The 68024-nt window shown below is 33.3% G+C and overlaps 4 protein-coding genes across 6 annotated transcripts; 1 reads left to right on the top strand and 3 right to left on the bottom strand.

The window, feature by feature from the left end:
* Positions 1–8549: 8549 nt before the first annotated feature.
* On the top strand, positions 8550–16545 carry LOC124937987 (protoporphyrinogen oxidase 1, chloroplastic). The gene is made up of 9 exons (XM_047478334.1): positions 8550–9105; positions 9208–9393; positions 10065–10149; positions 11262–11409; positions 11479–11559; positions 11994–12165; positions 13686–13845; positions 15343–15446; positions 16075–16545. The coding sequence occupies exons 1-9, from the start codon at positions 8644–8646 to the stop codon at positions 16372–16374; spliced, it is 1698 nt and encodes a 565-aa protein (XP_047334290.1). The 5' UTR covers positions 8550–8643; the 3' UTR covers positions 16375–16545.
* A 949-nt stretch (positions 16546–17494) lies between these two features.
* LOC124937932 (protein transport protein SEC23) lies at positions 17495–21247 on the bottom strand. Of its 3 annotated transcripts, XM_047478270.1 has the most exons (7): positions 21097–21247; positions 20599–21013; positions 18707–20512; positions 18425–18541; positions 18267–18338; positions 17752–17899; positions 17495–17681 (listed from the first exon to the last, which is right to left on the bottom strand). In XM_047478270.1, the coding sequence occupies exons 2-6, from the start codon at positions 20959–20961 to the stop codon at positions 17762–17764; spliced, it is 2496 nt and encodes an 831-aa protein (XP_047334226.1). In that variant the 5' UTR covers positions 20962–21013; positions 21097–21247; the 3' UTR covers positions 17495–17681; positions 17752–17761. The 3 variants fall into 3 exon arrangements, with proteins under 3 accessions (XP_047334226.1, XP_047334224.1, XP_047334225.1); XM_047478268.1 differs by having other exon boundaries at positions 17495–17899; XM_047478269.1 differs by having other exon boundaries at positions 17495–17899; positions 20599–21015; positions 21103–21247.
* A 1562-nt stretch (positions 21248–22809) lies between these two features.
* Positions 22810–27459, bottom strand: LOC124938745 (E3 ubiquitin-protein ligase HEL2-like). The gene is made up of 7 exons (XM_047479245.1): positions 27204–27459; positions 26824–27126; positions 25839–26047; positions 25696–25744; positions 25528–25617; positions 25004–25066; positions 22810–24863 (listed from the first exon to the last, which is right to left on the bottom strand). Exons 1-7 carry the CDS (start codon positions 27369–27371, stop codon positions 23307–23309), a joined length of 2439 nt encoding a protein of 812 aa, XP_047335201.1. The 5' UTR covers positions 27372–27459; the 3' UTR covers positions 22810–23306.
* Positions 27460–42936: 15477 nt separating this feature from the next.
* Positions 42937–48001, bottom strand: LOC124938735 (probable beta-D-xylosidase 2). The gene is made up of 5 exons (XM_047479235.1): positions 47611–48001; positions 45618–46066; positions 44645–44742; positions 43786–44565; positions 42937–43706 (listed from the first exon to the last, which is right to left on the bottom strand). Exons 1-5 carry the CDS (start codon positions 47995–47997, stop codon positions 43096–43098), a joined length of 2325 nt encoding a protein of 774 aa, XP_047335191.1. The 5' UTR covers positions 47998–48001; the 3' UTR covers positions 42937–43095.
* Positions 48002–68024: the final 20023 nt, after the last annotated feature.

Here is a 68024-nt window from a genome sequence, read left to right as displayed (position 1 = left end):
AGTTTTGAAACCGGTTTAAGGAAGAAAAGAAAAATATATCTTTTACATTGATAGTAATAAATTATTAATAATAGGGTCAAATTCCAACTTTGAAATGAGGAAAATAGTACTTCAATTATATTACTTACAAAATCAGATAAAATCTGAACAAAATATTTACAAATCTTAAAATAAGAAATAATAGTATTAGTATTTTTAATATAGAAAATTGGTATCCACTATAACTTCGTGTATTTTAACTGAATGTTTGAAATGGAATCGAATTAAAGTTAAGTGTGGTCACCAGAAGAAGAAAATCACACTTTCAAATGGAATCGAATTAAAGTTAAGTATGATTATGAGGTGAAAAAACTCACTTCAATTATTATTACATTGCATATTCATAAGAGAAATAGTATTTTGACATGAATTTTTTTTCCAGAAAGATGATTTGATAAAAACAAAATTAAGTGACTAAAATATTCACAGGTAAGAAAGATTCGAGATAATAAATAATTTAAGATTGAATTGTCATAAATTATCTAAAATTTACTCAAATAATATAAAAATATTTCAAACATATCTGATAACAAAACAAAAATCAACCACATGAATTAGGAAATTCGACGAAATAGTCATAATAATGACATAATTTTAAGAAATGACTCAGGTCTGATAAAGTTTGCAAATATAACTCTTTCGGGCGAAAATACCCTTTCGCGTCTGATGTTCATGACGCGAAGAGATGATTTGATAATGTTTTCAAAAATGACATCGCGTCACGCGAAACACTCTTTCGCGTCAATGTCATTTTTGCAAACATCATTAGGTCATCTCTTCGCGTCACCAACATCATGCGTCGCGTGACAGGCCAAAAAGGTCATTTTTATAAAATTTATCGGGTCTAGGTCATTTTCCCAAAAAGGGTCATTATTAAGTGATTTAGTCAAATTTCCCCATGAATCATATTAGAAACTCGCCGATGAACTTGGGAAATTTGACGAAATAACCCTGATAACAGGGTTATTTCCAAAAATAACAGGGGAAGTAATCTTTGCAAAACTAACTTTTTGTCTCTGGAAAAAGACCATTATACCCCCAAATAAAAATATTCATATTTCCCTCCGTTTTCCCTCCCCTCATTTCATTTTCCCTTTCTCTTCTTTCTTCCCCCGATCGTTGGTATCCCTTTCTCTCTTCTTCTCCCTCGACGAACCAAGCGAACCATCGAAGCCGATCGATCAACTCCCTAAGGCAACGCCAGAACGCCTTCATCATTTCAAGTGAGTTTTTCCCGTTTTTCCATCGTTTTCCTCTTGAATGCACGCTGAATGCTTAGTTTTAGCATTTTTAGAGTTTAGGTTTAGGGTTTTAGAATTTTAGAGTTTAAGTTTAGGGTGGAAGAATTGTTTTTGTGAATGCTGAATGGTTTGAAAGGGTTTTAGGGTGGAAAATGCATTTGCGTCTACAAAGATGCATTTTCGTCTACGAATATGCAATTTTCGTCTGCAATGATGCATTTTTCGTCATTGAAGATGAAACTTCAATTGCGCAAATGCATTTTTCGTCTGCGCAATTGAAATTTCATCTTCGCAGACGAAAAATGCATCATCGCAGACGAAAATTGCATCTTCGCAGACAAAAAATGTCTTCTTTGCTTTCTTAAGTGATATTTGCTTTCTTAAGTGTTTTAATTAGTCTAACGTAATGTTTCTTTGCAGATGACACCAACCAAAACCAAAACCAAAACCAAAACCAAAACCAAAACCAAATTTGTTATTGAGAATAACTTTTCTGACCGTGTTTTATGGAAATCCGATTGCACCTGCTTGTCAAAGACAAAGGAGAAGTTTAATAAGCTTGGTCTTAAGTATAAGGCTTTACAGAATCAACTCCAACATATATTAGAAGTCCTGACTGTAATTTTCTCATGAACAATGCAGCTCCAATTCGAAGGGGATAAGTTTCCTAGTCAATGGTCAGGAGCTCTAGTGGGGCATGAAGAAATATGCCTTGGTGACAAGCCTCAACTTTGGAAGATTTCTTGTGGTCGAAAACATGCACGTTGAAGAATGTCCACCCTTAATCTGCAAATATTTTTGGGGCAAAACAATTGTTAGAGTGAATGAGGTTCAAACAAGTTTCCTCCGATGCTTTGATAAGGATGATGCATGGAAGATGGGGCTCATAAACCTGATTTACCAGTATCTTTTCGGATCTGATAATAGGAGGAGGGTAAATTTAAAAAATTTCAGCATGGTGGAGGACATGGAGATGTTCCTTCAATTTCCATGGGGAAATGTGACCTTCACTTCAACCTTAGAGGGTATTGATAAAGACATGAAATATCTCCGGGAGTTATATCTGGCCAAAAGGGAAACCTACAAGGGGTATTGTGATGTTGCTTATACTATTAATGAGTTTGCACTAGCCTTCCAAGTTTGGACCTATGAGGTTATCAAGACATTTATCCCCAAATTTACGAATAGGACCGAGGAAAAGACTATATGCCCAAGGATATTGCTCTATACAACCTTTAGGAGCAACATCAACACTGTCCAGGAGTGCAATGTGCTTACCAAGATTGATGAGTCTGAGGAGGAGAATATGAAGTATTATGGGGAAGAATTTGAAGATATGAGAGGCTACATTTATGATGAATTATTTGAACTGAATGGTAGGAAGAGAAAAATGAAGATGACAGTACTCCCAAAGATGAAATGACTCCCAAACCAACGCCTAAAAGGATAAGACTACTTAAAATCACACTAGCCAAGAGGACCGAGAGGTCATTTAGTGATGAATCTAGCCAAGACACCTCTCGGTTTACTCGACATTTTCTTTCTACCACGATTCCTCAAACTAACCAAGACAATTCTCCATATAGCCTAGACAATCCAGTCACTCAAGCCCAAACTGATGTCAAGTTTGATGAGTTGACAAAGGATCTAAAAGATCTAACAAAGGATGTAAATGAGCTTAAAATTGAAATGAAACTCATCAAATAGGATCAACGTGTTATGCTCAACCAAATAATCAAATTATTGGGGAAAATAAAACAAAAGAAGAATGTTAATTTAGATTCAGTGTAGAAGGAGTTGGAGTTGAAGAGGCTTGATGAGTTGAAGAAGAAGCAAGATGATGAGTTGGAGAAGAATAAGCTTTTGGAGGACTTGAAGAAGAAAGAAGATGATGATGAGTTGAATAAGTTGAAGAAGAAAGAAGATGATGATGAGCCGAATGAGTTGAAGAAGAAAGAATATGATGATGAGTTGAATGAGTTAGACAAGAACAAAGATGATGATGATGGGTTGAATGAAATGGAGAACAAAGAAAATGTTGATGGGTTGAATGAGATGGAGAACAAAGAAGATGTTGATGAGTTGAATGAGATGGAGAACAAATAAGATGTTGATGAGTTGAAGAAGAAAGATGTTGCTGATGGGTTGAATGGGTTGGAGAACAAAGAAGATGTTGTTGATGGGTTGAATGAGTTGGAGAACAAAGAAGATGTTGATGGGTTGGAGAACAAATAAGATGATGGGTTGGAAAAGAAAGATGTTTCTGATGGGTTGAATGAGTTGGAGAACAAAGAAGATAATGATGAGTTGAAGCGACAAAAGTTGTTTGAGTTAAAGTGGTTGAAGGTATTTAAGAAATAGGAGTTGGAAAAAAAGAAGACTGAGTTGAAGATGAACATCAATGAAGATTTGGCCACGAAGAAGAAGGAGTTGGGAACGAAAAGGAATGTGGAGTTGGCCAAGAAGAGCAATGAGGAGTTGGCCAATAAGAGGAATGTGGAGTTAGAGAAGAAGGATGGTGATCAGGAGTTGGAGAAGAATATGAATGATGATGTGTTAAAAATGACTCCAACAAAATTTTTGGGAAAGCAATTTCAGAGAAATAGGCAGAAGTCCACAAAATTGGGGAACTACACAGACCGTAGTGGAAAAATGTTTAAACTCAATAATCCGGTAACGGTCAATCCTCTTTTAGATTATGACATTGAACAGATGGATGAGTTGAACAATTGGATGAAGTTGGAGTATGAAGACATGAAGGATCTGGTTACTAGCATAGCTGATCAAGATTTGTTTGGCCGAATGCTAAAGCCTCAGAATTGGCTACATGATGATGTAAGTTTTGTTCAGTAATATAGTTTTTTCGTCTGCGAAAATGAATTTTCGCAGGCGCAAAATGCAATTTGCGTATGCGAAAATGCATCTTCGTTGACAAAAATTGCAATTCTGAGTTGGATGGATTTTGCGCCTGTGAAAATGCATATTCGCAGACGAAAATTGCAATTATGTAAGTATGTATAATGTGCTTAATTCATTTTTTCTATTGCGCAGGAGATAAATGTAGCATGTTTCCTTCTTAGAAAAAGGGTTTTCCAATTACCAAGACTTATCATCCGATGAATTTCACAATATGTGATTTTCATATCGCTCTGAAGTTTGAGTCTCATTATGCACAGTTCGTCAAAAATCCAGAAAATTACAAGTTCGACATTACCTTCATGGAATATTTCATGGGTGATGTTGATATATTTTTGACTTGTTGGAGTAGCGTAGATATCATATATATCCATATGAACTTGAAGATGAAGTATTGGGTCCTGTGCTAGGTGCATCTACAAGACTGGTGCATCAATGTATATGACTGCGAACATAGACTTTTCAAAAATGATCATTATGACAAGTTAATGAAATCACTATGTGAAATGCTTCCATATTTGTTTGAACATGGAATGACCCATGTTGACAAGCACATATATCCTCAGTTAAAATTGGAAAGTCTGTCATATGTTGTAATACCACACCTAATAGTCTCAAAGTGCACCAAGAGTGGGGACTGTGGTATTTTTACAATCATGTATATGGAGTACCTTATTGCCAAATTGGATGTATCAGTTATGATCACAGAAAACATGAATTTTTTAAGACAAAAATGGGTATTAAGGTTATTCCACCATATAATAGACCTGTAGGAAATGGACAGTAAGACACCCTTCTACCATTTTTGGAGACATCAATGTACTTATAATGTAGTATTTATTTGGAGACATTAATGTACTTATATTATAATGTATAATGTAGTCTATTTATAAAGAACTGAAGAAACTGCTACAAGGACATTTTTGATTGAGTATATAATGTATAATGTAGTATTTTTTTTATTGAGAAATTGAGTCTATTTTGACAGTCTTAAGTTTGAATGCAAATTGATGTATAATCAAGTCTATTTTGCGCAGATGAAATTTTATTTTGCGCAGATGAAATTGCATTTTCGCAGACGAAATTTCATTTTGCGTAGACGAAATTGCATTTTGCGCATACAAAATGCAATTTGTGACAACACAAAATGCATTTTGCGCAGACGCAAAATGCATTTCGTCTGCGAAAATTGCAATTATTGTTTCATAAATGACAATACTAGTAATACAATTGATGTTTCATACCTAGTGCAACAGTTTGATCCCACTATTAATACAATTGTTGGTACATACATAGTACAACAATTTGATCAAGAAACATAGTACAAAATATCATTTTATTAATACAATTGCTGGTTCATAAAAGACAACACTAGTAATACAATTGTTATTTAAGAAAGTTGACATCAACACACAATACAGGACGACAACAACTTATGAAACCCCTAATTGAGAGGTCTAGGGACATAAACATATATCTGAATTGACCTTACTCATTCGTCTGAATGTCAGTTATGGTACATGAGTTATTATTCTGCAACATGAATAGGTATGATGACAATTACCATAGGAATCCTTCACAGTTCCTCGCACCGCCATTAAGGCATTTTTCTGTACTCCAAGCCTTATTATATGTCAGAGTTAACCCATAGCTTGTATGCATATCTTCCATTATTTTCTTAGGCATGTGGTCATGGTGATGGTCCATGTACTTACGTTTGATGCACTCCCCAATTACTTATGATGGTGTTTGTCTCACATCCTCTCGCCTCGTCAAAATTGAGCATGTGTGTTCGTTTACAAAATTTTGAATCTCAGACATCTCCGAGAATTTTCCTTTTTAGCACGCAATTTTCATTTGCAGTTCTCAGTCAGACATTTCACAAATCAAAGATCTTTTGTTGACATTTCCACTTTGAGGATAAAAGGATTAGACATCGCATGTCTATGTAACCTCAATTATATTTCTTTTTTGTTATAAAAAAGCGTACCCACTTCCAATCATTTTTCAATGGTTAATTGAGCAGGTGTTTCAATCTCGAGTGGTTCATATGAGAAGTGTTTGGTTCTCTCAGTATAGCTGAATGTTTTCATAGTATGGGAAGTGTTTGGTTCCCAGGGTGAATGACCTATTCTTGTACTAGCACACTATCTCAGACGCAAACATTGGACTTGTACTCCTTCTATATGGTTTAACAATATGTCATTTTGACTTGGGAAGACATCTTGCTGCTCATATACAACTTACTGCTCACATATGTCATTTTGACTTGGGAAGACATCTTGCTGCTCAAATATGTCATTTTCCTGGTCAAATATCGAGAATATATCACGATTACATTCTGGAATCACATTTCTTGGTATTTTTCTTTCTTGAGTTGAAGGTAGTGTCTTCTCTACTAAAGAGACACACAGTGGAGTGCGATGATGGGGGTAGTGAAGTCGAAATTTCTTTTAAATACAACGCCACATCTCTATCTCGCTTGATTGTTGCAGGAGGAGCATTCATTATAACCATATTATACTTTATTTTGAACACTAAATTATATATTAATTTGTCCACACCAATAGCATCATAGACAATGTCAGCTAATTTGTCATATGTAGCATTTTGGGGTAGATTCACACCATGACATGAACTTGAGATAAAAGAACTAACACCACCATCATCAATTTTCCATTCTCCATCAAAAAGGAGAAAAACCCTCACAAACATATTGTCATTTGTAATTGATAAAAATTCACAGAAGTGAGTAAAGTTTGTGACACCATCATCAATTATATACTGGCAGTTTGAATTTGTGCCATCAATTGCATTTTTCGTAGACGAAACTGAATTTTACGCAGACAGAAAATGCATTTTCGCTTGCGCAAAATGCATTTTAGCTTGCGCTAAATGCCAGCTATAACAATCAATAAACTGTTTTCAGCTATAATAATATCAATATGAAACTTACACATCGGCGGGTAGGGGTGGCCAAACCTACGGATCGGATACGATCCGGTATTTCGGATCGGATATCCGCTTTTAATTTTTTCAAAAATTGCGATCCGTATCCGATCCGATATCCGACCACTATCCGATCCGAAAATACCGGATCGGATCGGATCGGTCAGTCGGATACCCGCTGATCCGATTTTTTTTTCATGTTTTAATTTTTTTCATATGTTAGAAAATTGAAATTGTTCTATTAAGGATTTTAATTTTGAATAATGACGATTTGAGAACATATCTAAAGGGAAATGGGAAGAAAAACAAATGAAAGAGACATATTTTTGTTTGGGTTTGTAAAGGAAAATGGGAGAAAACATAAGAAAGAGAGAGATTTTGTATTTTTGTTTGGGTTTGTAAAGAAAAGAAAGGAAGAGATAGATTTTTGTTTAGTTTGTAATTGTTTAATAATATTTTTATTTGGGTTTGTAAAAAGAAACATGAAAAAAAATATAGGAAGAGAGAGATTTTTGGTTGGGTTTGTATTTAATTAATTATATTTTTGTTTGGGTTTGTTTATTTAATAACTTTTAAAAATGACCGGATCGGCTTCGGATATCCGAAATCTTTTTTGCCCGATCCGTATCCGATCCGGAAATCCGGTAAAAATATCGGATCGGATCGATATCCGAATCCGATCCATCGGATACGGATTTTTTCGGATCGGATCGGCCGTATCAACGGATCGGATCTTTCGGATCGGATTTTTTGGCCACCCCTATCGGCGGGGGCTAGAGTGCAGGGGTGGTTCAGTTCGTGGAGGGATAGCAGAAGTCGGGAAGAGGGGAAGCAGAAGAAGTAGACATCTCGGCGACATTTGCTTGGACGACGTTGCCGGGGGCCTCGTTGCGCTGAGGGAGAATGAAGGTGGTTTGTACGTTGGGAATCGTGGCCGTAGAGAATGAAGGAAGAGAATTGGAAATTATTTTTGCCATGGTATTTTAAGACAAAATATTAGTTTTGCAAAGATTACTTATATATTTTGAAATAATTGTCAAATTTCCTATGAACTTAGAGCCATGATAACTTTTCATTTCTTAGAACATGACTTTTTCATGACATAATTGACATCATTGTGAAATTTCAATGTTTTCATGTAGGTCAAGATTTATTTACATTACTTTTCTATTTTTTCTTTAGAAATTTGTTTTTTTCTCCTTTCACTTCTCTTCTCACATTCTATTTATGTTTTTATTCTAAACATTTACAAAAAAAAACTCTAATTTAAATAAATATATATATATATATATTTGATGTCATGTCTGCTTCACAGTTTGACTGTTTCTGCAACTAGAATTTCAAAACCCTGGTGCCAAGTTTCAATTTTTATTTATATATAATTTAGTCAGTTGGATTAATCAGATAATAAATGAAGGTCAATGGTTGAGCTTTACCATTGAAAAGCATTTCAAACCCCCAATTCGAACAAGAAGAAGAAGAAGAAGAAACAGCAACAATGGCGACGAGTGTTTCTATTTCATACTTCAATACTTATCCATGCACTCATTCCACCACCAACCGCGTCTTCCTTCCTGCTAACATTCGCTCTTCCTCTTTCTACAGTCCCACCTCTTTCACCAATCTTCCAATTTCCCTTCTTTGGAACGGACATTTTCGCCCACGGAAACCTCGATGCTCGATCGCCGAAGATTCTTCCATTTCCTCTTCCAATTTCGGTGCCCAACTCAGTGATAACGGTCAATCGGTGCTGGACTGTGTTATCGTCGGTGGAGGAATCAGTGGTCTTTGCATTGCCCAAGCTCTCGCGACCAAGCACGCTGGAACCGCTCCAAATTTTCTGTTAACAGAGGCAAATGCACGAGTTGGGGGGAATATTATTACAGTGGAGAAAGATGGGTTTATGTGGGAAGAAGGTCCTAACAGTTTTCAGCCTTCTGATTCTATGTTAACCATGGTGGTGAGTGTGTTTTTTTACGCTTTTCATATTGGGTTGACATTTTTGTTGCTGAATTCCTGCTTCACTTTTGTTTATTGTATAGTTGAATCTAATATTTTGTAGGTGGATAGCGGCTTGAAAGACGATTTAGTGTTGGGGGATCCTAATGCTCCACGATTTGTGTTCTGGGATGGTAAACTAAAACCAGTTCCATCAAAACCAACTGATCTTCCTTTGTTTGATTTGATGAGTTTTGGTGGGAAACTTCGGGCTGGCTTTGGTGCTCTTGGCTTTCGACCTAGTCCTCCTGTTTGTACTTGTTCCCTCTCCCTACTGCCTCCAACTTTCATTTGTTACTTAAGAAAATTACAATAATAATAATGGTTACACTTTGAAGACTCATGATCTCAATAAGAAAATAATCAATCCTTTCAGAATAACATTCTGATAAAAAATAATGTTTAAAGCGATCAACAGAACCAAAATATAGTGTGCTTGTGCATCAATCAGTTATGGTTTGAGCGGTAAAACATTCATTTAAGCTAACAACTAAAACTAATACAAGTATTTTGAATTTGGCAATTAGTATGGATCTTTTCATCGTTTACTTATGCCAAATGAAAAAGCTACTTTCCTTTCATTTAGTCCTTTATATATGATTTAGTCACTCTTGATTAATATATAAGAAATAGTTGTATATAACTTTAAGTTTTCAACTACTGATGCTAATCATCTAAACATGCAGTAATTTTGATCATGAATGTATTGGCTTCTTGGTTGAAGAAGTTTGGTTTCTGTTTAGAGATTTATCAACTTGCTAGCATGGCTGTTGTTAATTCTTAGTCCCGGTTTGAATATTTTCATTACTATTGATATCAATCTTGATCCAAGTTTGAAAATTTTCACCTCAAACCACCAGAATTGACATGTTTTATCTGAGTTGGACGTTTGGCAAGCTTATATTTTGAGAATGTTGACAGGATCACGAGGAATCTGTTGAAGAGTTTGTTCGTCGCAACCTTGGTGATGAAGTTTTTGAACGCTTGATAGAACCATTTTGTTCTGGTAATCAAACTGTTAGCAGAGTGTATGTTTAATTCACTCTCCTAGTGTTTTATTTTGGAGAAAATAACAGTCATTTCATTAAAAAGAAGAACAAGAGAAAAAAAGAAATTAAGGACATGTCCTTAACTTCACAGTTCAAACATAAAGAAAAAAAACGTTCAACACATTTCATGTCTAACATTAAAAAACAACACATGTGTTATGGACTGGCTTGTACCACATCATCTCTTTGTGTGTTATATGAAGTGCATGGAACAAATCTTGTTGTCAAACATTGTTCTATCAACACAGGCGTTGCCTTTGTTTCAAAATGTATTGTGACGTAGAAAATAAATATTTTATGACAATTGACTGAAAAATTGAATAGGGAAATGATCAGATCCTTTATGCTATGTTATTGCTTCTACTGTTGATTTTGGAGGAATCATATGAAATGCCAGGCTTGTTTGCTAAGTTCCATGATACATGATTGATTCACTTAATATTACCCTTTGATTTTTCTGGTGCAAGTCCCAATTTGATGTTTTATTTAGCCCGATATTTTCATGTTTTCCATCCATCTCTTTTCTGAACAGGGTTGTCGAAAATCTTGTATTATCCTACATAATGATAGGTTTCTTTGGGCTTATAAACCGTGTTGGCTTATAAGCCACTTCTTCCACAAATTTTAAGCAATCACGATTTTTGTTTTATGAGAATTAGGATTGACTCATTGACATATATGCTCATTTGCAAAAATAATATTAGCATTGGAAGCTAAACGGAAACACTACAAGAGGAGGTAAATGAACAAGTAGATTGTGAGGAAGGAGTTTGAGGTGCATATATATTTGTGGGATAGTTTATTACAGGCTTTTTTCCACTCTCCCTTCTTTTCTTTCCATTTCCTATTTCTTTTGCTCATTATTTGCATTGCAGTCACAATTTGTGACTCTTTAAATACAAACTTTAACTTAAACTAAAAGTAATTGCATTCACCACGAGTCTATCTAAACAACTTCAACATTCACTGAGTTATGTTTTATAAGCCACTGCCAAAAAAGGTGTCCAAACGACCAATAAATATTTGAAACAAGTTGATGCTTGCCTAACTAAATTATTGCTTTATGCAGGTGTGTATGCAGGGGACCCCTCAAAACTGAGTATGAAAGCAGCATTTGGAAAAGTATGGAAGCTAGAGCAGAATGGTGGTAGTATAATTGGTGGCGTCTTTAATACAATCCAGAAGAAAAGCAATGCTCCAAAGATTCCTCGAGACACGTACTACATCTACCCTTTTCCCACTATATGAAGATAATCACTACTTTTCTTACCAAAGCTATACTGCAGGCGTCTACCCAAAATAAAGGGGCAAACAGTTGGATCCTTCAGAAAAGGGTTATCAATGTTGCCCAATGCAATATTCAAAAGGTATCTCATGTTATATTATTAACAGTAATCCTGAAACAGGGAATAAATGTTCGATTTACAAATATAAATAGAGAAGAACCAAAGAGGTGTAAACTTTGTAGGATTGGTGAAAAGGCTGGAGGATCAGTTCTATAGAAAAGCCATTGTTTCTGAAAATGATTGCTAGCTTATGTAATTAAGGCTCTTAAAATGTCCAACACTTAAGAACAATTGGTCTTCATCAAAAGAAAAATGAAGGACATTGCCTAAAATGACTAACTGCCAGAAGAAGGGATAAACAGCTGACTCCCATCTAGAAACAAAATTAATGGACCATTCTTGAGAATGTTTGCTGAGCTGTAATTCTGATCAACATTTTGCTATTAATTTACTAAATACCTTTTGTTTTCAGATCTGCTGTGATCTTATTGTTTTTATGTATATAAATATTTCAGGTTGAATGACAAAGTCAAACTGTCTTGGAAGCTTTCTAGCATCGTTAAGTTGAATAATCACAAGTACAGTTTGACATATGAAACACCTGAAGGATCGGTGTCTCTCCTGAGCAGAAGTGTTGTGATGGCAGTACCATCTTATGTTGCCAGCAATTTGATTCAACCTCTTTCAGTATGTTATATCTTGTAGTGCTGTGTGTTTCTGCTGTGTAGATATGATATACTAATTTCAGATGAATATGATGATATTAAAAAAGAGAAAGAAAGTATAGATGATGGGATAAACTCATTACTAAAAGAATCCCATAGCTGAGAAAGCTCAACTCATTCCTTAAATGCTGAAATTCAATGATGCGTAGGCATTTATATATAGAGATTCTAACTTAATCACTAGATGAAGTCTCCAATAAGATAACGAGCTTATTTGGAAACTAGTATTTTCTCGCAATCACGATCTATAAGATCACCGGGATTATTATTATTATTGTTTGGCATAAGATTTTTTCTTGATGATCTTGATTATAATTTGATTTTTGTTGTTTTGTTGGGCATACAAATTATTTTTTACATCGATCCAGATTAAACTGTAATTTTTTGTTTAATTTGGATTAGAGATTTTTTTTTCTGGATAATGATCAGATTATTTTTAGGATCATTTTGATTTTTCTGCCAACATAACAATTTTATTTTTCCGGATCATGATCAACATGATTAAAGTTAGATAACAAATCACCCAACATCTAACCTAATAACCGTCTCCTAAAAAGGTAAATTCTATAAATATGAAAATGACAAGGTTTTGTAGTCAATAAGATACTAAAAATATGAACATTTTGGTAATGCGTGTTTTGCAACCACATCATCTAGTTTCAGTTTATTAATATTTCTGACTTAGAAAGCTTCTAATCAAGGTCTGCTTTTTATTAAATTGTTTCCTGGTTAATCATTTTTGAGGAATCAAGGCACTAACCAGCCATTTCTTTTTGAACTATGAGAGTTATTAGCATCCTGAACAATGTCTTGCAGCTAATAAAATTTGGAAGGTTTAAGTATGAATACTGTCAAATTTGTTATGTTATCCAGAGAGCACATTATACTAATTTCGTTCCAGGACTTACTAATTAATCTATCACATCCTGGTATGCTTATTGGTATCGGACCAGCAATTAGAGTAACGGGACATCTGGTTAACCCTTTTTTCTTATCCACATGTTTACTTCTTCCCTCTAGATAAAAAACTTTGAGCCTATTATGATGTAACACTAGAGCTAAGACCGAATGTTGATATAAATGACTGTTTATGTTAATGTAAGATCAAAATCAGTAGTTGAAGCGATCATCAGCTTCCAATTAGGGCCAATTGCTGAATACATGCATAAAATGTCTGTTTGTGAAATCTGTGCACCAATGAGAAGGCATACGAAAACTGCTTAGTTACTCAATTTAGTGTTTCTTTTCTCATGCTTGACAATTATGTAATCATAGACCTAGAAGATGTTACTGTGAACAGTGATACCTACCTCTTATAAATTGAAAAAAATCAAACCTCAAGCAGTTTTGAGATGTTAAAGTTGATCTAATGAAGAAGAAAGAGAATAAGAAAAGTTGGAATATGTTTAATGCAAAAACCTCTTTAGAGTGGTTGAGATGTTGTATTTTACTAAGTTAAACCTTTACATCTCTTGTTCAAAGGCTGCTGCAGCAGATGCACTATCAAAGTTCTATTATCCACCAGTTGCTGCGGTGTCAATTTCGTACCCAAAGGAGGCAATTCGTACTGAATGTTTGATAGATGGTGAACTCAAGGGCTTTGGTCAGTTGCATCCTCGGAGCCAAGGGGTTGAAACCTTAGGTATGGCTTCTAAAAATTTACTGAGTGGAAGAAATGATTTTCTAACTGTTATGATACATGACCTAGTAAATCACACTAATGCAGGCTCTCTTACAATACAACACAATCAAACATGAATATTATACTATGAGAATTTCAGAACATGTTGACTTGAGATATTTAACTCATTAAGTAGTGATTAATATGCACAGTTGCATCTTAGAGTGGAGATCGATGTTTAATTCAAAAGCCTCATCATGATTCTTTACAAACTTGACCCGAAGCTTCTTGCTATAGAAGCAACACCCAAAATTTCCCATGTTTCACTCGACATAATTGCAAATCCCCTTTCTATCCTACGCTTCTTACATATGAATGTGGTTTTACTTCTTGGCCCACACATCTACACTCTTTCAGCCCTTCATGCACTCTCACCTCCTCTCTCAGTACCCTTTCATACTCACATTGTTCTTAGTTCTCCATACTAGATTTATTTGCCACAATGAAAGACCGTGACTCGATTTGGGAACTCCATGTTAAGATCCTACATTTTATCAAAGCTATTTGTTACAACTTAAGGGCTTCTTCCACTGTCTCCACAAATGACTGACGTAGCCGTTGGTGATAGTCTAGTTAGTTTATTTGTCCATAGTTGGTTTTCACAAGCCAAAATGGTTGCATTTTGTTCCCGAGGGCATCACCATGGTTGTATTCTTCTTAAAAGTGAGGACTCTCCCATCACTGTATCTCCCTGGTTTTTGACATGGTATCAGAATTTTTAAGTTGGTTTCCTACCACATTTTCCCGTGGTTAACATAACCATGGATGGAGAGCTTCATTGTCTTTTTTTTTAAAGTTAGATTTTCTCATTGATTAGTCATATCTACAATTGTTAAGTTCAAACCATTACGAAACAAGCTTAACATCGTTTATCACAAGTAAATCAAATAGTAATAAGACATAAAAGACTTGAGATAAACACAAGAGACAACATAAAGGTTATTCCTCCAAGTCTAGATTCTCGCATGAGATCAGATAAACCTGGAGCTGTGCTTAGTAGCCTCGAGCCTTGCTCCTTTTGTTCGTCGACCTTCATAGTTGATGTCACTTTGAAGTCTTTGCAACTCTTTCTCATATTTCGATTGAGCGACTTTTGCTTCCAATTTCTCTATGTACTGATCACGCTCTTCAATAATCCTTTAAACCAAACTAATGGTATCCTCATCATCATCTCTACCAAATGTGAAGACGAGGGTCTCACCGAAATGAGTTTCCCTTCGCTGTGCATGTGGTTTTCCTACTCAATTCTCAAAGTTTTGTTGTCTTTGGGAGTTTCCTCTTGGCAGTTCATTACTTCTCCGCCACAAACCTCTTGCTTGTGTGCGATTTTTAAAAGCTCAATGGACAGAGTCATACATGTATGCATCATAAGGAAGTTGATTAGAGTCACAGATTTGTAACTATTGATGTATATCCTGTTTTTGGTAGTTGGGGTTTAAGATGATTTTGGCCTTGCAGGAACCATATACAGCTCATCACTCTTCCCTAACAGAGCACCACCAGGAAGGATTCTGCTCTTGAACTACATTGGAGGGGCCACAAATCCTGGAATTTTGTCCAAGGTAAAATAATCACTCTTTTCAGATTCTATTTGGGACCAGAAGGAAAGAAAATATGTTTTGGGACAGATTTTGATTTATGGGGTATCTAACATATGTTAGTATCAAGAGGTATGGAAAAACAATACAAGGTTTTTTCATTGGCCCGTTCTTAAGCTTTCTTTAGAGTGCATTTGATAGAACTGGAAAATTACGTGTTGAATACCGAATTTTAAGTACAAAATGAGTTAAGTCTCAAATGAAAATATCTAAATTTTAAGTAGATGACATGTAAGTTGATTGCATAAAATCTAGAACTAATGTGGATAAGAGATATTTTACCCTTACAGTTACCTAGTTAAGTTTATAACTTAACAAATCAAGCCCGATTTTTAGTTTAATTTGAACTGAATCTAGTTAATTGTGTGATTTTAAACAATAATTATCAAATGAACTTAATTAAAAAAAAGCACTTAATTATTTATATTAAGTGATAAACTGTGACACCGCCATAATAAAATAAAAATGTTGAATATCTAGTTTATATTTTGCAGCCTTGTTTCCGGACTTTCTTTTGCTCTACATTACATGTCACAAACAGCACTCTTTTATTTCTTCTGCAAATAAGATATTAAATATGTTTGTGTTGCAGACGGAAAGCCAACTAGTGGAATCTGTTGACCGTGATCTGAGAAAGATTTTGATAAATCCTAATGCGAAAGAACCTCTGGTTTTGGGTGTCCGAGTATGGCCAAAAGCCATACCTCAGTTCTTAGTTGGGCATGTTGATATCTTGGAAGCTGCAAAAGCTGCTTTAAATAACCATGATCTGAAAGGTGTATTCCTTGGAGGGAATTATGTATCTGGTGTGGCTTTAGGCCGCTGTGTTGAAGATTCTTACGAAATTGCAGCCCAAGTTTCTCAGTTTTTGTCTGCTGTATCAGTAAGCTAGAAACGATAATCAAGTTTATGGGTAAATTTGTTTATTTCATTGACTGTTTTTGCATCAGTTTTGATTATAGAGTCTTTTTGATTCAGGCTTTGTTGTTGTTTTCTTTCCTTTAGCTTTATGAAATTCACATTCATATCATTTGGATGAAATGATAATTTTCAGTTATGCTTACTTATTTTTCTAGGGTAAGATTGTAGTAATGTTATGTTTGACTATTTTTGCTTCAATTTTAATTTAATAGATGTTTGAACACTTCAATAATATATAAAAAAAATGAAATTATACTTTCTATGTAGTTTTCTAATTTCAACTTCTTTTTTACTTTGGAATTTCAGTTCTAACATTTTTTTTTCCTTTTCTGTTATTGTGAATTTTATTTATTTATTTGACACTAAGTTTACATCTTTAATATATATTCTGTTAATAATATTTTTTGTGAGTTAATTAAATTATTTCTTAATGTGAAAAATATATGTTAATCTAACTAACATATTTCAAAGTTGCTATTAAATTTTTTTATTAATTTTATAATTTATAGAATAAATAGAATAAATAGAAATGTAAATATATAAAAATATCATTTTATTATTTTTAAGAATTATATTACTGGGATATTTTCAAATATAAGAATCAAATTGAAATTCAAGAATGGATTAAAATTTTAATTCTAATTCCACTTGCATCAATTCAAAAGCATCTAAATCAACTAAAGAAACTATTGATTGAAGTGAGGATGGATGATTACACTACAATGAAATACTAACCTCTTCAAGGGTTAAATTTTGATTAAAAAAATTAAAATAAAATGAAAACAAATAACTCTCGACGAAGAGTCAAAAGCTATTACCAAGATTCTCGTGTTCATCGGGATGAAACAAAACATATAGAGAATGGCCAACACTTAAGACAACTCATTCAATAAGATGATGTGCCCTATTCAACCAAATAGGTTTAAAGAGCATATCTTAGCAATCAATAAAAGGATTGTATAGAACACAATAAAATAAAAGGATTGTGTGTATATGTATTGGCTTGACCTACCAATCAATAAAAGGATTCTATCTTTTACAACAGACAAAAATAAAAATCTTCAAATCCTATAATGTAAAAGAGAACATGTTTTCAAGGGATGCTTTAGTATACAATATGAATCCATATTGAAAGCAAATATTGAACATTATTCTAAGTTCCGGTATTAAAAAAATTTAAGAATTTCAAAGAGAGTTCTACAAACAAAACCCACAAAAACTCAAAAAATGATCCATTTTCAGTAATCCGTCCCTGCCTCCTTTTCTCCTTCTATAACACTTTGAAGCAGAAAATTGTGAAAGATCAAATGTCTGTTTTCATGACAAAATCCATCAACTTCTTTTTTACCTCTTCCAAATTAGATTGGTTCTGGTGGCAGTACTTTCAAGCCACGCATCCACTCGCAGAAACTCGGTTCATCGAAGTGCACAAAACTACTTTTCAACTTGGTCCTCTGCTCAGTCGACAATGCCCGGAGTTGTGGGAATCTTGCCTCCTGCAATCATTGAGAAAAATGAAAATGCCATTAAAACCATGATGGAGGTTAAAATTGCATCGATCATAGTAGAAATCGTGATCCTACGAATCGTGATAAACTAGTATAACTAGAATATGAATTTTCCCTTCTAAAAGATTATAGGCCTTGTTTCTTCTCATTCTCGTTTCTTTTTCTACCCTAAATTCATTGGCCATTTTCCACGAACCTCCCATTGACATTATAGGCCTATTTGGAAACATGATAGATATCCCCCATCTGGATGTAGATCCATGTGAGATCACACGTTTGGAAACAAACAAAACTTGGATACAATGTGAATATTGGAATGAAATGGAATTATGTTATGAATTTCCCATCTAGATACCTGCTCATAAGGAGGATCTTTGTGCGCTGGTATCAACCGAGGTACAAAAAATCGAGCCTGTGAACTACCCTCCTGTTACCGCAATCAATCAATCAAGCACTTTTAAACATCACTATTATTCATTCCTTTTCGTTAAAAATAATAATAATAATTCATACTTTAAATGCTAATATCCTTGGAGCAGGAAACCTCATTTCTGTTATCTCTTCAGCCAATGTTCTACAAGCTGCCAAAGCTGCAGCACTTTTTCCTTCTTGTATCGAAAGTTCAGCTCCCTGAATAAACATATACACAAGCAAATATAACCTACAAATTAGCAATACCCGCAGACTCTTACAACTTGAACTACACGGCTAGGTAAAGAAAACGAAAGCAAATGAAAGGTAAGATCCCGAGCAACTCAAAAAACCTAATGCAATAAATTTAGTTAGCATACATACCAACCAAATGAAGACATCGGTTCCATGATCAAGAACAACCGCCGCATCGGATTGCATAGCAAGATCATGAGCAGGTAATTCCTCGAATGTCCCACCCTCCCGATGCATTAAACACCTAGGCGCCATCATTCGTAGAGACAAATCAAACGAAGCATTCAAAAACAAATTCCTCAAAACCGACCTCTCATCTTCATGTCCAATAATACTACCCAAAAGGGGACCCCTCCTAAGATGAAACAACAACTCCGGCAACAAGGAAAGCTCCTTTGGAAAACGGTTAACCTTCGATTTCTTCGGCATGTGGGACCCAAATTTCAAAGCGATATCCTTAATTCTCTCATCTAACATAACCCGCATCTCATTCGCATCCGAAAACGATTTTGCTTGCAGCAACGACCTCTTAGCAATCAAAACCGCCGCCACCTCATCGTGAACACTCTCTAGATACGCCGAAATGCTATCCACAGTAGGCAAACGAACGGTAATCACCCTCAAAATATCAGCCTGATATATATTCGAGTACTGAACGGAAAACTGAAAGTATACATAATCGCTCTTGATATCTCCCCCTATCTCCATTGAAATCGAGAAGCTTTGCGTTTCCTCGACGCTGAGAATCTGCATAGAAACCGCAGCGTCATTCTTAAAATTCTCATGACTGTCGGTTTGCGCAGCCACGGCCGGTCCTATAACTTGTGAAACCGAAATATTATCCGAGCACCGAATTTCCAACAGCCCTTGAGAACCGGCCGTCCTAGAGGAAGCCCTTTGTAGGTTAACACCAAACGCCTCCCCGAAATCATCATGTAGGATAACCACCCCGCCAGAGGCCTTCGCCAGCGGTTGCAGCGTCGGAACTCTAGCCGGACAAGTTCCCGCGATTAGAATGTCAGTTACTATGTTATTCCGGTGAGCTTCTCGCCCGAGATTCTCCATCCATTTAAGCGCGGTTTTCTCCATGTAGGGGTAGTTCGGATGACTAACCGAATGTGGAACCGATCCAGGACCAAACGTGTTTGGCCCTCCTGCACAAACTATAACCCTAGCGTTTACTGCATTTCTCTTGACGATATCAGCCGATGGGCCTTGGATTATTCCGAAAGCAACTTCCACAGCTGTTCCTAGACATCGGTCTCTAGAAGCTTCAGGAAGGTTCCGTTTATAGGGACGAAACGACGAAAAGATCGAATGAGCAACCGGGAGGGACGCATGAACGGTCGATAAATACAACCCAGTCCCGTAAATCAACGATTTCAACGCGTCCTTCGTGGGTGATATTTGCCCCGGCAAGACATCTGCAGAAGCAGTTGATTCCTCTGAGAAATCGTAAACAGAGACCGTTCGACCGTAAGTTATGATCCCAATTCGAGTCGTTTGCGGAAGAGAATCAAGAAACGCATGCAACGAACTTTGTAGATGTTGGAGATGCGATTCGTCTAGACATTCGTCGATTACGAGGACGATGAGGGACGATGTTCTTGAGTCGGAAATGGGGGAGAAACCTGTCCTTCTTGATTGAACGTATTCAACGAGTGGAGAATACAGTTCGGGGAAACAGCGAAGCTCTTCTTTAGATGGAACGATATACTCTCCTTCACTACCGTTAAGATTCCTGCAAATTATACATTGCCATTGACCTGACCCTGTTAAGATTTCGCAATAAGGGTTTGAAAAGGCGCCGCAGCTTTGACAGCGATGGGGTTCTCGTTGGATGATTTGGGGGCATGATGAAATATCTCCTCCGGGTGAAACCAATGCTCCAAATCCTAAGCTTGGTACGTTCCTCAACTTCTTTAGTTTCAAAACCTAAAACAATGTACATATTTTCAGATGCTAAAGATCGAGATCGATCGATCAATCAATCAATCGAAAGAGAATGAAAAGAAAGAAACCTTGTGAGCGGAGAACAAGACGTATGGTGATTCGCCAACAGGGGTATATGAATCATCGTGGTGGATCTGGGGAGAATTGGGTAAAGGGGATTCTGAAGAGAGAGCTAAAGGTTGTGGGGTTGATGGAGATGTTCGGATCGGGACTGCTGCTGGTTGGATTGGGGAAGAGAAGACGGGAGGACCGGGTGGGGTGCTTAAATGAAGGAGGGGGCTTCCTCCTCCTGCTCCTCCTCCTGCTGTTGTTCTTATACCATTAAGGGGTGGAGGGGTTTTAATGGAAGGTGAATGATTGTGATCTTGAGGGATCATTACTTGTGGATGAAATCTAGGACCTGTTGTAGAAGATGAAGTTGGGTTTTCCATTCAATCAAGCAATTCTTCTTCTTGGCATGGAGATCCGATGAAACCCAGATGACTAAGATTGAGTTTGAGCAAGAAGAAGATGAGAAAGATGGGAATTTGAAACAAGGAAATGAATTAAGAGATGGGATTTGATACCTTTGATTGTTGTGAAATGGAAGAAAGAAACGGCAAGATTGAAAGTGATTTCTTCTATATCTTCTCTACTACTCTCTACTTGTTGTTGCGACGGACCAAAACCTTCAATCCTCTTTCTCTCTCTTCCTTGAGACCAAATGGTGGCCGAGTCGACTCGCGCAGGATTAATAAACACATGACGAACCTAACCTTAAATAACTAATATTTATTTTTATAACTTGTTCAAATAAAAATAATAATAATAATAATAATAAACAATATTATAAATAGTCTAAAAAAAATAAAATAAACATTTTTAGTTCGATTTTCAAGTTCAAAAGTAAACCGAATCATCGTTATTTTTTAAATGCTGATATTTTTAAAAAATATATAGATAGATAACATAATCCTCAAACTACTCACTCTTGAGCCGCTCGATTAAAGTTCGACTTCAGTTTGACTTTGACCAAATTCGAGTCGAGCTCGAGACGGGATTCTTCGAGCCGACTTGTTTAATATTCAAGTCGAGCTCATATAATACTTACTCGATGATGACTTGTCGAGCTTTTTTCGAGCTTAATAATATATAATATATTTTTATTTATTTTGATATCAAAACTTAAAATTTAAAATAAATATTTTTTCATTCACAAATATATTTGAAATTTTAATTTTAATTCAATTTTTTTAGTCGAGTCGAGCCGAAGTTATAAGTAAATAGTTTAGTTGAGTCGATCTTGAGCTTAAATTTATAAATTTGTACGAGTTCGATTTGGAGTTCAATCACCTCAACTTGACTCATTTACGGTCTTAAACATAACTCTTAAATAAACATAGTTTTATTAAAAATGAACACTTTTAATTTATAAGGTTTAGCTGATAACACTAAGAATTAGATTATTTTAAAAGATTTATTTATTTTTTAATAAAAATAATCAATTTCAAATTGGGTTGGTTAAGTTGTTATATTTTACTATAAAAATATTTTCTTTTATAGTGTATTTTATCTCAAAGTAGATTGGATTAAATAAGAATTTGAGATATAATTTAATTAAACATAAATTTTAAATTTATAATGTTTTTCATTTAAACCTAAATTCAAATTTAGATGGAAAAAATATTTTCATGTGATAATATTTGATTAAGCTAGTTTCTATTAGTTGAAATAATTGTAAGTTTAAGATATAATATTAAAATATAATGAGTTGTAAGGAATAAGTGTGGTTCCATGTTGGATTTGCATAATACAATTTTAAAGTTACATCATTTTCAAAAAGAAAATATTAAAAGCAAAATCAAGTCATAAACAAATATTAGAACTTAATAAAATTGCTGGTTGTCCCCAAATTTATAAGAGACCAATGTCAATAATCATTCACAAATGTACTAATTTTCTACATTAAAAATAAAATAATAATTAATAAATATATATTAAAATGTTTGAAATTATATTAATAAGAATGGTCATCTAAAATATGATAATAAATCCACTATTTTATATTATTAAAATTTATTTTAAATTGATATTTCTTTTTAAAACAAATATTAAAGCATAGATTTTTAATTATTGTTGGTCTTTTATTTCTCTAGTTTTGGGTTTTATTTAAGTACATTATTTATTTGTTATTTTAAAATTAAAGATGAGACCCTATATATGCACATCTAATAATTCATATTAATTTTAAAGAATTAATTAAACAAAATATACAAATGAATATAATTTTAATTTAAACTAATTTTCTTAACTTTCTTCTTTTCAATGCCTGATTTTGTTTCAAGAACCACATTACAAATTTCCAATGTACTTCAAAATATACAACAACAAATACACACATTTCTTCAAACTTCCAGCTAAAAAATAAATCTTCCTAAAATCCAAGTAAAAGCAAAAGACAAACAGGGATTTCAATAGGACTCATTTCGAAATCGAATTTCTCGAGGATCCAAAAATCAAAATACTGATCCAGAGTTAGAAACATAAACTGTTTGCAAATGGGATCATAATCTCCTGACTCAAAAAAACAACATTACTTCATAAAAAAGAAGTAAATCAATGTGTGTAAACAAGTGATGATATTCTTGACACAGGGCTCCTCCCCCATATAAATAAAATCCAGGCAAAAAAAGCTAAATTTTCTCTTCCTGTCTCAAAAACAAAATCAGATCCCAAAAAAGAAGACCAAATTTCCCAACAAAAAAAACATCTGATTGTGTCACTGAGAATTTACTACTTACTTGGTCTTAGCCAACAGTTTCAAACCTCCACCATTCTTCCAAACACCACGAACAGGCAATTTACTTTCGTCCACGTTGTCCTTCTCTTCAACTGAAGCAGTTCGATGATCGTCTTGTCTTATATCAAGTAATCTTTCCACCGACCCATCACCAAGCCGTACTCTATGAAACTTCGATGTTTTCTTACGCTGCTGTTGTTGTTTACTGCTTTTTCCCACCACTTCAACCTTACTTGGACCAGGAAGTGGCGGTTGAGGAGGAGCATGTAATAAAATTGTTTTCTCCCGCGGCTCATCAATCGCTACCACCTTTGATTTTCCTTTCCCACCACCTCCTCTATATCCATCCTTCATCAATACTTCAACCACTCCTCCTTCCTCTGAAGGCCGCCTGAAATCTGACTGCAATTTATGCACAGTTGCCATAATATCATCTGCTAACCTCTCCCTTGAACCTCCTCCTCGTTCAACAACAGCTGCTACATGCTTCCCTTTCTCTTTCTCTTTCTCTTTCCCCTTACCTTTCCCCTTCTTTGATTCGTTGCCTCCATTTTCGCCATTATCTTCATGTCCAAGTCGTGCGAAATTAATTTTATATGTGTCGATGAGCTCTCTTTGCTTATTTACATCAGGGCAGAGTCTAGCTAACTCGACAACAAGATGTAATAAGCCAAATTGTTGAACGTATGCCAGATAAGCTTCTGTATCCACAAGTCCTTGTCGATACTCTCCAGATATGGTTTTAAAAATAGAATATTTTTCTTCGTCGAAGTTTAGAGCTAACCGGATTCTTTCCACTAAAGACTTGTTTGCTGTTTGTACGTCTTCCACCTTAAGAACGGTCTGGCTTGGCACCTTTCGGACTACTGAAGATACTGGAGGGAAATCGAGAACTCGTTCACTCGAAACAAGGTTTGGGGCGGAAGAGGAATGAATAATCTTGATCGCAGAACCAGAATGTGAATGTGAAGATGAAGAAGAAGCAGAAGAAGATTGACGAATTGAACTGGATGCAACATTTGTTGTTGTAGACCTAGTATGTATTTGGCTTACACTTGCAGAAGAAGATGGAATGGGACCTCGGTTTACAAATGGCCATGCTGGAGCCGGACTGGAGACTTTCGCCTTTCTCTTGTTTTTACGTTGAAGATGGGCTGCCATAGAATAATTCGTAGGATTAGCTTCAGCATTTCGTTTTGTTTTTTGTTGATTACCAGGAAGAGGAGGGAAAGCAGTCTCCTCCAGCGCGTTCATTGAGTTAGACACAGCTTGACGATATTTTGAGGATCGATCCCCATCTGTGGTTGTAAAGGATTCGAATGATTCAACAATTGAATCGATATCGGAAATCCTTCCATGACCTCTGATTGATTGTACATGTGATGATGATGATGAATCGGGATCTGCTCTAACTGTGCTGTTAGCAGTTTCTAAACTGGCCTGAATTGCCATGGCAAGATGATTATCAGAGGACTCACCACCAAAACCGCGCCCTTCCCTTCCATGGTGGGTTTCTCCATCATTACTTCTCCTATACCGGAAGCTGGTAGGTATCTGTATATAACAGATCGTAGAACCAAAAAGAATAACAGGAAATTAGAAGTTAAAACACATCAGTTTTATATGTCAGCTTAGAGCGAGATAATTCAAGAGAAAAACATAAAAGGGAGTTGGAGTTGGTAATTGTAACATGCCTGAAGGGCAGCACTGCGCTTGGAACGTGACATGCGTCCTCCATGCTCTAAAGTATTATGCCTCTGAAAATAAAGAGAACAAATAATTACGGTGTGTTGAATAAAACTGAACATTAAATGATGGAAGCTCAATCCTGAATTTTAAGTGTTGAATTAGTTGAGTGTAAAATAAATGTTGGATAAGCCAAATGAAAATATCTTCATTTTAAGTACTTGATATGTAAGTTGATTTGATAAAATGTGAATATAAGGTTGGTTAACTGCTTAAAGTCTAGTTTACCCTTATAGCGACATAATTTGATTGGGTCTAGGGGTTAAACGCTCTTACTATATTACCAAGTGAAGTTATTCATAGCTTATCTAATTAAGCCAGATTTTTAAGTGAGACTGGATCTAAATAATGAAGTGGTTTTATGTAACGACTATCAAATAAACTAATTCAGATAGGTACTTAATCATTAAGATTAAGTGATAAATTGTGTTATCAGCTTTGTTTACACAAGAAAGGCATAAAAGATAACAACCTTGAACTCTGCCTCATGTTGGAAGACTATGAACTTTTTAGCCAGACACGCTTCATCCTCGCAGAGGAAATGTTCTCGACGGAAATGGACCTGTGTCAAAGTCCAGGTCCTATCAGATATTAAGAAGATTGTAGGCATTATAGTTGAGAGAAAGGATTTAAATCAAACCTCCATGTCATCATAATTCTTGTAGTACTCATATTGTCCAGGATGCTGACTAGAAGACGAAACAAAACGGTCTTAATTGTTTGTTCTGTATATGGCAAGAACAATTACAAGGAAGAAAACTGTATATTGTATACTACTACTACCTTTGGCATATGTGGCATTTATAGTGTTCAGTTGACATGTGTGTGTATAGTTCATTGTCACCATAAAAAGGTGACCTGCAGAAATCACACAAAGGATGCCCTGTAAAGCCACCTCTTTCGGACTCAGTACCGTCAACCTCAGAGTCACCACTACTAATATGATGTTTTAGCTGTTCCCTAGTGTATAGCTTTTGTTCACAAATGAATACCTGATTAATTTGCAAAAGGAACAAATTAAGATAACTATATCAAACTGAATGTAAATGTAGTGTGTATCCTATACGGTAACAAAATAATAAAGTTGGTTGATGATTTGAATGATGCAATGGAAGATCAGAGAGTGGGTTATTTGGAAATAGTCCCAAATAAACCACATCAAACAAGACTCAAATCACAAAGAGATGAGCAAACAGCATTTAGAAGTAGCTTATATCCTTCATGGTAACAAAACAAAGAGGAGCAATCTCGAAACACAAAGAGATACTATACTAGTAGCAAAGATCAATTAGCTAGCACAAATAAGATGAACTCCATTATAATAATACAAATAGATCTTATCAACCAGTAAGTCAACACAATACAACAATGTAAGAAATCCAATCAAAACAGAACGACATCACAATAACTCAAAAGGAAATCGAGCAAACAGTCATGAACTGATATAGAGCAGTAAGAACAAATAAAGAACAGACAGAGAAGAAAAGAGGAAGACACAAAGACTGTAAATTTGATAGCACTAGCAACCCTAAATTGTAACCTAGACCTAGATGCTTGGTATCATCAGTTTTGTCAATTAACAAATATGTCTATCTAAGCTATCAACAATACCTCATCTAATTACTAAAAACAAATATATGAAATTTCATGATTATCTACATTTTGCCAACAAGTAGATATGAAAGCTGAAAAGAAATAAATTTGTATCCTTGAAAGGCAAAGAAAAGTGTGATTCATTCAGAATAAAAAAAAGATGTAAAGGAATCACCTTCCTTCCTTCCAAGCACAAACTACACATGATCAATCTATGCTGATGGTGCAGATGCCCCTTTAGTTGATCAATATTCCTGAACCTACCACGGTGTTTTGTTCCATCAATTTGATGACCCTCATTCTTATCACATTCACTGCATGATAGCCTACACATAGCCTTAATCATCTTGTAATGCTCCAAGTCATCAAATAAAGACTGAGTGTCCTCATGATACCAATAAGACCCAACTCGACCTTCCTTCAACTCAGATGGCAATAATGAGAAGTCACTTATTACCCTTGAGTAGTCCCCTAACGCCTGCAGAATCAATAAAATTTATTAAATTCTGGAGAAGAAACGAACGGAGGTGAAAGAGATCAAACAAGGGAAGTCACCTTAGTAGCGAATACGATATCAGACTCGGCCTTGCAAATACAGCAACGGCGATCATTGCAGATGAAACGAAGGCGAGCGACGCAGATAGTACAGACCTCACGGTGACCGCATGGTCCATAGGCTACCCATTCGAGAGTCTCCGCACAGACCGCGCAACTATCGTCCATTCTCTATCCCCTGGAAGATGATGATTTGGAGCTCCTTTACAAAGCCAATGTATTTCAATCGGAGGCAGAAATCTGAAACGCTGGCCTAGGGTTTTTACTACGAGAAGACAGGCACCAAAAAAAAAAAAATACTGCTTAAAGATGATCCTGAATCTGATTTAAATTAACTATGACTTATTTATTTTAGATCATTTACTTGTATATATTTATTAATTAAATATTCATTTTTTTCTTTCTTTACTTTTTTTATTAATTAATTAATTAATTTTTTTTTACTTTTTATTTTATTGATTAATTAATTAATTTTGTTTTTCATTTATCTATTTTTCTTCTTTTATATTTGATATTTGTTGATTTTAATTTTATTTATTTCAACTACTTTTTTTCGTTCTTTCTATATCATTGATTATTTTAAAAAAATTTGTTCTCAATTATTTAATTAAATAATAATATATATTAATTCATCGAACATCAAAATAATAATAATCAAGATTATAAAAAAAAATAATAATTTTGTTTACTATTATTATAAATATGAATAAAAAAATTAAATATAAATACTATTAATTTCATTTTTATTTATATTAAAGAAAAAAAATTAAATATAAATACTATTAATTTTATTTTTATTTATATTAAAAGAAAAAAATTACAAAATATTACAAAGAAAAAAAATAAAAGAAGATAAATAAATAAATAAATAAAATAAGTGAGAGAAATTAATTAATTAATTAATAAAAATAAAAAAGAGATAAAAAATGAAAATTTAATTAATAAATATATAAATTTAAAAAAAACATTTGTTAACTAATTGAGCCAATTTTTTTTATAGTATGTTTGTGTTTTAATTAACTTTTATTAATTTACACGTTTGATTGAGTTAGTTGTACAAATACATTTAAATTAATTTTTTTTCTAAAAAAAAGTAAAATTAACACTTTTGAATTTTGATGTACCTAACTTAAAAATGCTTAGTCTAATTTTATGGAATTATTTATAAATATTTTCCTAATTTGTTATTTTTAATTTTAGACATCAGTTAATCAATTTCTTGATGATTTATCAATTAGATCCAAAATATAAAAAATGATATTAATTGGATTATATTTTTGAATAAGTCTTGATTAAATAATATGTAGGATATTACCAAAAAAAAACTTTAATAAAAAAATTCTAAAATAATAATAATGACTGATAAAAAAATATATTTGGGTACAATAATATATATAATAATAATAATTAATTAATTTGAATTTACTTGGGTAAACGGGAAATTGGACTAAATGACCCTAAAGATAGGGTCATTTGCGTCCGTGGTCACTGATAATGAAATTTGATCTGGTGACTACTTTATTTTTTTTGGACGAAATTACCCTTTTCACGTAACGCGAAGGGACTTCGCGTTTCGCGAAGTGAGACGCTGTGAAAAGTCCAGAATACTCTTACTATATAATATAACCCGGTCATCTTTTTTTCATTTCTTTTCTTCCCTTCTCTCTCTTCCCTTCCACTTTTCTCCTTCTTCTCTCTAAACTCGCAGGCGACGGAGGTAAACGGCGGCGATACACTCAATGAGCTCCACGACGAGCACAAGCACTGTAACACTTGGTAAATTTATGTACTTCAAGTTTATTGTTGTTCATTTATGTATTTTCGAATCACTGTGTTGTTTAGGGTTTCATCTGATGATACTTCCCGTTTCGCTAAGTACTTCCCGTTTCGCGAAGTACTTCCCGTTTCGCGAAGTACTTTCCGTTTCGCGAATGGTTTCCATTTCACAGTATTAATTATCCCGTTTCCATTTTTCTTGGAGCCGAAGTTTTCGTTTTCTATAATGGAGAGTGGAAAGCTGATGCTAATGGAATATTGTATTTTGATGCCTCTTCAATCAAAACATTGGATTTACCCCAAAGTACTCGTTATGCTGAATTAATTGATAAACTCCATGAAAGACTTCACGTGCAGAAATCTACGTATGATTTAGTGCTGCAAGTGAAGTATGATATTCCGAATATCACAAATCCTAGACCCGTTTTTATTGAAGAAGATGAGGATTTAAACATATATTTATCACGCTTGATTTTGGGTCGAACTGTGTCACCATTGTGTGTGTCTGTAGTAGAGAAGTCACAATTTACTAAAGAAAAGATACCACTACTTACCTACCCAACTCAATAAAGTATTCTCCCACAATTTACTCAGAAAATTGTACCAGAAGTTGTACCCTCGGAGGTCTTTGTTGAAAGTAATGAAGCCGGAGATAACTCTTTGCCTCACATCCCACTTACTCAGGACTTGCATGCATCGATACCTACACCACATAGTGCGAGAAGAGCATCAACGGGTACACCTACAAGTGCAAGAAGATCATCATTGGGTACACCATGTAATGCAAAAAGATCATCATTTGGTACACCATGTAGTGCAAGAAGATCATCATTTGTTACACCATCGACAGACATATCACCGACAGACATATCACCGACAAACCCCTCATTTGCGTTGGCGTTAACTACTGAAACCGTATTGGAAGTCGGTGCCTTGTTTGAAAATAAAAAAGAACTACAACTGATGCTATATAAATATGCGATGACTAATCATTTTGAATTCAAGGTGGAGAAGTCAAGAAAACATCTTTGGTATGTGAAATGTTTGGATGAGAAATGCAAGTGGAGATTGCGTACCGTGAAAGATAAATTATCTGAGATGTTTGAGATCCGGAAATTCGACCAACAACACTCATGCTCAGTTCTGTCGAGGCTAGAGAAAAAAATACAAACACCAGCATGGGTTATTGGGCAGTGCGTGAAGAGTAAGTACATGGACCATCACCATAATCACTTGCCTAAGAAAATAATTGAAGACATGCAGGCAACTTATGGGGTAAATTTGACTTATAATAAGGCTTGGAGGGCTAGGGAAATGGCATTAGTGGCGGTGCGAGGAACGGTTGAGGATTCATATGAAAAATTACCCTCATACCTTTACATGTTGGAGAAGCATAATCCTGGTACCATAACAGACATCCAAACAGACGAGGTCGGGCACTTCAAGTATATGTTCATGTCTCTAGGCCTCTCTGTTAGGGGTTTCAAAGCCTTTTGTCGTCCCGTATTGTGTGTTGATACCAGTTTTCTTAAGCACAAGGTGGGAGGTCAACTATTGGTGGCTATTGCATTAGATGCTAATGAACAATTATATACTGTCGCATTTGGAGTTGTTGATTCAGAGAATAATAACTCTTGGACTTATTTTATGTAAATATCAGACTACCAACCAACCAGACTACATTAAAACTACAAATATTATAACATGAAATGTAACTTAAGTTCAAGTTCTATCCAAAAAGTAATACAAGATCAGAATACATAAGCACAAGTCAAGTTCTATCCAAAAATCAATAAAAGATTACAATACAAACTAAGGTTCTGTAATTTGATGAAATAACCGGACCGCCATCTTTTGTCTAAAAAACTCCATTTCATTGGAAGTCACCTTCTCTACACCTTGGAGTTTGAGGTTACCCTCCTAAGCAACATGTGATGTACAATAGTTCCTGAGAACTGCAACACTGACGCAGAGACTATATATCTGAATTGGGTATTGTACACCTTCTCCACAAGATCCATTTCCTCAAACTTCATAACAATCTTCTTCAGGCAGAGGGCGCTTTTCCAAGAAATCCGTCCAGGAAAATCAGGAACGGTGGTTTCTGCCATCTACAAAAGGAACAACAACAAAAATATAAGAACAAATACATAAACCACCGCAAACGTTAAGTACTTAACGAAACGATAAGTACTTAACGAAACGATAAGTACTTAACGAAATGTTAAGTACTTAACGAAACGATAAGTAATTCGCGAATCCCTAAACCAGAAACAATAACCAACAACCAGAAACAACCGAAAACCCAAAAACATAAGGCAATAATCAATAACCAGAAACAAGCATTAAACACTAAACCTAACCAAATAAACTGAAACAGCCAAAACCCTAAAACTTAACATGCAAATATGAAAACCCATAACCAAAAAAAGACATGCAACAACCAAAAAAATAATCAAACCTGAGATTAATGGGAAATTAATGAGACGGTTAGAGAGAGAGGATACGAGGGGGATAGAAGACGAGCAGATCGGCCTTGTCAATGTCCTTTAGTGAGACGGTTATAGAGAGAGAGGACTCGAGAGGATAGAAGAGGGAAAATGGAAGAAATGAATGCAGAAATGTTTTTTTTAAAAATATAAGGTATGGCGCGTGCAGATACGCGCGCCTCTTCGACTTCCTACGCACGCGTGCAGAAACGCTAAGTACTTATCGTTTCGTTAAGTACTTAACGAAACGTTAAGTACTTAACGAAACGATAAGTACTTAACGAAACGATAAGTAACTAGCAGAAACGATATCATCTGCAAATATCATCATCGACAAAAGAACAATCAATAAGATGAACAAACTAATGAACCAATATGAACAAATATGATTCAATATGAACCAATATTAACCAATATCACCAAAATGAACATATTTAGGGTTAGGGTTTCATTAAAAAGAACATAAATCGTTTGAAATGAAGATAATAGACAATAAGAACATAAATTCATTTAGGGTTTTTAGATAAAGATACTGGAAACATGAAAATAAAACCATTTGGGTTAGGGTTAGGGTTTCGAATGAAGAAATACAAATAAGAACATAAATCTGTTATATAAACATAGATTCAGGGATGAGGTTTCTTATCTTTGTAGATTTAGGTCATAGTAGTCGTCGTCGCCGGCGACAAACTCAAGAGCAAAGAAAACCTTGAGAGAGAAACAAAATGAGAGAAATGAAAAAATTTGAGTATATATATCAATACTGTTTCACTTCGCGAAACGCGAACTCCCTTCGCGTTACGGGAAAAGGGTAAATTTGTTCAAAAAAAATAAAGTGGTCACCAGATCAAATATTATTATAAGTGACCACGGACACAAATGACCCTATCTTTAGGGTCATTTAGTCCAATTTCCTGGGTAAACATGAAAATTTGACTTACTTTATTTGCAAAATAATATTATTATGTTTAATAATATTAAAATAGTATTTTGGATTTTAATATTTAAAATAATTTAAAGAAAGAATTAAAACCTAATTTATAATTAAGGATTAATTATTATGATAATTAAACCTTAATTGAGGAAACTTTCCAAAATTCCAAAAATAATTTGAGGATAAAATATTTGTATATATTTTATCCAAATTAGACTAAGGAAGAGGTTAACAATATTTAATTATGATTTATTCATGATTTATGTTTAATTCATAACTTAAACCAATTAAATAAAATACTCCAAAATTCTCAAAAAAAAAAATAATAATATGATCATAATTGTTATTATGATTCTAGAAATATTTTTTGTGAATTTTTTTGTGAAAAAATGGATTTAAAAGGAATTAAAGACTAATTTTTAATAACCTTTTAAATAAAAATATAATTGCATAATCATGTGTAGCTGAAATTATGTTTAATCTCTGTAGTAGGATTCTGGACCATCAAATGAGCGCTCAGATCGCATCCAATAGTCCAGACGCTCCCACACAGCCGGATGTAGTGGAGCCACGCGCACGCACCCACACTAAATCAACTAACGGGACAGACTAACCCCGTTAGTCAACGAGGCTGACCGCTAACGAAACCAGACGGAACTCGACGTCCCGTTACACAAAATGACGCTGTTTTGTTCGTCTTCTTTGTAGGGATGCAGGGGTCGCCAAATTCGCGATCATCGCTAGTGTCCAATCTTCCAGAAGCTCTAACTTCGACCATAGGTGATCAAATCCGATGATTTCTTTGTCTACACGTTCCTATTGTACGCCTACGTTTCCCCCTTATCCTCCAGCCTTATCCTGTTGTAGATAAGGTTGTTAGATGCCGGATAGGATTTTAGGGATAAGCTCGTCGGAGGTTAATTTTGTCTCAAATTAACCCTCTTTAGCCGACCTTCCCCTACTATAAATACACCTACCCTTCCACTACCAAATCATCAAACAAATTTCCACAAATTACAATTCAATTCAACCTGATTTAAGACTTGCAGATTCCGGCAAATAACAGTTTTTGTCAAAACTTTCTCCAGTGATCCAAGCTTCGATTCAGGCTTTAGATAGCTTCCAACATCTCCCAGAAATATTTTCCAACTGTTGATATGAAACCAGAAGCCTTGAATTTCGATTTGTAATTGAAATTTTTGAATTTCTTTAATTTTTCTTGTTTGATCAGTATGATCGTGTTCTTATGTTTGATTGTATGATTTCTTTGTTGAAAATCATTATGTACATCATGTGTGAGCTTTTTGTTGAAAGAAAATCGATCAAATCATCTTGAATCAAGATTTTGCAAAAATTAGTTTGAAAACTGATTTTTTTTTTAGATGTTGTGTTCTTGATTTTAAACTGGATTTGTTGATCCACATAGTTGCTATACATGATTGTATACATGTTTGAATGATCTCCAAACAACTGTAATCAAGTTTTGATCATGTTTAATCAAATTGAAATTTGAAAAAAAGTTTGAAAATTTGGATTTTTAAAATTTTGTGGTCTTGCTTTTAATATGATTTTGTTGATTCAATTAGTTGTAATACATGTCTATAAACATGTTTGGATGATTTCTATATAACTGTAATCACGTTTGATCAAACTGAAATTTTGGAAAAAAAGTTCAAAAAAATGGATTATTGAAATTTCGTGTTTTGCTTCTAATTCGAATTTGTATATTCAATTAGTTGCAATACATGTTTGTTAACATGTAGGGATGAATCTCAAGTGACTATTTCATCAATTTGATCATGTTTGGTTAAATTGAGTTTTTGGAAAAAGTTGAATTTTGATTCAATCTTCAAAAACTATTTGGATGTTGTTGTAGTGTTCTTGTTTTGGTTTAGATTAGGGTGTAAATGAGCCGAGTCGCTCGTGATTTCCTCGGTCAAAGTTCGATTCGAGTTCGGTCAAAATCAAATTCGAGCCGAGCTCGAGCCAACATGTTTAAATTTCGAGCTGAATTCGAGCTTAGGTAAGACTCGCTTGATGGCTCGTCGAGCTTTTTCGAGCCTAATCATCTAAATTTATTTTTAATATATTTTATTTTATAAACAAGATTTGAAACATACCCATAAGAATATTTATGAACTTATTATTTATATGCCTCCCAAAATATAGTTATAAATTAAAAAATATATGTTATATAATACTTATAACGAAATAAATAGATTTGATATCAATTTAATTATATAAACATAATTTTTGTAAATCAAATCAAAATATAATTATACTAGAATATTATTTAATATATGCAATCTCATTGTATTATATTTTATAAGATATAAAACTATTTTTATTACTATAAAATATTTATCAAGATATACCAAAATAATATTTATAAATTAAAATATATATATATTATATAATACTTATAAGTTATAAAGAAATAATTAAATTTATAAATTTAATTACATAAATATAATTTTTTAAAATCAAATTAAAATATAAGTATAATGTAATATTATATAATATATGCAATCTCGATATATTATATTTTCTAAGATATAAAATTATTTTTATTTCACTATAAAGTGTTTATTTTTCGAAATAAATATAATAAAGTCTAATATGTTTTCAAATTCATCTTAAATATAATACCTGACTTGAAAGTATTGTTTTCAAACTTGCTTGAACATAAATAACTCTCTTAGATATTCTACGTGTATTCTTACGCGAACTAATACGTCCATTCTTACGTGAACCAAATCTTGGCTGAGTAAGAGTTATGGGGCGTAAAACAAAAAAATACGCGAAGGGTTGTACGGTCCGATGAATGGACTCTTGACTTCCATTATGTTTTTTCATATAAAAAATTAATATATAAAAATTTATTTAAATTCGATCTTTTCGAGCCGAACTCGAGCCTATGGTTATATGAACGAGCCGAGTTCGAGCTTAATATTAAAAGCTCGATCGAGCTCGAGCTCGAGCTCGAGCCGAGCCAATAAAAAACGAGTCGAGTCGAACTCGAGCCAGGGCTAGTTCGAGCTCGGCTTGGCTCGTTTACACCTCTAGTTTAGATAAACTATATTCATCATTTCAAAGATAATGGAACAAAAATCAGGCCTTGAAATGACATAATTTAAAAGATCCCAAAATTTGACCTAAAAATGGTGTTTTGAAATTGATCCTTTTAAGATTCTCAAAATCTTGATTTATATTAGGTCTTTTGTTCTTCATGATCATATGAACCTATTGTAGCTTACGGATTGTGATTTCGACATCCCAATCAAAAGTTATAGGCATATGAAGTGTTGGACCAAAATAAGAACACCCCGTCCAAATATTTTGCCTTAGGGCCGAGGAAACTGACCTATGACTGACATAATTGACCCAGGACAGTAAAACTAACCTAGACACTTGACTTAGGACCGGTGAAACTACCTTAGACACTTAAACTATGATCGGTAAACCTAACATTGACTTTTAACCAAGGACCGATGCAACCGAACTCTAGCCTAGCCTAAGACTAATGATTAGGACCTAACCCCACTTAAGCCTAGGACCGACGCAACCAAACCCTAGCCCTAGCACTAGGACCGATGTTTCCAATCTTAGGACATAGCCTCATCTTAGCCTAGGACTGGAAAAACCAAACCCTAGCCCTAGCCTAGGACCGACGATTAAGCCTAGTCTCATCCTAGCCTAGGACCGACGCAACTGAACCCTAGCCTTAGCACTAGGACCGATGTTTCCAATCTTAGGACCTAGCCTCATCTTATCCCGGGACCGATAAAACCAAACCCTAGCCCTAGCCTAGAACCGACGATTAAGCCTAGTCTCAAATTAACTTAGGACCGATAGAACCAAGCCCTATCATAAGATCGAACCCCCATTTAACCCTAAAACCTCTACACCTAACCCTAGCCCTAGGCCTAAGTCCCCATCTAAAAGTGGACTAATCAACCTAATATTGTATTACTATGTTGGAATATCCCCCGGCTAGTCCACAACTTCGAGTGAACTAGTCGACCTCTAGTTTTGTACAACTATGTCATCATGAATATGGGAGAACTACGTGAGACCTGATTCTTCCAAAGAATATAAAAGAATATATCAAGGACAACTAGAAGATACGTAGACATCCTTTGTATAGGTCCGGTCTCAGAAAGCTCAAAGAGCTCATTAAGATCAAAAAGCTCAAACTCGAAATAATGAACTATTGTCAGTTCTATCCACACAGGGTCTTAGAACAGTGAGAACCCTGATTCTTTCCACCAATTGGTGATAAGGATTTTAGGAAACAAGTAAAGACGAAAGTCAAAAGCATCTCTTGCAATCAAACTACGATTGATCTCCAAAACCCAGAGTTTCTAGAAAACTTCTATCGATGGATATCCTTAATAAGCTCGTTTCGTGCTACGCAATTATCCAGAAAACTAACCCTAAAGGGAAGGCTTTTGAAAAAGAAATGGAATAAACCCCCAAAGGCCAAGCCAAAGCCGTAATTTGAGAAATGACATCTCATTCCCCTTTGTATTAGAGAACAGAGAGAACTATACTCAATCCTTCCAAAAAAATCATCTACAAAAATCCCCTACAGGTCGAGGTGAAGTCATCATTCATACTCACTCGGGCAGCTACCCCGATGACTATCGTAAGAGCAGAACGTGTCGTCCTCCCGATACCCCCAGGGACCAAAAACAAACAAATAATAATAGAAAACACTCCCGTGTAGGTTGAGGTGTTGAAATAATCGTTTATGCTCACTTGGGCAGATGTCCCGATGTCTATCGCAAGAGCAAAACGTATCGATTCCACTAGATATACCCTAGAATTCAAAAAAAGAAAAAAAGAAAAAATTTCCCAAGCCGGAAAGTTGAAACTCTTTCTGTGATTATGTCCGGAGTAATCGAACTTTTAAATAATTACGGCCCATAGAAAAAGCAATCAAAAATATAACTAAACATGATTCTCAAGGTCACCTTCCCCGCAAGTTAACATCTTGGAAAATCGTCTGCATGAGATCAAATTTATCATTCATATCTTAACATTGGAGAATAAGGAGCTCAGGAACTTTCAAAAACAAGACAATCCCTATCAACTCAGGAATACTCGTGTCTTAGCCCTGAACATCTTTCGAATCCAAGTCACCATATTACATGGGTAAGACTAGGATTTCTTCTACTTTCAAACCTTATCTGAAACAGAATTGGGAATAGTTCATCGAGCAAATATTTTATGAGCTCGACTCGAATATTAAATGAGTTGGTTCAAGCTCGACTCGAACGTGATCAAAGTCAAGCTCAAGTCGATCTTTAATCGAGCGACCCACGAGCGACTTGACTCATTTGCAACCCTAATGTAGATGCGTGCTTTTAGGAAAAGATTGGTATCAAAACTAGACACATGTTTATGTGTAAATTTACCTTTAGATGCATGTTTTAAGATAGATAAATAAGGTATAAAATAATGTTTTTTTAAATGTCCAAGAGTTTAAAGTAAAAACTGTCATTGACGGGCACATGAGACATAACGTCGGTGTTCTTTCTCAAGTGTATTAGGCACCAAACTAATAATAAAATCTCTAAAATGCATTTGAACACGCAAAATGTTTTCCTTTCATAATTTCTCAATAAGTAAATTAAGTGGCGACTTTAAAAAAGTTAAAAGTAGTCTAAATCGACAATTTTAAATGTATTCTAGTCACGCCTACCATTTTGGTTTTTCATCTCACTCGAAGAAGCAAATTTCCCCTCATCCATCCCCCATTGAGATTCGAGAAAAATGTGAGTTTTAGGACACGACTAACATATTAGTAGACTTGAACCTTGTTCCTAAATGAGCCGATTAATTCAATTAGTAATTCGTCATCTATTTTCATTGTTCAACTCTTTGACAACATGAAAAAACATTGTTCAATTAACTATTTGATAACATAAAAATCAAAAACTTTACCCTCCCTCTCTTTGAGATGGAAGGGTAGAGGCTTTTAGTGTCCAACAAATTAGAAAGACACGTGCATATTATTTAATAATGTCTCAAATGCAAAGTTTGGTTGTCTAATTCTCTTAATTGGCCGCAGATTAAAAAACAAGCAAGTCTTTCTATAATTTATATAATAGGGGTAGGTCCTAAGAACTAGTAACTAACCTCTTGATTAACAGCTTGTCTTCGTTAAAAGGAAAAAGGCTTATCTGCACAATCATTGTGCATCGTTTACTTTCGGATTCACTTCACCTTATAACCTTGCTTCCCATTATAACTGCATGTTACACAGAGAGATTGTGATAGTTAAGATACATTTATTCTTCAAAGAACAGACGGGGATTCATCCTTCCTTGTTAAAAATGATCAAAGCAATTATTTTCGATAAATCATCCTAATTTTACCAAAGGATTTGGGCTATGTCAATTAAAAGATGAGATAAAAGGGTATTACAAAGTTTTATCTAGACCTTGAAGTTTCTTCTATCTTAAAAATTGTCAATTTAAATACGAATAATGATATGGACCATGAAAATTTCTAATGGGAATTCATTGCTCAAAGATGTTCTATATTATCTTAATGTGCCTCCATTAATATAGTTGAGCCTATCAATATTAAATCAAACTAACTTCTTATGACGTCGCCATCACATATGGCAGATTCTTTGAATCCATTGGAGATAAGTCCGACGACTTAGAAACAATGCATAGTTTACTTTGGAACTACATTTAGGTGTTCATCTAGTCACTTAACTAATTCTGGTTAATTTCGGTTTTGCCCTTTATTTGTTTTTAGGAAAAATGGTTTAACACAATTTCATTAAGAAGCCCAAAAAGTGGGAGGGTCAATAATCAAAACTAGACAACCTAGTTTTGATTGTAAGATGGCAAATAAACGACCCAAAAGTTTCTACCTAGTAGTCAAACCACATTACAAATATAAATTACAATGAACAAAGACTACAATCTATATATCCCAACATGTGTTGTCTCCATGTCCGCCTTTTTTTTATCATATTGTCTTCTTTCACGTCCCATTTTCTCTTTTTCTTTATGAAGGGAGATTGCATTTAAGCAGATGATGATGCATGATTGCTCCCATTGTTTAATCTTCCTCTATATGAACCCGTACTAATATGATAAAATGTATTCTTCTTCAGGATTTTAGGGATTTTGTCACTACTTTTCTTTACTTCAGTTTTACGTGTTTGAGGATTAACAACATTAGTATTCTCTTCGCTTTTCTCCTCTTCTATATATTTTCTTTCATCTTATGCATCTTCTTCTTCCTTGTCTTTAGGTTTATTTTCTTCAACATCCCATGTTTCATCAATTTCAATGCTTTCTTCATTATCTAATTCTACCTTACTTTTTTCCTCTACATCATTGCTTTCTTCTTTCTCTGATTTTTTCCTCTACATTTTTTCCTTACTAATTGTTTTTAACTTCCCCAATATGCTCTTTGATCCTTGATTCTTCCGTTTTATTTTTCTGTTTTTCTTCTTATTGGGCTTTTAGGATTTTTTGCTCTTTCTCAATTGATTTTGCATAGTATTGCAGAAAGCACACAGGTGTGGCCTCCATTCATATGAGATTTCCATTATTATAGACATTCATTTCCTGTTAACTTCTGTCATGTTTTTTGGAAGCGTACTTCGAGGATGCACTTCAATGCTTATTATAGCAAATGTAAGTTGTCCTCCTCCTTCTGTAATTTGGTTCATGTATAATGGTTTCCCCAATAAACTTGCAAAGTGATTTAGAGTTTTTGCATTGTACATGTGTGCTAGGATGTTCCAAAACCATATCTAGGTTGTTTCATTTGGTTTGCTTAACAGGTTCAATTCTTCAGACAATCTCTTCATATTCATACAGTTGGATCCAATATAAGTATGCCCATGTTTCAGAATATCATCTAAGTTTGATCCCTTCTTGAACTGCGGAGAATAGAGATCATGTATATTTGCAAAAACTTTCTCTAGTCTCTTCTGCTTTTTACAAACAATTTAACCGACTAGTATAGTATCGATTTTACCAGTTTAGTTATACCAGTTTCGGTCGATTAACCGAGATCCAGTCATTCAATTTTTTAAATTAAGTATTAAATTTATTATAATATTATAAAAACAAGTTTACATATTTCAATGAAACTATTTAAATTATTATTATTTTTTTTATATTTTTATATAAATTATAATTTATTTTTTAAAATTAATTCTATAAAATTATAATTTAAAATTTAAAAACATCTAATATATAAATTATTAAATATTATAATATATATAATATTTACAAAAAAAATAACTAATATAATATAATTAAATTATTATCGATTTACCGATTAAAATAGTAGAAAATAGCTCAACCAAAAAATAATCGCTAGAACCGGTTAATTAATAAATCGATAAAATGAAATCAATAAGCTATCGGGTTCAGTTCTATAATTAATTTTTCGGTTTTTTTTGTACATCCTTAAATATATTGATGAAATAAAGAGTGTTTCTTGCAATTATGCCCAACAACCCACTTACTTTAATGAATGTTTAAATCCCTACTTGTACAAGTTTCTTGGATGTACTAACATTTCTGATCGATGTATTTTAGTTCTTCGTTAAAGTTCAGAAATTGCCCATGTCATTGCCTTCATTCGGATAATTGTGGGTAGTTAATCCTTCATACTAGCCCACCAATTAGGACGGAAGGAGCCAACACATATGAACTCAGGATCCATCCTACTATAACAAGTGCCACCATTTTCATCTCTTATGAAAAAACTGGGACTGTCTAGATGAGGGTCAGCGTCCGTGTTAACCCTTGACTTACTGAAAGCGTTAATGGATGTAAATTCCTTAGTTCTTATTGACATATATCATGGGTTCAAATCATATTTCCTCCGCCCGGGAAGTCCCTAGATGACACTACACGTCTACACATATATACGTGAATCCCCTCGTTACTGTACGTGTGACTCTCACCGTATATGGCTCACCTACTTCATTGTTCGATCATTTATAACACAATAATGAGGGTGTAATTCAAAATAAGCGCTGACTATTTTGTCAGTATAGATAACAAAATTTTAGTCAAAATTTATAATTTCCTCCCTTCTACCAATCTTCAATCTCTTAGAATATATGAATATATGCAGGTAGATGATAAAAAAAAGGGACTTCTTGATCTATGAAGCTGTTGGATGATATTAACACACATACATGTGTTTATGATATCTCCTCTCAATAGGGAAAGGAATACTAGCTAGAAATATAATTAGCTACTTTTAGGGGTGGCAATTTGAAACCGCCCCGTTGAAACCGAGCCGAACCGATTGGTATGCTTTTTCCCCGCTTTGACTAGGGATCGGGGCAGATCGGAGAAAACTCGAAATATATTGACCGGTGTTTGAGGCGGGGATGATATTTACATGCACCGAACCGTTCCCTGAACCGAATCGATAAAATATAATTATATTTATTTAATGAAAATATATTAATTACTGAAATCATTATTTAATGTCATCATTACTTTTCTGTTTTCCGTTAAAAACCTTTTTATCTTCCTTCCTTCTACACGTTATCTCTAATTTATCTTTTTACTTTTTACCTCTTCATCTTCCTCGTTACCGTTTCTCTCTCTATGATTTATTATAATTTTAGTTACGTCTTCTTTCTTCTACCTACATGATTCTCTCTTGAATCTTAAGATTATTTTCAGGTTGAAGGTTAATTGAATTTTTGCTAATATTATTTTATATATTATTTTACTGTTTTCTTACTAATTAATATAAACAATATGGCATCACATTTTTTCTGTAGGATTTTTTTTATCTTCTCTTTGTCTTTCACAATCTTTGTTAATCATTAAAGATGAAGAATAGAGATTTAGTCCATTAGAGCTATGTTATATTTTGAAATATTATTATTATTGGAAGTTTATTTATTTTGATATTTAATACTTTAAAATTATTATTATTGAATGTTGTTTTTTTTGGTATTTAATATTTTGATAATTTATCACTCTAAAATATTTGAGTTATTTTATTTTATTTTATTATTTATTTTTTAAATTTAAATTGTTATTCAGTTTCGGTGCACCGCGGGGAAACCCCGTCCTCAATCGGGGCGGGGATGATATTGTCATTCACCGAACCGAACCGCTCCATTGCCATCCCTAGCTACTTTCTTTTCTTCTTTTTGAGTTTAATCTTGTACACCTTTTAGGTTGTCGATATTAGAAGGTGTGCGACGAAAGGTTTTGTGATCTCTTTACTTTCTAGGCTTAGACATTGCTCTTCTATCGCGGAGATGAGTGATTAGGCGGAGACATGATTCGAACCTGCAATCTTTAGGTCATGAGCCAGATGAGTAAACCATTTTCCTGTTCAAGCGATTGATATTAGTGTTTGCTTTTAAAGTATTTATCCGGATATTGACATTGTCCTAAACATTTTCTTCTAAACAAAACGTGAATAGAAAATAACTTAACTTATTTCTTGTACCAATATTAATGAGTAAAATATTTATCCATTAAATGTTTAAGAGTTTTGATTTGTATTAATCATCAAATCTATAAATAGACTTTATAACTAAAATGCAAACACATTACAAATCTATAAGCTTCAATCATATTTTTCTTGAAAAGAGAAAACAAATGAACCATTCAAACTTGACTTCAAGAATGTTCAAATCATTTGTGGAGATTAATATAGATATTAAAATTCATGATTTAACAATCCCTATGGTATCCGCTTGAAGTGAAACCACATGCATTTTGCTTCCAACATGAAGGTTATGTTTCCCCAAGGGAATCCTCCTAATTCCCGACCTATCCACCACACTCAAATACTTGCACAAGTGTATATTTACGTTAACACGCCTCTCCCCTCCCCCGGGCACATGCACCTTTTCGAACGCCACGAGTTGTCTACGTGGGGCCCAATGCCCCCGACCACTCGGAGGTGTTGAGAATACCAGCAACGTATGGGCACCGTCCCGGTGCCCTAAGTTCCTAACATCGACTCGTATGGTGAGGGAAAGTCCGTCACATCTAGCGTGCGTGACTCGAATCGCCTTGCCCGAGACAAAATACGTCGAATTATTCCCCCTATGCCCGTGAAGTGGCACTGAAACGACGCTAGGAGCTTCGACGATAGTGTGGGAGAAATCTGAATATCCGAGTCCATGACCAAAGGGATATACGACGGGGCCTTCGTAGAAACGATAGGTCCTGCCCGGATAACCTTTCTTCGGGTCGGGTCTCATATCCATAGTTGTCATGGGAAGCTTCGACAAGTAGTCTTGATGGTACCATGTCATTGGTAGCTTCCCCTCTAGAATATCAAACATAACACATAGAACAAGGTAAGGTAAACCAACCTTAAACAATCAAGTAATCAAGTAAGTACATACCAGGATTATGAGCACCAAAAAGAATATCAGCAATGGCAGTTCCACCAGCTTGACCAGGATACCCAGCCCAAACAATGGCGTTCACACGAGGATCATCTTCAGCAAACGAAACATCAATCGGTCCTCCACTCATCAAGACCAAAACCATAGGCCCTTTACAAACTCCACCTACTTTCTCCACAAGCTCCTGTTGTCTCCCAGGAAGTAAAAGCCCAACCCGATCTCTAAACTCAGCCTCAACAGACTGATCCAAACCCATCACAACAACAGTCGCATCAGCCTCACGGGCAGCCTCAACCGCACCATCAAATAACGAATCGTCAACACAACTAACCCCGCCAGAACAACCTTCTCGATAAACAACTCTAGCATATCTTTCAATTCCTCTTAACGGACTAGTATATCCGCAAGCCAACCCGGCGTAGTTTCCGATCATTGTCAGGGTAGCATCGGCGTTGGGGCCTATAACAGCCACCGTGCGGTGGCGGCGATGAGACAAAGGAAGGGTTGATCCGGGTTTGCCTCTGTTTTTTAAGAGGACGATTCCTTGACGAGCTGCTTGAAGGGCGAGATCTTGGTTAGATGGAGTGCAAACGTCTTTTGAAGTTAAACGGGTGTAATAGAATTGATCTGTTTCATCTGTATTGAACATTCCTAGTCTCATTTGAACTGTAATTGTGTTGAATAAGGCGTTGTTGATGTCTGTATCTTGTAGAATTCCTTTGTTTATTGCTTCTTCTGTGTGTATGGCTAGGAATGGTCCACAATCTAGGTCCAAACCTGTGAAAAAGATTGGGTTTTTATTTAGGAAATGTAATAGTGAGATTGAGGATATTGCAGTTGCAGGTTGATAAGTAACCTGCTTTAATGGCGGCCGCAGCTGCTTCTTCTGGTGTGGAAGTGTAATGTTGGTTCTCATAGAAAACACCAACCGAATCACAGTCCGAAACAATGTAACTGAGAATTATTATCATTAGTGATAATGAAAAAGAAACAAACCTTTGGATTCATTTGTTTAACATAATTGAGTTATTTAGTTTTCTGAATTTGAATTTCAATCAATACTCTCATAAGAAAACAGTTTTCATTGGGATTCATAAATCCCAATTGAGATTAGATAATTTGATAATAAAAATAAAGTGGGCTTTTATGTTAGATTATTTATTATTTGTTTCTGAACAAATTATAATTGGACTATTTTCAAAACTTTTTGAGCTTTTTGAATGAAATTTATGAAATCTTTTACTTAATATCCAACCAATACATTATATTTTTTCAACAATCAAGTCACTAAATTCATGATCAAAATATTAAAATACATTTACTACTTTTTTTTTATAAATTTTAAATATTGAGGACATTAGATAATTCAACTAATTAAAAATCTAAATAATTTGTTTTTTTAAAATTCAGTAAAAATAACCAACATCAAAGAAGCCCTATACCCCTATGATGTAACTGAGTTTTTTCAAAGTGATTTATTCAAAATTCTTTGAATAAAAGTATTATTTAATATTTAAAATATTTGATAATAAATAAATATTTTAATAGATGATTTGGAAGAAGGGGAGATAGTAAAATAATAAATTATTTTAATTAAATTAAATTAATAAAATAATGTTAATATATATATATATATATATTTTAAATTATAATTTATTATATAGAGAAGGATTTCTAATACCCACGCACCTTTATATTGTTTTTATTGAATAAAATTTAATAACTAGGTTTCTTTTTATTATTATTTGTAAGTTGAGTTTTTACCAATATTAACTATAATATTTAACATACAAAATATCATGAAAAAAAATAATATAGATAAGAGTTACCCGTTGAGATGCCAACTACCACGAATAGTGCCACGAAGGAGCTTCGGATCAGCACAAGTCGGGACACCGTTGACTTGATTATAAGAACACATAACGCTCGCCACCTTTCCTTGCATGACACACTCTCTAAACGGAACATCGAATGTATCTACAATGTCTTGTTTGCTCACCTTGGCATTAAAGTGAAAACGATCAACTCCACTCCAATTATCGAGGTCATAGGCAGTATAATGTTTACAACAAGCCGCCACCTTGAGGCGGTTTTCGTCCGAGCCCTGTAGGCCTCTAACATAACTAGAGGCATATCGACCAGCCACAACCGGATCCTCCCCTGGCGTTTCTTGGCCTCGTCCCCATCTCGGGTCACGAAAAATGTTGATATTTGGACTCCAAAATGTTAGTCCTGCCATCCCTCCATTGTACATTGCCCTAGCTTCATCGGACACTACCTATAATACAAAAAGAAATTGAGAAATTAACATTTTAACTAAAAATTTACAAAATGATATATAAAGATATAATAAATAGCTTTCTTCAAGATAATTTTATATATAATATAAAGATGCGAATTCAATATAAATAGTAATAAAATGAAATAAACACTTATTACCAACATGCCCATATACTGCAATCTGCAGCTATGAGCTGGCAAGTGGGTCCCATCTTAGTACCTGTTTGATATGTATTTGGCTTGTTTTTATTATAGGATGGCCCACTTGAAAGATTGGTTCAATTTTATGATAGAAAATTTGTATTTGTTATTTTGATAAAATATAATGTTTATTTAGATAATAATTTAAAAAATAAACTATTTTGAATCTTAATTTAAAAGATAATATTTATATAAGAGATGCAATTTTTATAATACTTTTGGTTTTGTTAGATAAGGTGTATTTATCTATTTTTGTGACCTATTTAAGAAAAATCAAACACATCCTTATGTCATTATTTTATTTTATTTTAGAGGATAGGTTTTTGACTTATATAAAAATAAATAGAGTAACTGACACTCCCAAATATTCCCCACCGAGTTACTTTTACCGTGAGTGTTTGGTAATATAATTTTACCGTAACTAATACTTCACGGGATTATTATTTCAGATTTTTATTAGTTTTTCTTTATAAAAATTAATTTTGTTAGATAAAAAATAAATTATTAAATTTACTCATTGTTTAAATTATTAAAATAAAAAACTACTTTGAAAAGCTAAAAAAAACATCAAATCATCCAATTTTATCACATTAAGTATTATAAATAAATAAGAATTTCAGTAAAGAAAGGGATTGGATAGTGGGGTATGGGGTCTTCTTTGATTGTATGATTTTTAGTTTTTTACCACATCTTTATTTAAAGATATAAAATTAATAATTGAATATGAGATTAGTAAAAATAATAGCAAACAAAAATTACATAAAAAAAAAAATCAAAATTAGATTCTTATTAAAATACTTTTTAATTTCATATTTAAATTGTATAAAAAAAATATGTATTAAATCCAAATAATTACATATCAAACAAGTTCTTAGAAGTATTGTTTATTTTTACTCAGAGGATGGGCTCTAACATGTGGTTAATTTTGGTATTAAGAGCTTGTTTGAATAAGTTTATTTGAATCACATATAAATAATATTTTTTATTATATCATTTTTTATCAAATTTTATTATTAATTTTTTTTTATCAAATTTTATTTTACATGAAATAATCCTTTTTTAGTAAATAATAAAATAATAAGTAAGAAAAAAAATAAATAACTTCCACTCATGAGTGTGTTTAAGGATAATGTGTTAATCTAAAACCTAATTAGGTTAAGTGAGTTATGTGTTAATCTAAAATGTGTTTACGAGTCATGTGTTAACCTAAAATGTATTTACGAGTTATGTGTTAACTTAAAATGTGTTTTCTTAGTTATATGATTACCCATTAGTTGAACTTAGTTGAACTCCGAAAGAGGACCGAACCCAAAAATTAATAACTAGTAGTAAAAATGTTACCCGTCCGATGTCCTCCCAAAGGGTGGCGTTGAAAGAGGCGGCGGTGGTGATAACCTGAGGAAAGCTAGTGGCTCCTGGATATTGGCCTCCAAATTTAGTGCCTGGACCCACATTCGAGACCCCGTGGAGGGCTTCCGACCACCATTCGTAACCTCTTATCCCAAGCCGAGGAACGGCGGCCGCCTTGTTCACAAGTAGTTTCACTTTTTCCTGCAATGTCAGCCGCCCGATTAGATCCTTTACTCTATCCGGAATGGGGATCGAACTCCGGCAAAATTTGAACCCCTTTGTGGCCGGATCGGTTGGGTTGCAAGCAAATGGTTCCCGGCTGGCTCCGGCGCCGGCGACGGAGAGGAAAAGAAGAAAAAGGAAAGTGGAGAAATTCATGTTTTGGGCTTATCAGTTTATTAGAAAGGTGGAAGAAGATAGTATTAATAGCTGAGGATAAGGGTATGTTTGGATCATGTCTATCATATTTTTTCATTTTGCCAAATGGTTGGTTTATTCATTAGAAATAAATATTATTATTATTTATTAGTTATATGATTGATTGGTTGGGTGGAAATGATTATTTGAATAGTATTCAAATATTTTAAATAATAGTTTTATTAATTAAATTAAATATTAAAATAATTCATAACATATTCATCGTCAAGTCAGTTCATAACTTGGCATCTTTATTTTAGTTTATTTATCAAAACTATTTTATTTTATTGAATTTTATTTCTTTTTAAATATTTGATTATTGATCACAATATTAAAATTTATATTATTTAATTTTTATTGAATTTTAATTATTTGAATATTAATTATTAATAATACTAGGCTGAATAATAAAATTGTAAATAGGCAAACCTTTCAGTTCAAGCAATTAGAGAGGACATCTATGTCCTCTACTGGACAAATACACTGTCTTCTCACCAGTGAACTCATTATTATTTTAATAAAGAATTCAATCACAAGATTTGTTATTAATAAAAATCTTTATTAAAAAAGTGGAAGGCATGAGTTATTTTTAAAAGAAAACAAATATTTTTTAAAAATTTAATTGGATGAAGATGATGAGATATCCTTCCACCCATTGTATTTTATCCAATCCAACAATCATGTGCTCTACTACCATACTTATTTTAGAGGAGCGAAGTATGAAGGAAATTCGGAAAGGTGAGAGGAGACATAATCTCATTAGTTGTAAAAAGTAAAAAGTACGAAGAAAGAGAAGATAGATAAATTATTTTATTTTTTTATGCGACGTCATTTTCTTTCGTTCTCTCCTCTAAATTCCTTTAAATTCTCTTCCTAATTATTTCTCAATTTTTTAAGAGGATCGATATGACGAGAAAATTAGATAATGATTAACATGACATTTAGGAAAAAATGAAAAAGTGTGAAAAAAAAGAGATTTGAGAGAAATTATTTTATTTTTTTAGACAAATCAAATTGTATCACATCATTCTTTCTTCCAAATTCTCTTCTCCTAATTATTTTTTTATTTAGACTCCACTAGATATTTTAGCTCATTTCTAACTTAAAACCTGTTTATTTTTTCTCTCTGTAAATACACAAAAACACAATATTAATATAATATTCTTTTATTTGTTTATGTATTTAACACAAAAATAAATAAATAAACCTATTGCACTTGGTTTGTTGATTTATTTTGGTATTTATTTATTCAAATTAATCCAAAGGTGGATTAAAGGATTTTTTTGAAATTATATATATATATATTTTTATATTATAATCCCGGTTTAACAAGTAAGTATGAATATTCTGCTAACCCGGAATTAATTATTTAAAATCATAAACTTGTGTAGAAACCAAATTTTGTCTATACTGTCTTAGTCTTAGCTGTTTCATAATTTCTTTATGCTCAAGTAATATTTAAAACAATAGACCATCAATCTACTACAAAGAAATAAAAACATTAATATCTTTATTATTTAAGATGAAATTCAGCTAAGAATATAAATGTATATATTTTTTTATAAATGAGTTTTATATTTCAAAATTTAATTGAGCTCAATTCATTTGACCATAATGTATCATTTAATATACATATAATTTATTAATTAAGTTGAATCCGCCTAAATTATAATTTTGTGAAACTATCCTGTCATTTTTTTTTTTATTTCCAAAATTTATATAAAAAAACATATTCATACAAGTTATTACGGACTTGTTTGAGGAAAGATTTTTTTTTGAGTTTTACTTGATTTTTCTCATAAAAATCATTGTTTGATAGATAAAAAGTAGGAAAAAATTATTTTTTAAAATTTAAAGACTAATTTAGCCTTTGATTTAGAGGATATGATTTATGTGAGAAAATGATGATTTAGAGAGATATAAAATTAGAGAGTAATTTTAGTATTTAAATGAATAAAAGTATTGATTAGATTGTTGATATGATGTTTGAGTTTTAAGAAAAAAAACTATATTTTATCCCAAATAATCAAACAATAAACAAGCCTGCATGACCGTCTTAAAATTGATTTTTAAATAAAATTAGTTATTCTGTATTTGGTAAAAGGCATTATCAATAGTAATTTAATTTGATGTTTTTATCAAATAGGTTTAAAACAATACCCATATATATACAAGCTTGCATATCAAAATAGTACTAAATGTTACATAGCTAGGGTAACATGTTACAAGCAAGTATAAGGAAACAAATATTATTTTGTTACTTACAATTTTATTTTCATCGTTTAATATTATTTTTAAAATTTTGTATTAGTAAAAAATAAACTTAGAAATAATAAAAAACTAAATACTAAACATTAATAAAGGCACAATTAATATGGGGTCGTGAATTGACGTATTGAAAAAACGCATCGTATCCAATGTTGTAATAGAAAAATCTGACTGAGTCCCTGTGGCCCGTGGAAGTTGGGACATTAATTTCGTCTTACAAACAAATATGATCAATCCTCTATTTTCTAGGTATAGTTATTATGAATCTTAATAAATGAGCTGTTAACTTAACATTTGACACTTTATTATTATTATTATGTTTGACTACAAAATCCCACACAACCTATTACGTCTCCAGAAACACAACATTTATTGTAATATATAAATAAATAAGAAAAAGTTTAACTATAAGAAAAGCAAAAATGAGTAGCCTAAATGTATAAACACGCCCGAAATAATAATTACAATATATATAAAAAACAAAATGTCTACCGACAAACAAACGTTAAATAGTTAACATTATCAAAGCTAAAAAAAAAAAAAATTAATGTTCACAAACCACAACCTTTCTTATTAATTATATATCTAAAAGAGGAAAAAAATAAAAAAATTTAAGATTAGAACTAGACAATTTCTAAATTTAACAATGAAACAATAATTGAATTACAGACAATAACAACAATAAATTAGCGTCTATAACGTTTTTACTTTTATTCTACTTGTGACTTTCTCAAACGAAATATTTAATATCTGACAGAGCTTTCTATTCTCTTCATTCATTTCGATTTTTTTCCAGAATTGAATGAGTGCATTTCCATCTGAAGTTATATCTCTCCAAATATCTTCAGCGGTTCTACTTCTTCCACTGTGAGTTTTTGAATTTCTTTCTTTCAAGATATTGTAGATTATTGCTCCAAAATAATATTTCAACATACTTACATAGAAGAATCTTCCCTTTACTTTATTCTTCATCCACTCTTGAATTTTTTCCCATATTCCTAGAAAGTTGATGATGTTCATGTTTGCAGCTTACATCCTCTAGATTTGTATTACAAAAGAGCATTCCTCAAATAAATTGTTTATGCTTTCCTCAACTCTCAAACATAGGACACAGTTGATATCATGAATGTTTATGTATTTTTCGAATTCTGTCTTTTGTTGTCAACCTTTTCCAGTATACCAGCCAGAGAATAAATTGGTAACGAAGAATAATCTTTGGAGGCCATACCACATTATGCCAATCTACCTCTTGTCCTCTTATTCTAACCATTTTCTATGCATTTCTTGTAATAAACTTCTCATTGCTTCCTGTTTTTCAGAATATTTCATCATTTTTTTCACTGAGTTTCTTTTGCCTCATTAGGTTTAGGATTCTATCACCTTTTGGAATACGCCTCAAAAGTGAATCACATTTACCTTCATAAACGTCTCTAAATGAGTACTTGATGTATTCTCTACTAACTCTATTTCCTTACATTTCTTCTTTGAATATAATGAGAATATTTTCCAGCCAAGGATCATGCCAGAATAGTACCCCTCTTCCATTTTCAGTTGTGGTTTTCACCATTTGAAAGATATATTTTCTTGTTTTTAGGATATTCTTCAATGACCATGTCATTCTTTCATTGATGATTCGTGTCCAGATACTCTACTCTTCTTTCATAAATCTTGTATGCATCAATTTGACCCACAAGGAGTCCGCTTTTTGCTCCAACTCCCATAAGCTCATGATGATGAGGGCTTTGTTCTATTCAACACAACTTTTTATTCCTAGTCTACATTCTTCTATGGGAGTGCAAACATCCTCCCATTTGACTTTTTTGTCTCCTCTGCCTCCTCTGCCTTATGTTCCCCAGATGTAATCTCTCATGATTCTATCGAGTTTAGCCATTACTTTCTTTGGGATGACTATCTATTGTGCCAAGTAGCCAATAATTCCAAAGATGATTCTTTTAACGAGCTCGATTCTACCTATATAAGATAGTTTTTCATAGCCCAACCCAAGACAAAATTTTTAACCTTTTCTACTAGTTGTCTGAAGTGATTATATCGGAGTTGTTTTGATGATAGGGGTACTCCAAGATATTTCACTAGTAGTTCACCTTCCTTGATTCCCATAATATTGAATATGTTTTCTTTCATTTCTTCATTAACCCCTCCATAGAAAGCCTGACTTTTGTCCTCATTGATGTATAAACCTGTAATACTCGAAAAGATTGTTAGAGCTTCTTTGATTATACTAACAGATTCAACATTCGCATAAGCCACAAAAAATAGATCATCTGCAAAACATATATGGGTTATTGCTTCTTCTTTACAGTACGGGTGAAATTTGAAATGATGACTTCTCAGAAGCATTTTAAAATTGCAGTCAAGAATTTTCATTATTAAGACGAATATGTAAGGAGATATAGGGTCTTCTTGCCTTACTCCTCTTTCACCCTTGAAAAAGCCTCCATGAATACCATTCACGCTCACAACAAAGTGAGGAGTGAAAACACACTGTATAATTTAATCAATGAAAATAATTGGAAAACTTGCAGCAATGAGGAATTCGTGGATTGATCCCCATCTGATCGAGTCAAAAGCTTTTCTAATGTCAATTTTGAAAGCCACACGTGGCGATATGTTTTTCTTGCCATATCCATTCAATAAGCTTTGCATGAGTAGGATGTTATGGGAAATAGAGCATTTATGAATAAATGTTGATTGCTCTAATCCTACAAGCTTATCAATAACCATTTTCAAACGTTGCAAAATAATTTTTAAAATAATTTTATAAATAACATTGTAGCATGAAATATGACGAAAGTACTGAATTTTTCCTGAAATTGAATTCTTAGGATCAAATTCAACACTATGACGTTCCATTGCTTCAACATTTTTCTGTTTTGGAAGAATTCCAAAACCCATTCGCTTACATCTTTACCCAATATTTCTCAGTTTTCTTTGAAGAAGTTCGCATTGAAACCATCTGGCCTTAGATTTTTATCCTCTTTCATCGAAAACACAGCTTTTCTGACTTCTTCCATACTGACTCTTGCAATAAATTGGTTACCACTTTCTTCACTAATTTTCCTTTGCATAATCTGTTGAAGTAATCTTCGGTTGTCCTCTATTATCATGTTCGTTTCTGTTCCAATCTACTCTTTGTAGAAATTTATTGCTTCCTCATGAACTACCTTTTGTCCCTGTAAAACATCTCCATTTGAGTTTGTGAGCCTTAGGACCTGATTTCTGAAATTCCTTGATGAATATTTTTTTATAGAAGAAAAAAATATTTTTGTCTCCTAATGAAAGCCAATTTTCTCTAAATTTTTGCTTAGCAAATCTTTCCTCTTTAGAATAGAGGCTTATAAATTGTGTAAGAGCCTATTTTTCCTCTTCCCTGTTATAAGGTAGACTTGGGACTCTCAGTGCCTTGCTTTTGTATTTCCTCCAGTTTCGTTTTGACTTCCTCTACTCTTTTAGAAATCCAACTATATTTTTTCCAGTTTAGCTTATTCAGCTTCCCTTTCAATAATCTTAGTTTCTTACAAACTCTGAACATCTTTGTTCCATTAATTCTGATGTTCCAAGTTTTATTAAGGATTTCATTAAATTTTCATATTTTATCCAAAAGTTGAAGAACTTAAAGGGTCTTTTATATTTTTTCTCCTTCTCCCAAAAGAATTTCAAAGGACAGTGATCAGAAATACCTGGTTAAAAAACCTGGATTTGGCTTCTTGGATAAAACACCACCCATTTTTCATTTACTAGGCCTCTATCAATTATGCTCTTTCTCATGTTGTCCGCCCCTCTTGAAGTTGACCATGAAAATATATTACATGAGGAACACGGTTCAATGTAGCTTATGTCTCGAATGCATTCATTGAAATCCTACATGTCTTGTGTTATGTCTATCTTAGGCTCTTTTTCATTTCTGAATCTTATAACGTTAAAATCTCTCATATAACCCATGGTTTGTCGTCCGTAATCATTCTTCTCAAATCATTCCAAAGTGTCTTCCTCTCTGTCCTAGAGTTGTTTGCATAGAATACCGCAAAGAAATTTTTTACCCTTGTCACCAGATTGATAACCTCTGTTAAATAAATTGCTTTCTTTCAAAATTTTCTTGACTTCAACCCTTCTTTTATCCTATCCTACCCAGATTCTACTTTTAACCCATCAGAGTTATAAATAAATTCTCATTCTTCTTTGAAGCAATCCTGGGCAACATTCTCTATTTGACTTTGTCTGACTTTTGTTTCAATAATTCAAAATACTGTAATTTTATTCATTTATGCAATTCTTCTAACCTCTCTTCTCTTTAAAGGGTCATTTAACCCTCTAATATTCAATGTCATTAAGTTCATTAATGAAAAGAAGATGTTTCAGCTTTACTTCCCCTTCCTTTATCTTTTCTTCCTTTCTGTTTTTCCCATATAGTAGTGCTATAAGGAATTGTATTTTCTTTAATTTTCTTACATTGCTGTTTTGGGATTTTCGTGTATCTCTTGTTAACTTTCTTTTGAATTGGAGATTGCACAGTTTCAACAGATTCAACTATCGCTTCTTTATCTTTTCCATTTCCTTCACCCACTTCCCCTCTCTTGCTTTCTCCCACACTTTCCCTTTCCACAACCTCTTCGGTATTAATTCTTGCTTCTGGTTCAAGTTTCTTTGTTACCTCTTCATTCTCAGCCTTTGATTCTGAATCTCTTACCACTCTATCTTCCTTCCCCTGTTCTTTAAAACCCTGTTCTGAATTTCCTTCTTTATTTTGATCATTCTGCTTACTCAATATTGATTCTTTAGTAACCTCTTTCTGCCTTTCATTCTCAACCTTTTCCTTTTCCAACCTTTCTTGTTCTTCTTTCTATTTATTTTCTATCTCTATCTTTTTCTCGATATTCTTTTTCAATCATTTTGGGCACTTGTAACTGACATATTCAAATGTATTACAGGAAAAGCATCTACTCGGCCTCCACTCATATGAGATTCTCATAATTGTGGGTTCACCTTTTCTATCCGTTACCGTCATCTAGTGTGGATGATTTGATCTCGAGTGTATCTCAATGCACATCCTAGAATAAGTCATATGCTCACCTTTTTCTGTAGTTGGGTCCATGTAGAATGGACTCCCCAATAGGCTCACAAAGTGACTTAATGCTTCAGGGTTATACATGTGAGGAGGGATGTTGCGCAATTGGAACTAGATTTGCGCAGTTTCTTTGGGCTTGCTGAAGAGGTTCATACCTTCTGCCCATTTTTCGAGTTTCATGTAGTTTTTCCCAACAAATGTGTGCCCGTTGATCAGAATACTTTTGAGATCTGATCCTTCTTTGAATTTGAGAAAGTACAAGTCATGAATGTTTGATGTGACCTTTTCTAGACTATTTTCCCCCATTGTTCCATTAGTTTTTTTTGTTACTTGAAATGGCACCTTGTTTCTTCAGATGAAGTTGCCCACTATGAAATTCTTCCATGACTTTACACAGTTTTCTTCAACTTTTTGGGGGTAGTTTGAATTCAATCGGGGAACTAGTAATTTCAACCTTTGGCTTAAATGTTCCCAAGAAAATCATTCTCCTTTCTTGAACTGGATTGTCAACTTTTGTTTCCCCTTTGTTCTTCTATCCTGCATTCTATTTCCGTTGTTCATTCTGCTCGTTACTCTGGGTTTGCCTTGTTTTCTGATCTTTACTCTACTTTTGCTATATTTTCTGATCTTTCCCTTGAGTTTTACTCCGCTCTTCAGCTTTTTTCCAGACCTGGTCTACATTCCAATTAGAATTGTTCTTGAAGTAGACTCTAGTTTTGGGGCATTTAGAGAGCTCTCTCAAAGTTTCAACAGACCAACTCACAATAGTATTGTACTCCTCTTTTTTAGGAGATTCTAGTCTTATAGGTAATGTAGGTTGAGCTGCTCTATGTACTATTGTTTTTTCTCTTTGCTTAAAACGATTTGGCCTTTCTTGCCTAGTATCAATAATTTCGTTATCTGATTTCTAAGCCCTTTCAGGTTGTCCCTTTAATTAAAACCGACCTTCCATTTCCTCGGGTCTGTTTCTTTACCCAATGCTTTCGCTGCCGTTCTTTGCGTTTTTCCTATTTCACCCAGATTTTCTGCATTAATTCTTTCTCTATCCAATTCTTTCTAGATTACTTTCTCTACTTCTTCGTCTGAATCAGGCATCTCAATAGTCTCAAGTTGAATTTGATTCCCATTAGAAACCGAGTTAATAACCTGTGCATTTTTATTTTCTAGACTATTTTCCATAACTACTCTATCTTTTCCTAGAGCATGTTCTAGACTATCACAATCTAGGCTATCAACATGTATTCCACTAACAGTTCTATTATCATTTGCATCCATCTCATTAGTGTTATTGAGATTAGTAGAAAATATACCTGGCGTGTTGACTGCAAAGTCCTTATTATTGCTCTTGCTCACGTTAGTCTGATTTCCACCCTTTCCTCTTGGCTTTGAAGACCCATGATTTTCAAGGAGAATATTTGTGTGATTCTCTCTTGAGCCTATGTGGAGGTTAGTTGCATTCGGATTTTCTGTCTTAGGATCAAGGGAGCAGGTGTTGGATTCACCTATTGCCCGATTAAGGGAGTTGACTGGGCTTGTACTAAATGTTGACAAAGAAGGAATTTCCCGTACTACTGAAACTACGATGTTTGCAAAAGTCATATTTAAAGTGGCCGACACATACAGATTCGTTTCATCGAAGCTTTCAACGAAAATAGGACAATGGATTAAGTATGTAGCCCGCAAACATACTTAACCATTTAACCAGGCGCAAAACTTGCTGCCTGACAGGCTCGAACCTAGGAACTTAAGGTTAATATTCACCTCTTATTGCCGTTAGGCTAGAAGAGGGGATAAAAAATTGGATAATGGATTAAGTATGTAGCCCGCAAACACACTTAACCATTTAACCCGACGTAGAATTTGCCGCTAGACGGGCTCAAACCTAGGAACTTAGGGTTAATATTCACCTCTTATTGCCGCTAGGCTAGAAGAGGAGATTTATTGGGATAATGGATTAAGTATGTAGCACGCAAACACACTTAACCATTTAACCATACGCAAAACTTACCGCCTAACGGGCTTGAACCCAAGAACTTAAGGTTAGTTTGGTATAAAATAATTAATAGTATTGTCAGGACCGGCCCGAAGGGGTAGGCAGCCTAGGCGGCCTAGGGCCTAGGAACAAAAAGGGGTCCATTTTTTTATATATATGCTAGGTATTAGTAAGGATTTTTAGTTTCTTATTCTTTAATTTTTTTTATTATGTTAGATTTTTTGGCCCATGGCTCTATAGCCCAAATAGATAAACAAACTAACACTATCAGAACAAAAAATTGAAAACCCTACTGTCTGTCTCACTATCTGTCTCTCTCAATCTCTATATCCTACATCGACAACGAAACCGACAACGAAACCGACAACAAAATAATTTCGACGGTGGCTCTGTTTCGCTGGGTTGAGCATTGAGGTAAGGTTTAACAATCAATTGGAAAGCTTAATTGCATTTTTTAAGAAGTTTCAAATAGATGAATTTGTCTCTAGTTTAATTATTGCAAATGATATTGCATGTGAAATGGACATAGATCCTGTTTTTTTGACTAAACGTGTTAAGAAGATCCCTAGAAAATATTTTGATGATAATACTTCTAATATTGAACAACAATCGCCAGAAGAATCTTTTAGGATCAACTATTTTTTAGTATTGGTTGATATGTCTCTTGCATCCCTAAAACATAGGTTTGAACAATTGAATGAGTTTAATGACTTATTTGGGTTCCTTATGAATTCTGGAAAGTTGAAGGCATTGAATGAAAGCAAATTGAAAGAAAAGTGTAGCACATTTTATAATGTATTTTCTCATGAAGGTACGTGTGATGTTAATTTGAGTGATTTGTTTTATGAACTAAAAATACTACAAGGTTCTTTACCTAGTTTGGATATGCCCTCTGCTGAAATTCTTGATTTTTTAATGTCAATAGATTGCTATCCTAATGTCTCTATTGTATATCGAATTTTACTAACATTGCCTGTTACGGTAGCTTCTGCTGAAAGAAGTTTTCTAAGTTAAAATTATTGAAAAATTATCTAAGATCTTCGATGTCTCAAAATAGATTGAATGGACTTGCTATTTTATGTATTGAAAAAGATTTTTTGCAATATATTGATTACGATACAATTATCAATGATTTTGCATCTAAAAATGCAAGAAGAAGTCACTTTCGTTGACAATTTATGTTGCATCTTTGTAGATATTGGAAGGTTATTGAAGATCAACGGTGAAACACAAGTGAAGTTTATGCATAGGGCCCCAATTTCGTGCTTTCTCCTAAGGCCTAAAAAATCTCAGGAACAACACTGAGTATTCACTAGTAGAAAAAATGTTTTCTGTAACGACTCCTAGTAATGGTGCTCGAAAGACCTTACTAATATTTGGTATCAGTAACGGTTATAATAAACCGTTACTATTATAAGTACATCTGTAACAGCCATATAAACCGTTACAGATATGGCGTCCCTTTAACGTTTTCAGTAAGGATATCAGTAACAGTTTTCTATCAAAGCCGTTACTAATAGAGTATCTGTAACGGTTAATCAAGAACCGTTACAGATACTGAATCGTCTTTTCATCATCTCTGTTACTATCTGTAACGGTTAATAACAAAACCGTTACAGATATGGCCTCCCTTTCACGTTTCATTAAGGATATCAGTAACGATTTTCTATTACATCTGTTACTAATATAGTATCTGTAACGGTTGCAATTAACCGTTATTGATACTGAACCGTCTTTTTATTCTCTTTACTAGTATCTGCAACGGTTTTACGAATAACCGTTACAGATACTGCTTCCTTTTTAACGGTTCAATAAAGGATATTAGTAACGGTTTTTATATAAAGCCGTTACAAATAGAGCATTTGTAACGGTTTTCTAAATAACCGTTACAGATACTGAGCCGACTTTTTAACTTCTTTACTAATATATGTAACGGTTATTTAGAAAACCGTTACAGATATCCTATAATAACTCCCGCGCGCCGAATTCTTTTTCCCTTCTTCTTTTCTTTCTTTTCTTTTCTTCTTCCGTTTTCTTCCGCGCTCCCGTTTTCTTTTGATCATCCGCTGCCGCCGGTAGAAGACTCCGATCATCCAAGGTGCAATCAGGTAAGTTCTCTCTTCCCTATTCCCTATTCTTCTTCCCTCTTCTCTACCCCCAATCCGCCGGCCGCCCGCATTCAACAAATCATCGATCACCGCCGCCGCCGTTTGCTCCGCCGGTAGAAGACTCCATTAATCATCCTGCATTCATCAATCACGCCAGGTGAGCATACTGCATTCCTTTTTCGTTAGACTATTTTAGGTCAATTTTTGTTCTTTATGGATTTACAGTTTGTATATATATCGTTTTGTTTGTTTGACATTGAACAACCTGGATTGTATGTTCTTTATGGATTTTTGTTCTTTATGGATTTACAGTTTGTATATATATGGTTCTAGATAGGATTTACAGTTTGATATTAGGATGTTTTACAAAATTTAGATGGAATCAAATAGGATTTTGTTGAATACATATGAATGATATTTTGAATAGATTGAAATGAAATAGATTCAGCAAATTTGTAGAGATCTTTGTAATTCAAACAATTCATCATTGAAATCAATTACAATCAAAACAGTAGGGTTCTTCAAAACCCCCTGTTTAAGTCCTGTTCCTGGTTAATCTCAACCAACTTAATTTGATTATCTAATGAGCGCTCTCCTGTTTACGTATTGTTTCAGTTTCGCTTGTTAAAATCTGTCGAGTTCTTTTATAATAATGTAGTAATGTGGGCTGATTTCATGGTAGGTGTGCAATTGGTTTCGTGATAGGAAAGAGCTTCTGTCACTGAGACTTGCTTTTCACTTCTTGATCCTGAATACATTGGTAATTCTCTCTGATTTGGTCCTTAAACGTTCTTTCTATGTACATAATTATTGAAAAGGAAATACATTAAACGTATGATCAAATTAGTTGATAATCCACTCAATCAATCAAGAGAGTTCTTAAATAACTTTTTCCTCACCTTTCAATGAAGTCTCATGAACCTGTTATTGAAATACTGCTGCTAGTTGAGATTTTTTACAACTCTTTTATTATAAAAGAGGATTGTGTATTCTATTTATAGTTTGGCTGAATAGTTAATTTGAAATAGGACTGTGTGCATTATTTCTCAATACTCTTTTTCATTCTATTTTGCAGAAAATTCAATTTTCCCTGTTTGCCCTTGTATTTCCTATCGCTGCTTGAAGTTTTCCCTTTCAGATTCAGGTTAGTTCTTATTTACAATCAATGTTATTTGTATGTTAGATTAGTAATATTGAATGCTAAAGTTAAATTGTTATTTGTATGTTAGATTAGTAATATTGAATTATAAGTAGATTATTGATGTTAGGTTAGTGGATACTTTGTATGTTAGGTTAGATAATATTGAATGCTAAGTTAGATTATTTGATGTTAATATTGCATGTTTGGATTATTAGATTAAGTTAGATTATTTGTATGATCAGATTATTGCATGTTTGGATTATTAGATTAATTGTATGTTAGATTATTGGATTGATAAATTAAGTTAGATTATTTGTATGTTAGATTATTTCATGTTTGGATTATTAGATTAATAAATGATTTGTATGTTTGATTATTAATGTTAGGTTGTTGGATTATTAATATGTATGTTAGGTTAGATGGAAATCCCAGACAAAACATGGATGACTATACTTCGTACCGATCCTAAATATAGTGAGGGGGTTGACAAATTCATAGAATTTTCTGAAAGGTCTATGGGTAGATCATCGATTGCATGTCCTTGTGTAAGGTGTGCAAATCGAGTATATGAGAATAAGAGTGTGGTTAGATCCCATCTAATTGTATACGGAATAAGACAAAATTATGGTTTTTGGTATTTTCACGGTGAAAAGAGATCAATTGGACGTCAACTTGTAAATGCTGTTACCGAGAATGTCGAGAAAGATGAATCAGATGATACAATTGAAGACGAACCGATCAATGAACCACCAACTAACGAGACTAATATCATGGAAGACGAACCTGTTGAAGTTTGTGAGGATCATCTAATGGAAGATATTATTGCTGAGGATCATCTAATGGAAGATATTATTGCTGATTTGTACCCTAATGTCAACAATGATAATGAACATCCGAGTGAAAATGAGCCTTTCGTTGATGATTCTACGTTTTACAAATTGTTGGACGATTCGAAACTACCTTTTTATGAAGGTTCTCGCATTTCCAAAGCCTCGACTCTTCTTAAACTTCTTCACATAAAGAATGTAGGTCAGTGGACAAACACGTCATTTGATTTATTGTTGAGTTTATTGAAGGAGGAAATACTGCCAATTCATAATCAACTACCGAATTCGTATTATGAGTACAAGAAATTCATTAAAGACATGGGTCTATCGTACGAAACAATTGACGCATGTAAGAATGATTGCATGCTTTTTCGTAAAGAGGATAAGGATTTGCAGCAATGTAAAGTTTGCGGGCTTTCTAGGTGGAATGTCAATAAATCTAATGGTGCAATTCGAACGAAGGTGAATGGTAAGTATATACCCAATAAGTCGCTGCGCTATTTTCCATTAAAACCGAGGTTGCAAAGATTATACATGTGTTCCAAAACTGCTCCACGCATGACTTGGCATAAAGATAACAATCCCGAAGATGATGTGCTGAAGCATCCTGCTAATTCTATGACATGGAAGTAAATGCGCAAAATAGGTCGCGTGTTGTGTACAAGAATCATGCGGGCATCATCTCATTTTCGCAAGTGGAGAAGCAAATGGTTCGTTTTATCATTGAATAACAAAGTTTATAATGTTATTACGTTTTTATTAATTATTAAATTTGTACAGGAGAAGACTACCGGTACGTCGCCTAATTTTGCGGAATTATTTTTGCACACTCATACAAAGAAACCAACTCTACAAGATCCAAATCCGGAGGTTCCCCCTATTATTCAAGAAAAAGTGGTAAGTCGTGTTTATTAGTTATATTTCTTTTATTTATTTTATGTATGTATGTAATCAAATGTAATTTGTGTTTGTAGACTGCCTTGCGAACTGCTATAGAAGAAGACCCGAATAGAAATGAATTGCAGTTGGCTGAATGCGCATTTGGGTCTCAAGGACATGGGTGAGTTGTGGGTTTGGGCTCCGGTGTCACACCTAGATCTTTTAGACCTGATGCTCGTGGTGGTTCTAGCACACCGCGCAGTGACACGCAAAATTTCCGTGAACAAAACCAACTTTTACTTGAGGAGATGCAGATGATGCGAGAGGAGCGTGAAGCGGAGAAGCTTCAGTCACGGAGAGAGCGCGAAGAAGCCTTACTCGAGTGTCAAATGGAGCGTGAGGAAGCACAAAGGCAGCGTGAAATAGAGCGCGAAGAATTATTGATGCAGCGTCAAGATGAACGTGAAGAAGCTCGAAGGGAGCGTGATACAATGCGGGATGAGATGCTTGAGATGAGATCGACGATGAACTTCTTATTATCCAGGATTCCCCGTGATCAACGTCCACCTGCCCCTCCCACTCGAGATGATGCCCCTCCTACTTAGAGATGATGCCCCTTCCACTTGATCGTCGCTTTCCCACTTGAATTCTGGTTAGTTGAAATGTAATTTGAAGTACGTTAATTAATGGTTTTTGTGGATTTGTGATATGATATTGTAGTTTGTGATATGATTGTAGTTTTTGGATGGATTATAGTTTGTGGATGGATTGTAGTTTGTGGATGATTATTGTTTTGAATTAATGATTGTAGTTTTGAGTTTTTGGTTATTGATGATTGTGCTTTTTGGTTTTTGGTTATTGATGATTGTGGTTTTTATATAGGTAAAAATTTGTAAAAAAACAAAAATGATTAGGTTTAGTAACGGTTAAATAATTTCAAAAACCGTTACTATAAACCTAACTGTAACGGTTTAACAAATAAAAAACCGTCACAGAAACAACACAAGTATCTGTAACGGTTTTCGAAAACCGTTACAGATACTGTTGCCTTTCAGTAACGGTTTTTAGCCGGCTAAAACCGTTACTGTTGTTCCTTTAATATTTGTAACGGTTTTCGAACGCCGTTACTGATACTTGTGAAGTTTCTGTAACGTAATTTTTAGTAACGATTGGTAACGGTTTTATTTGCCGTTACAATTATGTTTCAGTAACGGCGTTCGATACTTTCAATAACGGTTTTCGCCCTTACTAATACCCCTTTTTCTACTAGTGATTGTACCTAACTTCTCAAATTAGTAATGCAAAGTAAATTAGCAATGCTATAAAAAAATTGGCGAGTTTTTCTTTTTTTTTTGTGGGAATTTTTTTTATCATTTAACTCGGACTCATTCATTAATTCAGGCTTTATTTTTTTACAAACTCTTATTTTATCTAAACATTCTTCAGCTTAACATTTTTTCTATTTTTATGTGTTAATCTAATATTAGGCAAGAGACTCTAAAACCAATAACAAGTACTTCATAGAAAGTGTATTTCTTTAGATAAATTTCAAACACTTTAATTAAGTAATGTGTTCAATTACAAATATTGATGAAATAATTTAGATTTGAATCCCTAGTTGTAGAGTGCATTAATAGGTGAAAATAAACTAATAAACAATTTATAAACTAAAAAAAATCAATCTTTCATATTAAACAACAATCTGATTTTTAAAGATGTTTTTTTCTTAAAACTACCTTGTTAGTATATATTAATCAAATGCACTAACGTATAAACATAATGATAATGAGTGAATAATCAACATATATAATATGCATATCATCAAGTGCTTAGTCTTGGCAACATCTAAGAACACGCACCCCTTCATCATTGAATCAGATATTTTCAATTTGAATCGTATTAGAGTCTTCATGTTGAGAATTGAGTTCCTTACAATTATGGTTATTGTCATTTATGTTTCATCAAAGTATTCATCGTCCTTTGTCATGCAATTTTGTTTCTTTGAAATTTCATATTTTATGACATTGACTTCAATTTGTTATCGAGTTATAAAGCATTAATCATCCAACAACATCCAACAACAGAGGGAGGAGAATGAAAAATAACTTTTAACAAAAACAAATTTTTGATTGTCTGAACCTTTTTTCTGAATCTCGTCTTCAAGACTAAGCATTGTAGCTCCTTAAAACCGTTGTTGATACAAGTTTGAAGATTGTTAGCCCATTAAAACTTATTGGTCAAATAAGTCATGACATGTTTCACAATATTCATCTCATGGGGCTAATTCTTGCTTATAGAATGAATATTGTCCTGTTCTCGAATCAAATGGATTCATTTTACTTTTATAGTTAATCACTTCCAATATTGCTAGAGTTTTGTTCAATATCTGTCAATGATTCAGATGAACTTTTTTATTATTCTTTTCACTATCCATTGTTAATTTGGACCAAATTAAGAGGGTTAAGTTATCATGTGACAAAGATCTCATCTATTAGTGTGAACACGTGAAAATATTTATAAAACAGAGAAAGTCAATTTTTTTTTTCCAATAAGAAAAATTTGTATGATAATTCACCACCATTCCCTTTCATCTCCATTTAAAACGCTTCTAGTGAAACTCATGACATTTTAATCTCTTAAGTCGATTTCTTTTTTGTGTCATCCACTTTGTATACTTATCCTTAATATTAAAGAATGAAAAAAGAAAATGTATTGGTCTTAACTAATGATATATTTTCGGTTATATTTTTAGACACAAATGTTGTAGACTAAGACGACGATATTGTTATTTATCCGTCTCCTTATTTGTGTTGTGCCCCCAAATCATTATTAAATTAGAAAAAATATAGACGTTGAATGAAAGAAAAATGTCTGATAGTTTTATAATTAAAATGTGAATATTATGATAAAGATTACGAAATATAAAATATGATATTGTTAAACAAAACTTGTAATAGACTTGAATCGACTGACTATACATGACTAACATATGGCTATCGACTTAGTGAGAATGAATTGAGAGTGTTAATAAATATAATTTTATTTAAAAACGAAATGAGTTTATTAGTCAAAATAAGCTAAATCTAAATCTAAAAAAACACAACATAGTTGGAATCATAGGTGATTGATGATTTTTAAATTAGTTACTAAGAGAGTTCAAATTTCGACCATAGAATAAGAATTATTCATATTTGGAGTTATGTTCTTTATTTTATATTGTTTGAAAGAGCCTAACTATTTTAAACAAAAATAAGTGTACCATGAGTAATTTTAAAAAAATGTATAAGAAACAATTTCAATAAAATAATATATAGAGATATATTAAACTTAGTTAAATTTATAGGAACATCATCATTATTTCTAGGGGTGAGAAAAATTACCGATATTATAAGTATATCGAAAATACCGTATCATAATATATCGATTTTTAAGGTATATCAAAAAAATGTAAAATATGGTACCGATATGAAAATTATTTGTACGGTAAATGCATGAGATTTTCAAATTTTGGTATTATCGAGATATACCGAAATAATGTTATAAATTAATATATAATATTATAATATTTATAAAAAAATAAATATATTTAATATTAATTTAATTATAGAAACATAATTTTTGAATATCAAATCAAAATATAATTATACTATAATATTTTTCAATACTAGCATGATTACCGTGCGATACAAACGGATAAATATATAAAAAAAATCAAAATTTCTTTATAAAAAAAATTGAATCGCACTATATAATATATTAATAATGGCTATATTCAATAGTTTAAAAATATTTAATTAAATACCATAAACAAAAAAATTTACTTTAATTAAATTTTGTTATATAAAAATTGACACATTTAATTTCCATTATTACGTGTGAATTATAAAAAAATAATAATCATTTAAATTTTATTATATAAATTTTACCATTATTATATTGTGTTTGACATTAATTTTATAATATCATAATTATTAGACACTATATATATTAAATATAAGTTTGAGAAATTTTAATATTGTGTATATATTCTTTCACATTTCTATTTTTATTAATATTTTGTGAAGTTATTTAGTCTCAAATTTATTATAATTTTTTATAGATTTTTTTTAAATACAACTAAAATAAAATAATATAAATATGGTCATTTATTCAAAATTTTAATTTTTTTGTTCTATTAATTTAATTTTAATTTTCTTTTTTTTTAACGTGAATTATCACACTATAGACGAAAATAATATTTGAGAAAATATGTTTGTATTTTTTCTATTTTGTACATAATTATTTCGGCTTCTACTATATCCTCTCAAGAAATTTGAAAACAGTTTATTATACATTAAAACTCAAAATATTAATTAAAATATATGTGAAATGTCTATTAAAAAAATAATGTTGAACCATCTTTTTTTTATGTAAATACCATAAAACTTTTGTTTCAAAACTATATATATATATATATATATATATATATATATATATATATATATATATATATATATAAAATTTTATTTTGGTTAAACAATAAAATTTTATAATATTTTATAAAAAAAAAAATATATTTATAATAATATTATAAATTAAAATAATAAATATTTATTAATTATTTAAAACATATCAAAATATAAAGTTAAATATATTTTGTATTATTTATATAATTATAATCTATTTATTATATATATATAAATAATTAAAATCATAATATTATTTATTAAAATACAATTTTATTTATAGTTTTATTATAAAATATTTTATTAAGTTTTGCTATAGAATTCTTTTTTAAAAAAAAATTAAATCCTTGGAACGAAAGATTTATCGAGTTTCTCTTAATTTCAAATCCTCGTCTTCTTTCGCTTCCCATTTTTCTTTAAATCAAGATCGAATTTTTCCCTTTAGGTCTCTCTTACATCGTCGTCGCCCTCCTTCGTCGCGTCGTCGTCGCCCACATCCTCTTATCGTGCTACCTATACTTAAAGAGAAATGATAGTCGATTTAAGAAAGTCCTAGACCTAAAGAGAAGGGAGAGACAATTGTACCGTAAGAATTTGATGAGAAATTCATATAAAATGTGTAAAAATAAAAATATATATATATATTTTTCTAAATCTACGGAGACAGAGAATACTCGTATTCCTCTTGATTTCGAATCCTCGTTTTCATTCTCTTCCCATTTTTTTTTTCAAATCAAGATCGAATATTTTCCTCTATGTCTCTCTTGCATTGTCGTCGCCCTCCTCCTCTTCTCGTGCTACCTATACCTAAGGAGAAAGGAGTGTCGATTTAAGAAAGACTTAAACCTAAGGAGAAAGGAGAGACGAATGTAACGTGAGAATTTGATAAACCGTGAGAATTTGATTAGAAATTCATATAAAATGTGTAAAAATAAAAAAAAAATAAAAATTTCTAAATCCACGGAGGTAGAGAATCCTCGGCTTCCTTTTAATTTTGAATCCTCGTATTCTTTCGCTCCCCATTTTTCTTTAAATCAAGATCGAATATTTTCCTCTGAGTCACTCTTCCATTGTCGACGCCCACCTCCTATTCTCGTGTTAACTATACCTAAGGAGAAATGAGAGTTGATTGAAGAAAGACTTAGACCTAAGGAGAAAAGAGAGACGATTGTACCGCGTGAATTTGATGAGAAATTCATATAAAATGTGTAAAAATTTGGTAGATGTCACCCTATATTTTTAGT

The sequence above is a fragment of the Impatiens glandulifera genome, chromosome 5 (assembly GCF_907164915.1).
Source record: "Impatiens glandulifera chromosome 5, dImpGla2.1, whole genome shotgun sequence".
Lineage (NCBI taxonomy): Eukaryota > Viridiplantae > Streptophyta > Magnoliopsida > Ericales > Balsaminaceae > Impatiens > Impatiens glandulifera.
Note: the sequence above shows the minus strand (reverse complement) of the source record. Positions and strands in the feature narration are given on the sequence as shown.

Bases quoted from the DNA above. Each gene is read 5' to 3' on its own strand.
- LOC124937932 (XM_047478268.1), bottom strand. From the start codon at position 20,961: ATGGAAAACCCAACTTCATCTTCTACAACAGGTCCTAGATTTCATCCA. The intron at 20,513-20,598 runs GTTTCTTTCTTT...ACATTGTTTTAG, and splicing joins TCTTGTTCTCCGCTCACAAG to GTTTTGAAACTAAAGAAGTT. The intron at 17,900-18,266 runs GTATCTAGATGG...CAATGATTGCAG, and splicing joins AAGATCCTCCTTATGAGCAG to GAGGCAAGATTCCCACAACT.
- LOC124938745 (XM_047479245.1), bottom strand. From the start codon at position 27,371: ATGGACGATAGTTGCGCGGTCTGTGCGGAGACTCTCGAATGGGTAGCC. The intron at 25,745-25,838 runs GTAGTAGTAGTA...TTCGTCTTCTAG, and splicing joins AAATGCCACATATGCCAAAG to TCAGCATCCTGGACAATATG. The intron at 25,618-25,695 runs GTTTGATTTAAA...ACTTTGACACAG, and splicing joins AGAATTATGATGACATGGAG to GTCCATTTCCGTCGAGAACA.
- LOC124938735 (XM_047479235.1), bottom strand. From the start codon at position 47,997: ATGAATTTCTCCACTTTCCTTTTTCTTCTTTTCCTCTCCGTCGCCGGC. The intron at 46,067-47,610 runs GTAACATTTTTA...TTTGTATTATAG, and splicing joins TTTGGGAGGACATCGGACGG to GTAGTGTCCGATGAAGCTAG. The intron at 43,707-43,785 runs GTATGTACTTAC...TTGATATTCTAG, and splicing joins TTTTGGTGCTCATAATCCTG to AGGGGAAGCTACCAATGACA.
- LOC124937987 (XM_047478334.1), top strand. From the start codon at position 8,644: ATGGCGACGAGTGTTTCTATTTCATACTTCAATACTTATCCATGCACT. The intron at 10,150-11,261 runs GTAATCAAACTG...TGCTTTATGCAG, and splicing joins GATAGAACCATTTTGTTCTG to GTGTGTATGCAGGGGACCCC. The intron at 13,846-15,342 runs GTATGGCTTCTA...TTGGCCTTGCAG, and splicing joins CCAAGGGGTTGAAACCTTAG to GAACCATATACAGCTCATCA.